This window comes from Perognathus longimembris, chromosome 7, assembly GCF_023159225.1.
Source record: "Perognathus longimembris pacificus isolate PPM17 chromosome 7, ASM2315922v1, whole genome shotgun sequence".
In the NCBI taxonomy this organism is placed as follows: Eukaryota; Metazoa; Chordata; class Mammalia; order Rodentia; family Heteromyidae; genus Perognathus; species Perognathus longimembris.
The window spans coordinates 55,864,553-55,936,641 of NC_063167.1; the positions used below are offsets into that span (position 1 = coordinate 55,864,553).

Genomic DNA, 72,089 nt, shown 5'->3' on the forward strand with positions numbered 1-72,089 from the left:
GCTCAGGATGGCTACACCTGCCGTTTTGGTAAGTGAGTTTGCTTGGAAGATCTTGCTCCATCCTTTCACTCGGAGCCTGTTTTTGTCCCTTGCTGTAAGGTGTGTCTCTTGTAGACAACAGATGTCAACTTTTTGTTTGCCAATCCATTCTGCCAGTCTGCTCCTCTTTATCGGAGAGTGTAAACCATTTATATTAAAAGAGATCAAGGATAAGAGTGTTTTTTTCTCCTTCCATTTTCTTGTTGGGCTGTTTTTCCTCTTTTTTTTTTCCTTGTCTTTAGTGAGCTGTTCTTTCTGTTGGGCTTTGGCTATTGTACTTTCTTTCTGTTTCTGTCTGTGTCTCTTGTACGATCTCTGTTAGGTGGGTTTCCCCTCTTAGAATTCTCTGTAGGGCTGGTTTTTTATTCACATACTCCTTTAGATCCTCTTTCCTATGGAAAGATCTGGTTTTCCCTTCGAATGTTAACTCCAGTTTTGCTGGATATTTGATCCGAGGTTGCATATTGTTAGCCTGAAGTACTTGGATGGTGTTCTTCCACTCACTTTGTGCTTGGTAGGTTTGTGTGGAGAGGTCTGCTGTTATTCGAATCCTCTTCCCATTGTGGAAAATTTATTTCTTTGCTTTGGCTGAATTCAGAATTTTCTCTTTATTCTTGAGATCTGAAGTCTTGGATATTATGTGCCTTGGGGTGGCTTTTCTGGGGTCTGGCTTGCCAGGTGTCCTATAGGCTTCGGTTAACTGGATGGGGTCCCTTGTGAGATTGGGGAAGTTTTCTGCAATAACTGTATTGGAAATATGATAAGCTCTCTGCTCTGGTATTCGGCTCCTTCTTCTATTCCAATTATGCGCAGATTATATCTCTTGTCTTTGTCCATTAGTTCCTGGATTAGTCTTCCCTGAAGCTTTACCATTTCTTTGAGTGTGGTAATTTTCTGGTTGTTGTCGGCTGCTCCATCGTCCAAGTGAGAGAGTATGGATTCCATATGGTCGATTCTTTGTGCTGTGGATTCAATTGCGGAGTTTATGGATGTCAGAGAGCTATTTATGGTTGTCAGATCAGCTCTGATCGTGGAAATTTCTTCCTTTAAAGAGTTGTACTTTAAATCTATTTTTTCATGCATTTCACTTCTCAGGATGTTAAGGTCTTCTTTAAAGCAGGCTTGCATTGTATCCATTTTTGCTTCCGTTTCTTTCTTGGCTTCCTGGATGTCCTTCAAGCATTCCCCTCTAAACTCCTGGAATTGTTTCTGATTTCGATTCTGATGATTTCCCTTATTTCTGTTAACATGGCCTCATTTGCTTTTTTATTCTCCATCTCCTCTTCAGTCTTGCTGCTTTTTGGAGCTGGCAAGTTGGCTTGCTCTTTAATGAACTGTGTTATATTTCTTTGTGATTTGTGCTTCTGGGGATCTGTGGGTGGCTTCTCTGGTTTTGTTTTGTTTCCCACTGGTTCGCCGGTGGGAGCCTTGTGTCCTGGTGTCCTGGTGTCCTGGCTCTGGATTTGGGTTTGGCTTTGAACCTTGCTTCCCAATGGGTGAGCATGACATTCTTGGTTGTTGCTGAGGTGGTCACTCTCCCTGCTCTTGGGGGCCTGTAGGTTCTGTGTCTTTCTCTGTGGGACAGTGTCCTGGCACTGTGCTGTGCTGACCCTAGTGTGCCCCTGTTGGGGGGTTTGCTGGTTGCTGATTCAGCATGGCGTGGAGGCTTATCTCTTCTTTGGTTCTTTTTTCCACTCTGTATCTTGGTCAGAGCAGTTCACCTCTCAGGCAGTTCACCTTCCTGTATGGACTGCTCTGGGGCAGATGTTGTTGACGTGCGGCCCACCCACTTGTGCAGAATGCGCCAAACTGAGTGGGCACGGGTTGATGGACAGCTCTGCCCTCCTGTTTAGGCTCACCTAACAGAGCGGGTGCTGTTCCTGGGGGCCCCGCCCACCTGTGCACTGCGGCTGTGGCCCCATCCACCTGAGCGGGGTACGCCTACCAGAGTGAGCCCTGGGTTGTTGGGTTGTGCTTGCGCCCTCCCGTGAGTCCGCTGTGGGGGGCGGTATGTGTGGGGCCCAGTGGGATCAATGGTCCATGTGCGAGTTACCACCCTCAGACTGCGCCTCCTCTGTGAGGGGGGCGTGTGATCAGGTCCAGGTGTCCCTGCTGTGCTGGTATTGCCCACCAGCACCTGTGATTTTAGTTGTAAAAGTCCATGAGGTCCAGGAGCCTCAGGTGGGGCTTGCACTGCCGGCCATCCCCCGGTCCCTGTTGGGAAGGGGGCAGGGCTGATTCGGCCAGTTCAGAATCTTGGGCGGCCTTGGGGCTGCTCTGCCCTTCCCCTGCTAAACTCCTGAGAGTTCCCAGCGCCTGATGGGAGCTTCCCGCCTGATTTGGGGGTTCTTTGTTCCCTCGGGGTGGGGAGGGGGAGGGAGGGAGATCTAGCTTCTTTGAAGGGTTTGGAACTCTGATCGCTGATCTGCTGTTGGGGGAGGGGGTAATGGGGGACTCACTGGTCCTGGATTGTGTGTGTGTCCCGCGTCGCCCTTGGTCCTTTGGGTGTGGCAAAAGGTCGTGGTGGCGTCCCGGCTCTCTCCTTGTGCACCACTGGGTTCCCCAGCTGCTTACGTCTGTCTGTTCCCGGTATGGGCCCGAACTTCCCGTCGCCACTGTGGCCGTATGTCTTGGTCCGCATTCTCCCTAGTGTCTGTGGAGTCCTGCTGTCTGGACTGTGCGCTTCCGGCAGTCGGTCTGCCGATCACCGGGTCCCCTTTCCCAGCCTGGCCCTGTTTGGGCCAGGGTTGGCTGGTGTGGGGAAGGTGCCCTGTAGATTCTCCAGCTCCGTGTAGGTTTTCGGCTCTTCCTTTTTACTCCTTTTTGTTTTCCTGCATTTCTCCACTGCTTCTGGCTGCTGGTTTTGCTAGATTCTTGATGGGGTGTTGGGTGCTGGACTTCCCAGCAGGCTATTCAGTTGGAGCGAGTCGGGTACCTCCCTACTGTGGTGGCACCATCTTCCTCTCTGGATCTTGATTTTTGATGCAACTTATGAGCCTATGTCATTTGATTGGAGAATTAAGTCCATTAATGTTGAGAGTTAGGATTGAGAGATGATCGTTTGTTTCTTTCATTATAACTATCTTGTTAAAAGCTGTGTCTTCCCATTTCTTGTTCTTATATTCTGGTTTACTATTTAGGATTCATTTCTCTGTCTGTATTGGGATCTTGATTATTTTCCCTGTATAGTACATCTTTGAGGATTTTCTGTAAAGCTGGTTTGGTGGAGATATATCGTTTCACCTTTTCCTTACTGTGGAAGACTTTTATTTGACCTTCGGCTATGTATTAGAGTTTAGCTGGGTACAGTATTCTTGGTTGGTAGTTATTTTTCTTTAGTGTTTGGCATACCTCATTCCAGGCTCTCCTTGCTTTCATGGTCTCTGCTGAGAAGTCTGGGGTAATTCGGATTGCTTTTCCTTTATATGCCATTGTTTTCTTCTCCCTAACAGCTTTAAGGATTCTTTCCTTGTACTCTATTGATTCTGTTTTGATCACAACGCATCGGTGGGATGTCCTGTTTTTGTCTGTTTGGTTTGGGGTTCTAAATGCTTCTTGTATCTGTATAGGCCCATCCTTTTGGATATTTGGGAACTTCTTGGCTAATATTCTGTTAAGTAGGTTGCCTATTCCATTAACTTCTTTCTCCAGGTTTTCCTTAATACCTATTATCCTTAAATTGGGCTTCCTGATTGTGTCTTGGATCTCTTGGAGTGATCTGTTTTGTCGATTGGATTGGTTTTGTATTGATTTTTGATCTTTCTCCATAGATTCTAGGGAATCTTAAGCTTCTGAGATTCGATCCTCTGCTTCAGTTAGTCGAGATTGTAGGCTAGCTACTTGATTTCGAATCTCTTTTCCTTCTGACTGGTCTTTCCTGATGATTTCCATGTCATCTCTTAGGTCCTGTATGGACTACTTCATTAACTTCATTAATTTGGTTTTGAGTGCTGTCTCTCAAATCTTTTACCTGGGTAGCTATCTTTTCATTTGACTCTTGAATTTCATTTATCTTTCTATTTGTCAAGGCCATGAAATCGTCTATTACTTTATGGAAGGATTGCTGTATTGATTCAAGCTTTTCATTTATCATGTTTATCAGTAGACTTTGTAGAGCATTTTGAGGGTTCTCTTCTATGTCTTTGATTGACTGCTCTGCTTCCTGCTTGTTTTGAGTGGGAGATAAGACTCCATTGTTTACCATCTTTCTCGTGTTTCTTCTGCCCATTTGGATTGGGAATGCCAATGCAACTGTGAGCACCATTTAAGACCCAAAGCAGACTTTACCAAGCACTGTTGTGTAAATCTCATAAGTTCACAATTATAAACAGATGCCTTGTATACCTGTATATAAAATTAGATTTGGTGTTCCTAAAGAATACAATTTCAATATAACAACCAATCCTGAGCCCTGTATTCAGTAGTTACTTATTTACTGTTACAACCCTATGAACAATTCTTGTTCTTATATTAAGTTCTTTTTGGACTGGCTTTCTCTATGAACCCCTTTGATTCACTCGGATTAAGCAGAGATACCCTCTATCCAATAACTAGGAGTCAATGGAATCTGGAGGTCCTGGCAGTAAGTCAGGAGGGTAAGTTAGAGGTATTAAAGAGAATATAATAAAATGTATGGGGTGATGATTTTGGTCTAGTTTCAGTGATGTGGAAATGTGGAGGAGAGTAGAATCAGTAGAAAGAACAAGGTTAAAATGATAGACAATGGAGAGTTAGCAGTAAAGAGTGGAGGTGTTATTCATTGGAAAGTATTTTTTAAAGAAAGAGAATGCAAAGAGAATGCAAAGAGAGAAATAAAGAAAAAATACTGGAAGACAGATGCACAAAACAGAGAAAAATTATTTAAAAAAATATAAAGGAAAAAAAAAACCCCAGAAAAATGAACAACCAAAAAAAAAAAAAACAAAAAACACCACCAAAAAAACTTTGATAGAACAGGTAAAAATGGAAAACAAAAAAAAAAGACATTTCAGAAATGAAAATATAAAAAAAAATAAAGAAAAGAAAGCTTAAAAAATGTTTGTGAAAATAAATGGAGTCTTCTTTGCGTGGGGTTTCTACAGTCTCTTGGGATGGTCTGCAGTCTATTTTGCCACTTGGCTGGTTTGACTTGCTTTCAGTTCACAGGGGGTGGATCTGCTCTGACCCTCTTCTCCTGTTAATGAAATCCTGGGTCTCTGTGGTTCCCATAGCTTTCAGGTAAGGCCTGGGCATCCACTGTAGATGGGGGACGTGAACAGTCTCGGGAACCATGGCTCCTCCTGTCTGCTGTGGGGCCACTGCCTTTCATGCCTGGCTTTGAATAGGTTGTGGACTCAGCAGGGCAGGATGCCTCTGGCCTGGTTTACCCGGATGAGAGTTGCTTTCCTGGGGGAGGTTCCTCCCTCCTGGGTGGGGCAGCCTCCTGGGCAGAGCTGGGTATGGAATTCAGCTCTGTTTCGGGCTGGGAATTGGGCTTCCTCTGTGACGGGACCGTTTATCTGTCTCAGGAACTGTTTGTTCTCCCGTCTGGCTGTTCTGTGCCACTGGTAGCTGCTCGCTGCTTTTGCTTTTAATTTAGGAATTCCAGTGGGCAGGGTGGGGCACCTCTAGCTGAGCCGAGGCCCAGAACAAGCCCCCTGCCTGGGCAGGGGTCATTCTTTTGGGCAGAGCTGGCTCTCACTGGTCGGTCCCTCTTGCCCTTCTCAAAGATGGCTGCTTCGTCCTCGCTTTCCCCAGGCTGGCTTTAGTTCCAGTCTGGTCTGATCCTATGCCAGTGTCAAAGATGGCGCTTTGCTCTGGCAGTGGGGAAGGGCTACCTCCCAAAAGCTGCACTATGGGCATGAGTGAGAATGTTGTTTGTGGGGTACTCACACTTTCTCTGCAATTTCAGCCCGTCCATGCTCAGCCTGCGATCCGTGTCTATACGCCACTGTCTGGAGGATTTCTCCCCAGTCTCCATTGAGTGCTTTAGCTGTGGGGAGTTCGGGGCATTGTGCCGGCGCCGGGTCGCCGCCCGGTGCTCAAATCTGTGTTTTCAGACCAGCAAAGTCGATTTTTCCTTCCTTGCCAGAATCCCTGTACTGTTTTAACTTACTTTGGCTGTCTTTCTAGGAGTAAAAGTTTCTCTGGGATGGGAAAACTGCAATGTTGGAGGGAGCTCAGCTAGGGCTCTGCTGCTCCTCCACCGTCTTCCTGGAAGTCCCCTACAGTTAACTCTTATAGTGAGCTTGCATTGATAGTCAGAAAGACATCTGTTCTTTAGTTATGTTAATAGGAACATAGGAATTTTCTCTAGATTTAGGAGCAAAAAATTGAATTATGTGCCACCAGAAGCCTTTGCTTCCTTGGGTGCCCTTTGAATTAATGTAATTTAAATTAACTTTGAACTTAAGATCACATCAGGGGGAGACTCAAAGCGTTTTTACTTTAGTTTCAAGTGATTTTGTTGTAGGCTGTATCTAGACAGTGATGTGTTCTATTTGATCTTTATAGTATTAGAAAAACATGAATTATTGGCTGCTATGTAAAGAATTGAAAAACACTCTTAACTGTATTTGTGGCATACCTTTTTTTTTTTTTTTTTTTTTTTTTGCTAGTCCTGTGGCTTGGGACTTGGCCTGAGCACTGTCTCTGGCTTCTTATTGCTCAAGGCTAGCACTCTACCTCTTGAGCTACAGTGCCATTTATGGCTCTTTCTGTTTATGTGGTGCTGAGGAAACAAACCCAGGGCTTCATGCATGTGAGGCAAACACTCTACCACTAAGCCACATTCCCAGCCCCTTCTGGCATATCTTGAAAAATCAAGCCACTTGAAATCATAAGAGCCAAACTTTTTTGGGGGAAGGGGAATCACATTTTTGAAGTCACAATACTGACTAGAGGTGAACACTAGAGTTACTACAGATTGTCTCCTTGACATTGAGATTGAGCATGTTGCCATTTATCTACAGTTAATCTTGATTTTCAACTTGATCTAAAGAAGCACATAGGGGATTAGCACACACATGTGTATATCTGTAAAGACACTTCTAGAAAGGAATACCTAAGAATGTCCTTTCCCTGAATGTGAGCTGCACAATCTTATAGGCTGGGTGCCTGGATGGGATAAAAGGGGAAAAAGGGGCTGGGAATAGGGTCTAGTGGTAGAATACTTGCCTTTTATACCCCAAGCCCTGTGTTCTATTCCTCAGCACCACATACATAGAAAAAGCTAGAAGTGGCACTGTGGCTCAAGTGGTAGAGTGCTAGCCTTAGAAAAAGAAGCCAGGCCCTGAGTTCCAGACCCAGGACTGGGCCTCACATAATCTACCACATGTTCCCACTGCCATGATAATTTGCCTACCATGGGCCCAGAGTCAGTAGAAAACAGAAATATGAGTTGAAACTTTTGAAACTTTGAACAAAACAAATAATACTTCCCTTTAATTTTTTCTCATGCATTTGTCACAGTGATGGGAAAAATGATTCACATACCCACACACAAATCCAGACACTGCTTTGTTCATCTTAAAACAAGATACACTAATGCTTTTATTGTTCTGTCTTTTCATGCCTCTACATATAAATATTGTGGTAAAGTAGTTATTAATAATGTTTAAAAATGAATAAAAAGTTAAATTCATATGCAAGGATTAGACACTAACTTTTGAAAAAAGAAGAAGTAAAGACAATGTATCTTAAATTGTTCTCATAGATCAAGGTTGGTAAAGACATTTATATTCTTTTTTAGCACTGTTGCTAGGTTGTACAAACTATCATGGGACAAACTTTGCTCAACATCATAAATACTCTGGTAATAACTGTCAGCACCAGGAATTTCTAGCAAAATAGCCTTGTTTTCTAACAAAGATTAAAACAGATTGATTTGTAGCTCATACTTTTAAAGAAAGAATTTACTTCACTTGCCAACTTAACAACTTATCCAGCTGCTTTTGATTCAAAAAATTCAAAATTGCTGTTGTACCAATTCTTGACCCCCCCCTTTTTTAGCACCAGAGGGAAAAGAGTGGATAATGTGATAAAAATTCATATATTTTTGAATTAGAAGTTTCCAAATGCTCTTTCTTCCTTTTCTGTTTGAATCTTCCTCAATTTTGCCTCTTTTTGTTTTGAACTGTGGATTGGACATGTTGCCTAAACTCAAAACTCTGTTTTCTTATTTGTGAAATGGATATAATCAAGAAGAATATTTAAGTCATGCTGGTGTTGTCAGATTTAAATGAAACAATTACATTAAGTACTAAGTATATTTCCTGCCACATGGCCAACACTTCATAAACCAAGACGATTTTGGCACTGGAATTATAGCTGGGGTAGTATGGACATTAGAATTGAAGAAATAAATATATTGTGACAGAACAACGATATGGATGGGCTGCATATATTGACATGGAAATCACCAGAGATGATGGCAGGAGAAAAAGTGGGTTGTTTGCCAACCTACTGTAGTAAGAGAGGCAAGATCCTTCATGGATCAGGTAGTTTTGCCTGAAAAAGGAAGACAAAAATTCTAGACAGGAGGGTAAATCAGAAGATGGCGACATTGCCACAGGCAAGCTCACTAGGTGTCTCTGACCATACAGAGATTTAGGGTCACAGGACACACTTTATCTTGAGACCCACACCATTTGGTCTCTAAGTAGATAAAAACTGAGCTTACTACAGAAGAACTAACTTACTAAAAAGGCAAAAGACAAAATAACGAAACAGTGAGCGGACCCCTGAAGTCCCGTTGCAGCAGCAGCACAGCTGCTCGCAGCTCTGCAATCCGCGTTCCCCCCTGGTAGTGCGGGGAGACCCAGAAAAAAATCAACAACAATACCTGGAACACCATCAAGCAGGTTTCAATCAGAGGATCATTCAAAAACAAAAGAAACTCGCAGCCCCAGACCCGCGGAAATCAAGGAGGGGAAGCAGTGAAGTTCCCAGCTTCAGAGAGTGGACTCCTTGCCGAGTCCGCCCACCGGCTGTTACAGAGGACTCAACCTCCAGGAAAGTATTGAAGAGCACACACCGCCCAGTCCCTGCATAGGGCCGCCTCCGGGCTCCACACCACAGAACGAGCTCGCAGGGGCCTCTCTGCCTGCTACCACTCACGCATGCTGCCCTGCAGGCGCGACCACCACCTCCTTCGCTATTGCCAGGGGTCCTCTAGGCACCAAAGGCAACAGCTGGCCATATCAACCCAGAGAGCTAGGATCGCTTTTCCCGCCACCGCTCTTTTTTTTTTTTTTTGGCCAGTCCTGGGCCATGAACTCAGGGCCTGAGCACTGTCCCTGGCTTCTTTTTTGCTCAAGGCTAGCACTCTGCCACTTGAGCCACAGCGCCACTTCTGGCCATTTTCTGTATATGTGGTGCTGAGGAATCGAACCCAGGGCCTCATGTATACGAGGCAAGCACTCTTGCCACTAGGCCATATTCCCAGCCCCCCGCCACTGCTCTTACCACTATGCCTGCAATCACTCACGCCACCACTGTGCCAGCCATCAATCTCATTGCCCAGTACTGCGGCCTCTGCTACCACTATAGCTGCGTGCATTATAGCTACCGCTGCCGAAGGTAGGTGTCCATCTCAGTGTCCCAGAGTGCTAGGGCTGCTTCTCCAGCCAATGCACCTGCCTCTTCTCCCCACCCTGGGATTCACAATCACCACTGTGGAGTCACTGCTCCCGAGTGAGGCCACCGGGGCTACTGTGCCTGGCACAACCCTTGCTGCCCTGCGCTGACACCAGCACCTAAGGCAAGAACCCTCCCCAACGTCTTGAGCACTAGAGATGCTTCTCCTGCCAACCCACCTGCTGCTGCATCACAGGGTAGGGGCCCTCCCCACCACATAGCGGGCCCACTGGGCAACAGCAATTGATGCCAATCTGGCTGCTGGGATCTGCTGCCCCCCTGCACCCACCATTGCTACCATGGTTTCACAGCCAAGAACTCAGGGAAGAATCCATCCTACTGAGACCTCACTCAAGGGCCACCTCTCCTGCCACTGGCTTGTCTCACTGACTCTGCTGGCACTGAAGAAGTTTTTGTTCCTAACTTTAATTTTTCTAATTTTTTCATGATTTTAAAATTTCTTCTTTGCTCCTCTTTTTGTTGTTTTGTTTGTATTTTTCTTCCTTTTCTACTTTATCTTCCCTCATTGTACACCTAAATCCAGACTCTGATTACTAAAAACCTCTATCTCTCAAGCTCATTACCCTCAATTTCAGTATTATTCCTTTATTCTTTAAAATTTTTTCTTTTTATGGTTTTATATTTCTTTTATTTTTTCACTTGTTTATTCTTATTTTTTCTTCTGTTTCCTTTCTGTTCCTTTCATTCCCCTCATTTTCTCTACTCTTACTATCTCCTCCTACTTTTACTTATACTTCTTTTTTTTTTTTTTGGCCAGTCCTAGGCCATGAACTCAGGGCCTGAGCACTGTCCCTGGCTTCTTTTTGCTCAAGGCTAGCACTCTGCCACTTGAGCCACAGCGCCACTTCTGGCCATTTTCTGTATATGTGGTGCTGGGGAATCGAACCCAGGGCCTCATGTATATGAGGCAGGCACTCTTGCCACTAGGCCATATCCCCAGCCCTATACTTCTTAATTTTTGGTCCTTCACTCCTTCTTGGATCTTCGTCGTTCATTGATCCCTAGTGCTGGTTGTCTAGCTAGACTGTGTCTGTATTCAATTGATTATGTCAAAGGGGTTCATCGATTAATCTTTTCAGTACAGATTGATTTAAACAAAAGGACAGAGTTGTTCACTAGTTATGACTATATATAATCCAACATCTGAATCACAATACCTCTTCCCCAACAAAGAAAAGCAGAGGTAGAAAGAGGAATAACTACCCACCATTTTGAACCTTACTACCGGGGCAATTACAGGACTCAGAGTTGCTTTTTGTATTAAAACTGTGTCCTGTGGTGGTGCATTTGATCTGTTTTTATATCCAAAAAAAGGAGGTAGTGAAATTACCTATCTATGATTGTGAACCTCTAAGGTCTGTGCAACTACAGGGCTGGGGAAGGTTTAGTTTGTGTCTTAAAATTGTGTTGTGGTGTGCTATTGGATTTGCTTTCTTGTCTAAATGGGCAGAAGAAGCACAAGAAAAATCGCAAGTCAGGCAATCTCAACTCCCATTGAAAACTAACAGGAAACAGAGCAGCCAATCAAAAACCTAGATGATAGTCCTCAAAATGCTGTATAAACTACTGGCAAAAGTGATGAATGAAAAGATTGAAAGTCTTCATACAGTTATCTGTGAGAGTGATGAGGCCAACCAAAGAATAATAGAGTACTCATGGATTCCACAAACAGAAAGCTCAATGAATTCCAACAGAAGGAAAAGGAATCCAGTGAAAGGATAGCCACTCAGCTAAAAGATTTGAGAGAGCACTCAGAACCAAAATAACAAAGAACTCCCTACAAGATCTCAAAGAAAACTGAAGCAGACAGATGGAAGCCATAAGAAATGACCAACTAGAAGGGAAGGATATAAAAAAAAAACCACAAAGTAGGTAGACTAGAAAGAAGATTAGATGATGCGGTGGATATTCGAATCTCCAGAACTGAAGATAGTCTAGACTTAGTGGAGAAAGAACAAAAAATTATTAAAAAAAAAAACCAATCAAAAAGCAAGACAGATAGCTTCAGGAGCTTCAAGATATAATCAGGAAGCCTAAATTAAGGCTAATAGGTATTGAGGAGAATCTATAGAAGGAAGTTAATGGAATAGGAAATTTGTTTAACAGAATACTAGCAGAGAACTCCCCAAATTCCCAGAAAGATAGGCCCATCCAGATACAAGAAACTTTTAGAACCCCAAACAGACCAGATCAGAATAGGACATCCCACTGACACATTGTAATCCATAAAGAATCAATAAAGACCAAGGAAAGAATCCTTAAACCTGCCAGAGAGAAGAGAAAAATCACATATAAGAGAAAAACAATCAGAATTACTCAACAGAGACCATGAAAGCAAGGAGAGCCTGGAATGAGGTATGACAAACACTAAAGAAAAATAACTACCAACCAAGAATACTGTACCCAGCTAAGCTCTCATTCATCGCCGAGGGCCAAATAAAAACCTTACACAGTAAGGAAAAATTGAAACAATATATCTCCACCAAACTAGCATTACAGAAAATTCTCAAAGATGTTCTATACATTGAAAACCAACAAGAACATGACACTGGAAGAGAAAAAGACCCTAAATAGAAAAGCAGGTGATTAGAGCAAGAATTGACAGGGCACAGCCCTTAAAAAGATTGATATAATGATAGGAACTAACAAATACTTTTCAGTCTTAACCCTCAATATTAATGGACTTAACTTTCCAATTAAATGACATAGACTGACAAATTGGATCAAAAAGCAAGGTCCATCTTTCTGCTGTCTTCAAGAGACACATCTTTCCCACAAAAGCAAACATTCTGAAAGTGAAAGCTGGAATAAAATCTATCAAGCAAATGACTCTCATAAAGAGGCTGGAGTTGCAATCCTAGTATCAGACCAAATTGACTTCAAATTAAAATTAGTAAGAAGAGACAGAGAAGATCATTACATATTAATAAAGATATCTCTCCTACAGGAGGTTATAATCATCCTAAATATACACCAAATTCTGGAGCACCCAACTTTATCAACCAAACACTACTGACTCTAAAAACACACATAGATCCAAACACATTGATTGTTGGAGACTTTAGCACACCACTGTCACCTCTGGATAGAACAACATGCCAAAAACTCACAGAGAATCCTTGGAATTAAACAATTGCATATATCAACTAGACTTGATATCTACAGAATATTCCATCCAGCAACACAGAATATACATTCTTCTTGGCAGCACATGAATCACTCTCCAAAATAGATCATATTTTAGGACACAAGGCAAATCTGTACAAATTCAGAAATATAGAAATTATTTCCTGTATTCTCTGACCACAATGGAATAAAATTAGAGCTCAACACTAAAAGCCACCACAGAAAATTGTCTAACTCATGGAGAGTGAACAACACATTGTTAAACGACCAGTGGGTCACTGAAGAAATCAAAATGGAAATTCAAACGTTTATGGTATTTAACCAAAATGAGCACACGAAATTCCAGCTCCTCTGGGACAGAGAAAAGGCAGTACAAAGAGGAAAATTTATAGCTATAGTAACTTACATCAACAAATTGGAGAAATCTCAATCCAACAACTTAATGATGCCCTTAAGCTCCTTGAAAAAGAATAACAAGCCAAACCCCAAGCCAATAGATAGAAACAAATAATTAAAATTAAATCAGAAATAAATGATTTAGAGTAAAAAAAACCCCACAGAAATGATCAACAAAACAGAGAGTTGATTCTTCAAAAAAAATTAACAAAATTGACAGACACTTAGCAAATCTTACTGAAAAAAGAAGAGAGCACACTCCAATAAACAAAATTAGAGATGAGAATGAAAACATCATGACAGAAATAACCAAGATTCAAAATATTATGTGGGAATCTTTCTCAAACCTATATGCTAACAAATTCAAGAATCTGGAAGAAATGGACAGATTTCTAGCAAATATTGATATGCCCAAACTTAGTCAAGAAGATGTAAACCAACTAAATAGACCCATATCAAGTAATGAAATAGAAACAGCAATAAGAGACTTCCCAGCCAAGAAAAACCCAGGACCAGATGGATTCATAGCTGAATTCTACAAAGCCTTCAAAGCAGAACTCACACCAATACTCCTCAAACTCTTTAATGAAAGTGAAGGCAAAAGTTCACTATCAAACTCATTCTTTGAAGCCAGCATAATCCCCATCCCAAAACCAGACAGGGACTCATAAAAGAAACAGAACTATAGAACCATTTCTTTGATAAACATTGATACAAAACTTCTCAACAAAATTCTGGTAAATTGACTTCAATAACTCATCAAAATTATACACTATGATCAAAGAGGATTCATTCCAGGGATGAATATATGGTTTAATATACGCAAGTCAATTAATGTAATCCATCACATCAATAGGAGCAAAGACAGGAACCACATGATCGTCTCCCTATGTGCAGAAAAACATTTGACAAGATCCAACACCCATTGAAAGGTCCAGAGAAACTAGGAACCCATGGAACATTCCTGAATATAATAAAGGCTGTGAATGACAAACCTACAGCTAGCATTACAGTTAATGGTGAAAAGTTAAGGCCATTTCCTTTAAAAGCAGGAGTGAGGAGGTAACAAACAGTACAAGAAATGTATCCAATGCCTAATGTATGAAACTGTAACCTCTCTGTACATCACTTTGACAATAAATAAGAAAAAAAAAAAAGAAATTCACCTTTAGTCCTAGTTGAAGAGGCTGAGCCAACCAAGTAAGCTGAAAGCAGGTTGAAATAGAGCTACTTGATCTTTGCAAAATAAATGGTGACCAGCCTAAAATTTCAGAGATAGAGTAATTTACGGTAAATTAAGTAGTTAAATAAGTTAAATACAAGTCACACTCAGAACCAAGAATTGAATAGAGTACTTTGCTTACCTAAATGGCATTGCTTCGTTTACTGGAATTGTCATTGCTATTTGTAATCACTAGCTGCCAATTCTTCTGTATGTCTGCTTGTACTTAAACACAATTTGCCTGAGCACTTAGGTGTGGTTATGTCATTTTTACCTTTAAAAACCCAGCCTACTAAAGTTCCATCCTGATGTTCACCATCCTGATGGTGAGGGACAGACACTGCATGCAGCAAAATAAAGGCTCCTAGCCTGATTGTGTACTGGTGACTTTATTATTGTGGGTTTGAGTCCCACCTGGTTGGCTAGGTTGCTACAGAAATATCCAAGGTCAATCTACATAACCACCTAGGAAAATTGTACTGCACTCATGATAACTCAAAGTGTCTTGCAAGCCCAAGGCTTGTCATCCCAGCTAAGAAGGAGGCTGACATATGAGGATGCCCATACAAAGGCACTGGAAATCCCTGGACCTATAATCTTGCATGAATAACCAAGGAGATAGAATTTGTGCCTTGGCCAAGATGGTAGAGCACCAGCTTTGAGTATAAAAGCTAAGGAACAGTGCTCAGGCTCTGTGTGCCAGGCTGTGTCCAACACACACATGAAAGAAGTGTCCTGAAGGCCAGGAACTAAGATAAGCACAGGGGGTGATGCCCAGATAAACTGGGGCCCTGGGTGGCCCTGACATCACAGATGCCAATGTGAGGTAACAATAACCATGACTGTATATATACTGGGTGGTGACAGGTGGACTCTCGTAGGTAGTTGGGAGGTTGGAGTTTAGTTGGTTGGTTACGTGGTGATTTGTTGGTTTGTGGATTCAGTTTGGTGATTTGGCATGGATTTTGGGGTTTGTGGATTTGGATTGAGATTTGGCTTTGACTTCTTGCCTTTGTGTTTTTTTTTTTGCCTTTTTTGTTTTACTGTTTGCTGTTTTACTGTTTTAGCTTTTTTATATTACATTTTCCTTTATTTGTTTCACTTTTATTATTTTAGTTTTACTTTTATTATACTTATATTTTCTTTGAATTAATTTTTTTTTACTTTCCTTGTTCAGAATTAGATAGCATTTAGGTCTCTTGTTCATTTTATTACTATTATTATTCATCTATTCTACATTTACATTTTAGGTTTTGTTATCCTAGGTGTTTGTTAGATAGTAGTTACATTTTATTATTCATTCATTATATACTTACATTTTAGTGTTCATTAGAGTTATTATAGGCTTTGTAGCGATTTTAGTCCTTTATTACATATTATATATTTTATTTCATACCATTTCATTGTATTTTATTTCTGTGCATTTTTTTCTTTTACATTCCATTTCCTTGTTTTTTGCTTTTTGTTATATTTGATTACCTTTGGTTTCATTTTCCTTATTTGTTCATTTATTTTCTCCCTAGACAGCATTGCTAGGGTGTGTAGGATGACTAGCAAGAGTAGAGAGGCGAGGTCCCCGTGGGGCTTTTGGGGCAGTTCCTCAACCAGAGAGCTACGCAGGGCTCACTACAGGGTGCTGAGGACCATCAGTTGGGGGGCTTTGCCTCCATCAAGTTGGCCAAGCACCTGCCCACGGACTCCCTGGTGGCCTTGAAAATCTTGGACAAGAGGGACAGAGCCTTAGAAGTGGACATCCTAAAGTTTGTGGAGCACCAGAACATCGTCAAGCTGTTCGAGGTGGTAGAGACACTGGGACGGTTGTACTTGGTGATGGAGTACATAGATGGAGACCTAGCCGACCATGTGCAAAAGGTGTACAGGATGGAAGAGGAAGAGGCCAGGCCGATATTTTGGCAGATTTTGAGGGGCGTCAAATACTGCCATGGCAATGGAATTGCTCACAGGGACCTCAAGGCAGAAAATATCCTGCTGGATAGCAGAGGCACAGCCAAGCTCTGTGACTTCGGGCTGAGCACACGGTTCCTGCCACGGCAGCTGCTGGACATGGAGTGTGGGACAATGGCCTAATGGCCACCTGAGATGTTCAAGCAGCAGAGATACCAGGGCCCCAAGCTGGACGTCTGGAGCCTGAGTGTGCTCCTTTATTACATGGTGATGGGCTACCTACCCTATTACAGCAGGTCACGGGTTGTACTCAAAGAACAAGTACTAGCAGGAATCTTTAAAGTCCGAAAAAGTTTCTCCCCTGAGCTTCGAGGGATTTTGGCATATATGATGAGGGCCAGTCCTAATCTGAGACCATCTGTTTGGCAAGTAATGCACCACCCCTGGTTCAGACACCATGAGGCAGCCATACCAAGTCCCAGGCAGAAAGTTCAGGAGCAGTCAGACCCTGCCATCCTGCAGATAATGTCCACATACCTGGGATTTGCCCCAGAGGAGGTGCGGGAAGCCCTGTCTGTCAGGACATTTAATGCTGCCATGGCTGCTTTCCAGATTCTGCAGCAGCAGCAAGACCTGGGCCAAGATTTGACCCACCTGGTGAGGCGCCCCCTTCCTGGGCCTCCACCTTGTCCCTCGCCTATGCACCCATCCTGTCGAAATGTGCCCTTCAAGAGAGCCAGTGCTCCTGTGCGCCAGCCTGCTGCTGGCCTGCCTGCTGAGAAGCAGCAGGAGGAGGGTGGCAGGAAGGACGCCAGGTCTGTGTACCTCCCCTCTGTCCTCTGGAGCCCCAGCACATCTGTCACAGATAGGGGAGACTGAGGACAGACAGCCTCCCCCTGCTCCAGCAGCAGCAACAGTGTCCCTCCCCATGGGCCAACCCAGGGAACTGACCTGCCTGGCCCCTGAGCAGGAGAAGCAGGTGGGCAGCAGGGCTGATTCTCTCCCCTACATCTTATATAATTCATGGACATGGGGCACAGTGGGGGAGAGGGGTATCAGCTTGGCTGCCCCACATCCGGAAACCTCTGCTCAGGAGTGGAAGGACCCAGGGGAGACAGAGGAGAGAAGTGAGCCGGCCTCCAAACCAACTGCAGCAGAAACACCCACCAGGGGCACAGAGGTGGCGATGGGGGGCAGCACCCTTCCTTCCTTGGAACCTGCAGGTGCAGAAACTTCCATAATTGGGAGAGGCAGGCATTGGAAGAGGCTGAAGAAGTGTATCACTAATTGTTTGAGAAAAATCTGCTGCTTCTGTCTTCCTGGTTGAGAACTTTAAAGAAAGTGTTTCATCCATTGAGAGGCAAACAGCAGTGACTGCCTGGCTACAAGGAGCTCAAGTGGAGATGCAGAAAAACCATCACCGTGCTACTCATTCAAAGACATGCTATGCAGCCTGAACATGCCTGGAGACCAGCGTCCTCTGCTCCTACCTCAAAGAACGTTCATACTTCACATACTTCTTTTCCTTATTTTTCCTACACGGTATGCAGTTTCCAATATTATTCCTATGATTTCTCCCCAATTTAATAAATTGATATTCCTGAGAGATTGAAAAAAAAATCAGGAGTGAGAGAAGGATGTCTGCTCTTCCTATTCCTCTTCAATATAGTACTAGAATTCCTACCCATAGCAATAAGGCAAGATACAAATATAAAGAGAACCCAATTAGGGGGCTGGGAATATGGCCTACTGGCAAGAGTGCTTGCCTCGTATACATGAGGCCCTGGGTTCAATTCCTCAGCACCCTATATACAGAAAATGGCCAGAAGTGGCGCTGTGGCTCAAGTGGCAGAGTGCTAGCCTTGAGCAAAAAAGAAGCCAGGGACGGTGCTCAGGCCCTGAGTTCATGGCTTAGGACTGGCCAAAAAAAAAAAAAAAAAAAAAAGAGAACCCAATTAGGGAAAGATGGTAAAATTGTCTTTGCAGATGGCATGATCCTGTGTTTAAAGAACTCCATTCCCAAGTTACTTGAGGTGATCCATAACTTTGGCGAAGTAACAGGATATAAAATTAATCCTAAAAAAAACCCCAATGGCTTTTATGTATGCCAACACTGTGAACAGCAAAGCTGAAATCAGGAAAGCAACTCATTTTTCAATATCCTAAAAAACAAGACAAAACAAAACAGGAATAACCTTAACCAAAGAAGTGAAAGACCTTTTTGATGATAACTTTAAAAACCTGTAAAAGGAAATGAAAACAGAACTAAGGAAGTAGAAAAACCTTCCATGCTCTTGGATTGGGAGGATTAACATCGTGAAAATGGCAATACTGCCAAGGACTACCTACAAATTCAATGCAATACCCACTGATATCCCAACACCAATCTTTAATGAAATAGAGGAAGAAATTAAAAAATTCATATGAACAATAAAAGATCCCAAATAGCAACAGCAAGCCTTACCAGGAAGAATACAAATATTAGTATACAACTTCAAACTCTATTGCAAAGTGATAGAGGTAAAAACAGATTGGTATTGACACAAGAACAGGTCTGAGGACCAATGGGATAGAACTGAATACCCAGAAAAGAAGGAAAAAGAACCTGCGCACCTATAACCACCTACTCTTCAATAAGGGAGCCAAACAAATAGGATGGAAGAAAGACAGCCTCTTCAACAAATGGTGCTGGCAAAATTTGTTAAATATCTTTAAAAAACTAAAGCTAGACACTTATATAGCACCCTGTACCAGAATCAATTCCAAATGTATCAAGGACCTTGATGCAAAAGCAGATACTCTGAAAATTTTGCAGGAAGGAATAGGAGTAACACCAGGGCTCCTTGGCACAAGCTGAAACTTTCTTAATAAAGACCCAGAAACACAACAATCAAAGATTGGACAATGGGATTGCATCAAACTGCAGAGCTTCTGCACGGCAAAAGACACAGCTTGCAAAATAAATAGAAAGCCCACAGATTGGGAGAAGATCTTTACTGGTCATACAACAGACAAGGGCCTCATACCTAAAATATACTTAGAACTCAAAAAATAAGCGTCCCCCCCCAAAAAAAAATCCTTAAAGGAACAACTGTCCCATTAATAAGCAGGCTAAAGATTATGGAAACGAGTGTTATATCACTGTTGTAACTATTTTCAACATGCCATGTGAAACCGTAGCTTCTATTGTTGATCCTCTTGTATCCCCTTCCTGTGGTTGTACCCACACTATCACTGTATCTCAACTGAGTACACTGGATACTGTATATACTGGTATTAGAACTAGGGAAGTGAAAGGGATTATCAAAATTGAGAGACAAAGGATAAAAAGACAAATGACTCCAAAAGCAATACTTGCAAAACCATTTGGTGTAAAACAACTGAACAACTCATGGGAGAAGAGGGAGAGGGGGAGGGAAGAGGTAACAAATAGTACTAGAAATGTACCCATGGCCTAATGTATGAAACTGTAACCTCTATACATCACTTTGACAATAAATAAGAAAAAAAAAGATTTAAAGAGACACTTCTCTGAACAGGAAATGAGAATGGCCAAGAGACACATGAAGTGCTGCACATCCCTGGCCATAAAAAATGCAAATCAAAATAGAATTGAGATTCTACCTTACCCCAGTAAGAATGGCCATTATCAAGAAAACTAATAAAAACAGTTTCTGTTGGGGATGTGGCAAAAAGGGAACACTACTACATTGTTGGTGGGAGTGTAAGCTTGTTCAATCACGCTGAAAAGCATTTTGGAGGTTCCTCAAAAGGATAAACATACAGCTCTCCTATGACCCAGCAATCCCACTTCTGAGCATTTACCCGAAGGATCACAAGCAAGACCATACTAAAGCTACCAGCATAACCATGTTCATAGCAACATTATTTATCATAGCTAAAACATAGAACTGACCCAGAGGCTCCTCAGCAAATAGATGGTTCATGAAATTGTGGTATATATACACAATGGAATTATATGCCTCTATCAGAAAGAATGACATTGACCCATTCATAAGAAAATGAAAAGACTTAGAAAAAAATCACACTAAGTGAAATGAGCCAAAACCAAAGCAACGTAAGTTCTGTGGTCTCCCTCATTAATGATAATTAATATATGTGTAGCATAGTCCTAGAAGATGACAAAAATAGCTCAATAGCTATGTAAAAATGATCACAGAAGATCACGCTAAGTGAAATGAACTCCAAAATATGGAAACAAGTAGTTTATCATTGTTATTTTTAATGTACTATGTGAAATTATTTCTTTTTTCTTCTGTTTGTTTTCCCTATGATTTAGCCCCTGTTTTCACTGTATTTGATTCTGGTACCCTTGGTATTTTACATATGTTTGTCTGAATTAGGGAAGGGAAAATGAACATTAAAATGGTGAGACAAAGGATAAAAGGTGAACCAATGCAACAGCAATATTTACAAGACAATATTTTGTAAAACTATAAAACTCGGTGTGTGTGTGTGTGTGTGTGTGTGTGTGTGTGTGTGTGTGTGAACTGGGGAGGAGGGATGGTGAGAGGAAAAAAGGGTGGGGGTAACAAGTGGGCCAAGAAATGTACTCACACTTAATATATGCAACTGTAACCCCTCTGTACTTCACATCGACATTAAAAATGAAAAAAAACACAACAGACCTCAAAAAAATTCTAGACAGCAGCATGGGGGAGTAAGGAAAACCTGGCCTACTTTTAATACATATGGGAAGAAGGGTTATTGCCCTCTGAGAAGCTGTGGGTAGATTTGTGTTTGAGGTACATTTACAATTCAGGGAAAACAAGAAATTGGAAGAGATTGAACATGTAAAGTTCTGTGTAGTTTTTCTATGATGCATCAAATAGCTTTTAAGAGAAGGGAGAATTTTGATCAGCTAGGAAGTAAGAAGCTCCTTACAAGATGAGGATGAGGCGGAGGGGAGTAGAGCTTCAGGAGGGAGTTATAATGTGGGTGATGATCAAGAAAAATAAGGGTGGGAGGGATAAGGCTTCCAGAGAAAAATAAAACTCTTGTTTTTTCCTTTTTGGTTCCTTTCAAAATGGTGAAATCAAGCTGAGAACAAATGAAGGGGAGAACCGGGAGAATACAGTCAAGAATTCATTGTAAGTGGTGCTGTGGCTCAAGTGGTAGAGCGCTTCTCTTGAGCAAAAAGAGCTCAGGGACAGCGCCCAGGCCCTGAGTTCAAGGCTCACAATCTAAAAACAAAAAATTCATTGTATGCCCTACAAAGTTAAGAAAAAGTGAGGGAAGGCATGGGTTGGGAGGGGTAGGTGAAAATATTGAAAGAGGTAACATTGATCAAGATGCATTGTGTTCATGAACTCCTTTGTTAAATGGTAACTCCTTTGTACAATTTATTTTTATTTTTATTTCATTTTATTTTATTTTTTTGCCAGTCCTGGGCCTTGGACTCATTGCCTTAGTACTGTCCCTGGCTTCTTTTTGCTCAAGGCTAGCTCTCTGCCACTTGAGCTACAGCACCACTTCTACCACTTCTGGCTGTTTTCCATATATGTGGTGCTGGGGAATTGAACCCAGGGCTTCATGTATACGATGCAAGCACTCTTGCCACTAGGCCATATTCCCAGCCCATGTACAACAATTTAAAGATAGAAAAACCTTAACAAGGAGGTAAGATCAAGGCTACCTTGAGCTTCAGGGTATGGGTATGGTGGTTACAGTGTTGGCAGTACAGTAGGTTGTCAGAAGCAGTGAGATGTTCCTAAGTTATTTAGGTCTTCTTCCCTTTTATTGGAAGTCACAAGATTTAGAGTATCTGGACTTGGAGCCTTCAGTCCTACCTAGCAGCAAGGACCAGCAGGAAATCAGTTGGTGGAGGCTGATAGCATTTTCAAACTCTGCCCAGCTGTTCACCTCCCTGTTTGGGAGGAGGAGCCTGTAGAAGCCATGTGATTTGGAGTTTCTGTGAGATGATCCTCATGTTCACCTGAGAGCAAACACCCATCAAGATTCATTTTCCAGAGGCGGGCCATAGTGTTTTCAGACTTTGTTCAGAGGTTCACTGGTCTTTAAGAAGAAAAGGAGGGAAGGAGGATCTTGTTTCAGGGGTTTCAAACCCACCTAGCAGCCAGAGGTAGAGCATGGAGCATGAATAGTGTGCCAGTCACAGGCTTGGTGGTTTGTTTTTGCCACAAACCTTGGGACGTGGGACTTACTCCTTGCCAGGGAAGGCAGAGAGCCTCAGCAACACTCTGCTTCTGGGGTTCCCCTTGCCTGAACTTCTCTGTGTTGCCTCATCAGACCTCCTGATTCTTCAGGACCACCTGTCATTGCAGTCTCACATCTCCATGCTTTGGCAGGGTTTCCCAAGATTTTTGGAATCATTATTCTTTGTTTTCAAGCCCCTAAAGTAGTTGAGACTCAAACAATAGGCCCTATCTCAGGATGGCATCTTGTTATAGCTTTCAGAGACAAAGGAAGTGACAAGGTCTTTCTTCAGTGTGGCTAGCCTTCCACACTGGAGCAGTCACTGTCTCACTGACTCCACTGGGTTTCTGGCTTTTGGGAGTGTAGGCTTATCCTGCAGTTAGCATTACCAGTCTGCCACCAGGGATATTCACCTTACCTTGTGGTTTGTATCTGTAGCTTTTCTTCCTTCTCTTACGAGTTGGGGATAGGACTTGGAATTGTTTGATGCTTGTTTCCATAGCCTGTTTTTCCTCTGCTTTCTTGCTGTCCTCTATATATTTTTTGTGATTCCTGATCTTCCTTTCTTCTGAGTACAGTCTTTTTTGTGTATCTGACACTTCTTATTCATGGAGTAGAAACAGTGGAGGTTTCTAACCTACCATCTTCCCTGTTACCTCACTATTCTTACAATTCTGTAGTGATTGGTATGATAAAAACTTTTATTCCTGACTGTGATAGGCTGCATGTATCTATTTTTTCTCCCATAATTCTCTTTTTCTTTGATGAAATAACTAACTTATTGATGCTATTGATATTCAAAGAACAATTTGGCTTTGCTACTTTTTCCTCTTGACTCTTTTCTATTTTGATGTGTTCTGTTCTTACTCCAATTAATTCCATTTCATTTATCCTTTTTTTTTTAGCTTCTTTCCACAGACCTTGGGTCATTAATCTTAGACTTTATTCCTTTTATTTTTGTGCCACTCCTGGGGCTTGAACTCAGTGCCTGTGTAGTGTCCCTGAACCTCTTTTGCTCAAGACTAGTGGTCTACCACTTGAGCCACAGCTCCACTTTTGGATTTTATGTGTGATTAATTATAGATAAGAGTCTCATGGGCTTTCCTGTCCATGCTGGCTTTGAACTGTAATCCTCGGATCTCAGCCTCCTGAGCAGCAAGGATTGCAATCGTAAGTTACCCATGCCTGGCTGTGATTTTTTTCTTTTTAAAGATACCTATTTTGTCCCACTCAGACTGTCTTGCACTCAAATATAAAATACATCACAGGTATCTCATCATTTCTTCCCTACTTCCTCTTCAGCCAGATCAATGATGTACCTTTTGAAAATATTCCATGTTTCAGGGGACCTCCTTTAGCTCTTCTTTCATGCCCCTAGTCTTTTGTCTTATACAACTCCAAGATCTTCCTTTTGTAAGTCTTTCCAGTAGTGTATCTTCTGAAATAGGATTGTAACATGCATTGGTGGCTTTGCTAACTGAAAAAGAACTACTTTCCATGGTCTTTACTGAAATTAGGAAGGAAAAAGAAGATTAACAGAGGTAACTGCATATTAATTACTTATTTGCCCTAGTAAAGAAACAATAACATTTATTTGGTTAATTTAACTTGTCTGAGTTGCTGTAAGTCTCAAGAGAAAGAAACAACATTTTGAGTTATGGAGTCAGAACTACTTCTATTATTCATGTCAGTTTATTTAAAATTAATTTTGTGTGAGGGTTCTTCAGTTATTAATATTCATTTTAAGTTCATGTCATTAACAAGATAGAACCAAATAATTTACTTTAATGATGAATGACTATTCCTAGTTGTGAAATGAGCCTAAGTTCCTTATGTGAAATTTTAATGAAAAGTCTATTAAGCAGTCCATTCACATTTATGCTATATGACATTCCTCAATACAGGGCACTGGGCAAAACTCATTATCTCCCAAAAGTTTGAGTGGTTTGAATAGGTGTCTTTTATGGGAATGAAGGTAATTGTGATAGCATATAAATATGGATCTTCATATGATTTTAAACATGCAAATGGACTGGTATAGCTAGCTTACAGCTATAGAAAGACAGATTCCTTCCCCACACAACAGAATTCTTGAAATTAGAAATTATGAACACTTAGGCCTTTGTAACTGGGAACATAATCAGTTGGGGGTACAATCAGAGTTCATCAGTAAGGCCAGACTGCTACAGATATAGTGAGAATAAGATATTTCTTTATTTTAGGAATTAGGCCATACACAAATATGGGGAAGGTAAGAGTGGTGCAGAATAAGCCACTTTTGGAATGAGTGGAAAAATCATAGCTTACAGTCCATTCCTTTCCATGTATACCCAATTGTTACTATGAGGTATCAAACTGAGTGCTTATGGAGAGGGCCACTTGTTCAAGCAAAGGTTCTGCTTTTAGGTTCCGGGCTATTCTTGGTCGACAGAGCTGTACTGCGGAAGAGAAGTTGGAGGATATGTAGGCAAGGGTGATTTCTAAGCTGCAGTCTCTGCATTTATGCCTGTGTTGACTGTGGTCAACTTCAACAGTCATGGCTCCTACTTTACTTCTTTTTTATATTTTATTGTATTATAAAGGTGCTGTACAGAGGATTTCAGTTACATAAGTCAGGGAATGAGTACATTTATTTTTGGATCGTGTCACCCCTTCCCTTGCTCTCTCCCAGTTTTTCCCTTCCTGTCTCCAGCCACAAGGTCACTTTATTTCTAACTTCCAATTCTTGTGCAAGTTCCCTTTTTCCTGTCATACTGGGAAGAGAATTCTGGGGGAATGGGATATTTGTATTTTAATTGAGTCAATAGCATAATATAACATAGCCTACCACTTGGTAACTTGCCATTTTTAAGCATCTCTTTTTATCATGCTTCATATCCAAGTAAATTCAAGAGCAAATATTCCTTCCAGTTACCATCATGTGGCCATTTTTCATTTAACCCAACTTTAGCTGATTTTGGCTTCATCAGAGCACACATAAAGTCCCACTTGATGCATTTCTGGATGATGTCCACTTCTTTTCTGCTTGAGTCATCCTTTCTCTGTTTCCCTGAAGCATACAACTTATCCTAGTTAATACATGTTATTTCCCATCTAGGAAAGAGGGAGGACTGGGAATATGGCCTAGTGGCAAGAGTGCTTGCCCCGTATGCATGAAGCCCTGGGTTCAATTCCTATTACAGGTAACTAAGAGTGAAAAAATCTGGGTGCCGGCTGGGAATATGGCCTAGTGGCAAGAGTGCTTGCCACTCATGAAGCCCTAGGTTCGATTCCCTAGCACCACATATATAGAAAACGTCCAGAAGTGGCGCTGTGGCTTAAGTGGCAGAGTGCTAGCCTTGAGGAAAAAGAAGCCAGGGACAGTGCTCCAGCCCTGAGTTCAAGCTCCAGGACTGGCAAAAAAAAAAAAAGACTACATAGGAAAGAGGGAAAGAAACAAAAAAGAGCTTATAATACTAGTCATGATTTTTTCTGTGTTGCGATTCCTCAAACACAACTTAGGCATTTTACACACACTCCTTCCCATTCCTATTATACAGTAGTGAATCAAGTTCTTGATAAGCCAGGTAAATTACTTCAATTATCTCCATTCTATGATGGTTTACTGGCATGAGAAATCTGAAGTATTCACATGGCAGTCTGAGCTTCTGCTCTTAAGAATATCATTGCTGTATTGATTATCTGGTAGAGGTAACATTCCTTTTTGGGGACTTAGGTATCCAAAACAGTAAAGCTGCAGGAATACAAAAGTTAGTGGATCATCAGATGAAAGTGAGAGGAGTCATTTCATTCTGATAACTCCATTTTTGGAACTCCTGAGTCCTGGCTATATAGAATGGGGCCATAGAGTTGTGACTGATCTTGGAGAAAGTACTGCATACTTAACCACACCACATGAGAACAATTAAGTGCCACCATTAGCCTGTACTGTAAGTCTTCAAAAGAATTACTAAGACTTGGGTTGCCAATCCATGGAAGACTAGAAGGGCAAATGCATATTCACAAAGCCAATTATAGTGACAGCAGAGTTCTAGTCTTTCTTACATAGAACTGGGCCAAGGTAATTAACCTGCTAACAAGTGGAAGATTACTTTAATTGGGAAATGGTAAAGAAGTAAGGCCTCAGTGCTGGTTTCTGCTATTGGAAGACTTAGTATTTTGGTAGCTGTGATAATTAAATAAATCTCAGTAAGTGAAATAGATATAAGGACAAGAACATTCAACAGATTAGTAACTTCTTTTTTTTTCAAATTTTTATTATCAAACTGATGTACAGAGAGGTTACAGTTTCATATGTTAGGCATTGGATACATTTCTTGTACTGTTTGTTACCTTGTCCCTCATAGCCCCCTCCCTCCTCCCCCTTTCCCTTCCCCCCCCGCCCCCGGAGGTGTTCAGTTCACTTACACCAGTTTTGCAAGTATTGCTTTTGTGGTTGTTTGCCTTTTTTTTACCCTGTGTCTGTCAAATTTGGTATTCCCTTTCAATTTCATACTTCCAATACCAGTATACATGATTTCCAATATACTCAGATAAGATTACAGATTACAGGAAGGCGATACAAGAACATCATCAATAATAGAAGCTACAGATACACAAGGGACGTTGATAGTAGTTACAACTGTGTTATAACAATTGTCTCCGTAACATGGAGTTCATTTCACTTAGCATCATCTTATGTGTTCATAAGGGTATAGTAATTGGGCCTTGTGATGCTCTGCTATGACTTGCCTAAACCTGTACTAATTATTCCCAATAAGGGAGACCATAGAGTCCATGTTTCTTTGGGTCTGGCTCACTTCACTTAGTATAATTTTTTCCAAGTCCTTCCATTTCCTTACAAATGGGACAATGTCATTCTTTCTGACAGAGGCATAAAACTTCATTGTGTACATGTACCACATTTTTCTGATCCATTCCTCTACTGAGGGGCATCTGGGTTGGTTCCAGATTCTAGCTATGACAAATTGTGCTGCGATAAACATTGTTGTGCTAGTGGCATTACTGTGATTTTGTTTGTGGACTTTTGGATAGATACCCAAAAGTGGGTATCACAGGGGAGTTCTGTATTTAGCCTTCTGAGGAATCTCCATACTGCTTGCCAGAGTGGCTGAACCAGTTTACATTCCCACCAACAATGAAGTAGGGTTCCCTTTTGGCCACATCCCCTCCAACAATTGTTATTGTTAGTTTTCTTGATATATGACATTCTTACTGGGGTGAGATGGAATCTCAATGTTGTTTTGATTTGCATTTCTTTTATGGCCAGTGATGTAGAGCATTTTTTCATATGTCTCTTGGCCATTCTCATTTCCTCATCAGAGAAGTCTCTTTGTAAGTGTTTAGCCCACTTGATGAAGGGGCTATTGATTCTTTGCGGTTTTGTTTTGGAAGAAGGTAATTTTTTTAGTTCTGCATATATTTTAGAGATGAGGCCTTTGTCTGTTGAATGTCCGGTAAAGATCTTCTCCCAGTCTGTGGGCTTTCTGTTTATCTTGTGAGCTATGTTCTTTGCCATGCAGAAGCTCTGCAGTTTGATGCAGTCCCATTTGTACAACCTTTCTTTGACTTGTAGCCTTTCTGGGTCTTTGTTAAGGAAGTTCCGTCCTGCGCCAAGGAGCCCAAGTGATTCTCCTACTCCTTCCTTTAGTGTTTTCAGGGTGTCTGTTTTGATTTCGAGGTCTATGATCCATTTGGAATTGATTTTGGTGCAGGGTGATATATAAGGATCTAGTTTTAGTTTGTTTCATGTGTTGAACCAGTTTTGCCAGCACCACTTGTTAAAGAGGCTATCTTTCTTCCATACTATTGTTTTAGCTCCTTTTTCAAAGATTAAGTAGGCGTAGTTCTGTGGGTTCATTTCTGGGTCTTCAATTCTGTTCCATTGGTCTTCAGGCCTGTTCCGGTGCCAATACCAAGCTGTTTTTATTACTATAGGTTTGTAATACAGCTTGAAGTTGGGTATTGTAATTCCTCCAGCACTGTTCTTTCTGCTTAGGAGTGTTTTTGCTATTCTAGGTCTTTTATTGTTCCATATGAATTTCTGGATTGCTTCCTCTATTTCATTGAAAAAATGGTGTTGGGATATTAATGGGTATTGCATTGAATTTGTAGATAGCCTTTGGCAATATTGCCATTTTGATTATATTAATCTTCCCAATCCAGGAGCATGGGAGGTTTTTCCATTTCCTTAGTTCTGACTTAATTTCGTTTTTCAAGCTTTTAAAGTTCTCATCAAAGAGGTCTTTCACTTCTTTGGTTAAGGTTATTCCTAGGTATTTTATGTTTTGGGTGGCTATTTCAAAAGGAGTTGCTTTCCTGATTTCCACCTCGGTCTTTGGATCGTTAGCATAGAGAAAGGCCGTTGATTTTGAAGGTTTATTTTATATCCTGCAACTTTGCCAAAGTTTTGGATCAGCTCTAGTAGCTTGGGGGTAGAATCTATATGATTCTTTAGGAATAGGATCATGTCATCTGCGAAGAGAGAAAGTTTAACTTCATCTTTTCCTATTTGGATCCCCTTTATATTTTCTTCTTGCCTAATTGCTCTGGCTAGGAATTCTAGTACTATGTTGAAGAGCAGGGGAGAGAGTGGACATCCCTGCCTTGTTCCTGATTTTAAAGGGAATGGCTTTAGTTTTTCACCATTTAGAGTTATGCTTGCTGTTGGTTTGTCCTAAACTGCCTTGATTATATTCAGGAATGTTCCCTGGAATCCCAGTTTTTCCAGGGCTTTTAGCATAAATGGGTGCTGGATTTTATCGAACGCTTTTTCCGCATCCAGAGATAAAACCATGTGGTTCTTTATCTTGCTCCGGTTGATGTGGTGGATTACATGAATTGACTTGCGTATATTAAACCAACTTTGCATCCCTGGGATGAATCTAGTTTGCAGATCAGTAACTTCTTACCAGAGGATGTATTGATTTGCTATGAACAGAAAAAATGCACTCTACTCCAGTTGAATCTGAGGTTGCCACTAGATCAAGTTTATGAAACTTTGTCTTCTATACAAACCAAAGTACGTCACTTGAAGGGTGCTGAGGTGAAAATCCTACTTGTGAGTCCATCATGTCCTTATGAGGCAAATAACTGAACTTATAAGGTAAATTTCTGAACTTCTTTCAGAAATCCAGTATTAAGTTTTAGGCATTTGCTTGATTTTTTCCTACCTTATTCGCTCTTACTTTTATTCCTGTCATAACAATTTTCTCTCATTCCCGGGTCCTAGAACCTAGGGAGGCATTCTTTTTCTTTTATCTTTTTCTTTTTATGCGGGGTTTGAACTTGGGGCTGTCTTTGAGGTCTTTTTGTTCAAGGCTAGTGCTCTACTACTTTGAGTCACAAGCACATCATTTCCAGTTTTCTGGTGGTTAATTGGAGAAAAGAGCCTCACAAACTTTCCTCCTTAGGCTTGCTTTGAACCATGATCCTCAGATCTCAGCTTCTTGAGTAGCTAGGATTATAGGCTCGAGCCACAGGTGCCAAGTGGGAGGGATTTTCTAAGTTCTGTCACTATGTCTCTTCCAACTGTACTACAAAGACTGTAGAGATAAATCACAGGGTGAGATTGAAAACCAACTGCATTTGAACCATAAAACCCATGTCAAAACTCCCTTAGTGACTCTTATAAGTATCTCCTTTAATGAGTGGACTATCCCAGCAGTTGAAATCTCTAGGAAGTGGTGCTTTATATATGGCCAATGTCCAGTACTTCCTTAAAAGTCTGATCATATCTTCTCTTATTATTTCTTTTCCATCATTTCTCCTTTTGAGGAAGGATAGGAGAAGGTGAAGAGTATAAACTTTGAAAATGCAAAAGGGTCCTTCCTTAACGGGGAAGTCTGACTGACTTATATGTGTAAAAATGATTGTAAAAGTCAATAGCTATAGATTTAAAAAAGACAGAGAGGACCTCTGCTCTCAGTATTACAATATGAAGGCCCCAGACATTAGAAATCAGTTCTGGAAGAGATCTAGAAATATAGTAAAGAGATCAATAGAAATGAGATAGAAACTCAGGGTTTAAACTTCCCAAGTCACTGCTGGCAACTATGTCATTCATGTATGAGTGATAGGAGAGGTTAGTGGAGACCACAGAATCTACTTGTGAAAGGTAAGGTGATGTAGAACCAGACTGTTAAACATCTTTCTCCCTCCCTCCCTCCCCTCCCTCCCTCCCTCCCTCCCTCCCTCCCTCCCTCCTTCCCTCCCTTTCTTTCTCCCTCCCTCCCTCCCTCCCTCCCTCCCTCCCTCCCTCCCTCCCTCCCTCTTTCTCTCCCTCCCTTCCTTCCTTTTCTCTCTTTTTCTTTTTCTTTCTTCTTTCCTCCCTCTATTATTACTGGGTTTGAATTCAGGGCTTTGTACTTGTACTTGTGAGGCAAAAACTGTAGAAAACATCTCGACATTTCCTCAAAATGTTAAGGACAGTTATCATCTGACCAAGACATTTTGCTATTATTTACATTGTTATTTAAGCATGATGACAAGAGCCCTTTGAGTGACCTCTTTAAAGTAGTTCAAAACTTCATTGACAACAGTTGAGTTCCAGAATTAGTTTCAGTTCTGGAGTCTCATTTTAAATGTCAATTATATGAAGACCAAAAAACTTGGCAACTTGTAAATTATGGCACAATATTAATGAAAAGGATGAAGACATTTCTGGAAAGAGAATGGTTGACAATATTCACCCCAAGAAATGTCTGAACGGTCTAGTCTGGATATTCTCTGGCTCTTGATTCTGGTATGGAAGTGAGAATGATGTTGGCCAAGTGATGTCAGGCTAAGTGATCATAAAAACCAGTCAGTGTCTTTTGGGGAGAAAAACTATCTGAAGAAAAAAAAAGAATTTCAAAATGTCTTTAAGGGCTTGCCAGTGTTTTTTCTGACACTGCTGATATTTGTTTCTATGGTTGTCATAACTTTCTCTATTGTTGGAGATAGGATTTCAAAACATCACTAAATATTTTCCATGTTAGGAAATCAAAAATTGAAACTTAGAATCAAAGTTATAATTATTTATTTTTGAAGGTGTATATATGTATATGAAATTAATGAAAAATCATACAATGATATTATGTGTCTAAAACTTTATTATTCATGTATGGTATATGCTATATATTTAAACCAGGGTTTCTATGTTAGGAACCAAAACTTCTTTTGAACTAGAATAGCCAGGTAAAATTCTTTTGAATTGGTAGAGTACACAAACATTTTTGTTATGGTGCAATGTCACTTTTATTAATGGTTGTTTGGTAGTGGGATTTAATATTTGATCCTTTATTGATTTGAACTGGGTTACTTTGATAGAAAAATATTTTATGGCTTGTAATGTTTAGCAAATTCTTAGTTTTAGTTTGTAGATACTTAATATGTGAAGTTGTGTTTTACATTTCTTTGGGCTTTGGTTTTGAGGTAACTCAAGTGAAACAGAAGAATGTCATTGATTTCAAGTATAATAATCTCTGCATAATATTTCCAGTTACTACTTTAATAAATCAAAATATTTTACACTAAGATGCTACTTTACTATCAAGTCTGAATTGTTTACTGATAGTAATACTATTATAGGTAATAATGAGCACCCACATACATACACATACACATAAATGATCAGCTATGTCAGCATGTAGAGTCTTTGAAGAGCTTTCTGGCAAGTGTCAATATTTTATGATATTTCCATGTACAAATTGAGAAACTGTTGAAATGAAATGCAAAGAGGAAAAGTATTCCTAAATTAATCTGAGGCAATAGATTTTTCTGTGAAATTCTTTGAAAAAGAAATCTAGGAATACTTATTTAAAAAAGAACATAAATAGAAAATGTAAGAAGATTGGATGGATAATGTGTGTTACCCAAGTGAAATACGCTCACATTAAAAATGAACCTTTGGGCCAAGTGTAGTGGTGTATACTTGTAATTCCAGATATATAGAAGAGAGAGGGAAAAAGATCATTTCCAAGGCTGGCTTGGGGAAAAAAGAGGCCTTACCAGAAAATAAACTAAAAAAACCAAAGGGCTTAGGGCCTGTGACTCAAATGTTCACCAAGTATGAGGCCTTGACTTTGAACCCAAGTCCTGGCAATACATATGAACATATACACACATACATGTATTTGTCCTAAATACAAATACCAGTCTTCATTAGACCAATTCTACCTTTTTTTTTCTCTCTTCTCACTTATACTTTGCTCTTTCCTTTGTTTTCTTTTTACTCTCTTCCTTCTTTCTCTGTTACTATGCCTTTTTCCTGATTGTGTATTCTTTCTCCTTCATTTCTTTTTCCTCTCTTCTCTGTGTCTTTCCCTTTTGTCAGTATCTCCTCTTGTTTATGTTCTCTTTTTCCTTTCTCCTTTTTCTTTCTTTTCTTTATGACTTTCCACTTTCCACTCTCCCTTTGTTTTTCTTTGAAATATCACATTCTCTTTTCTTTCCTACCTTTATTTTTATTTCTCTGCTCCAATTTTCTTCTGTTTTTGTAGTAATAGCAAGGAGACAGTCACCCTAGCCTTATTTACTGGAGTAGCTGCAAAGTGGGTGTGGCAGTCTACTTTCCTAGGCATGTAGGCAGTTCATAGGAAAGGATCTCCTCCAAAGAATGAAAGTTGAGACACATTGACTTAGTTTAGTGGGCAGTTGACAAAACATAAAAGAAATGACTCAGTGCTCACATGTACTTTTGTCTATTGTATAAAACCTTATATGTAATATTATGATTCTTCTATTCATATTTTCTTCAGAAATTAACTCATGAAGAGATATTGACTTTTTTTTTTTTTTTTGCCAGTCCTGGGGCTTGAACTCATACTGTCCCTGACCTTCTTTGTGCTCAAGGCTCTTAGACCTCTATCACTTGAGCCACAGCATCACTTTTAGGTTTTTTTTTGAATAGTTTATTGGAGGTAAGAGTCTCATGGACTTTTCTGCTTGGGTTGGCTTTGAACCTAGATCCTCAGATCTCAGTCTCTTGAGTAGCTAGGATTACAGGTATGAGATAATGGCATCTGTTTGATTATGGTATGTAATCTTTCTAATATGTAGTTGAATTTGCCTTGCAAATATTTTATTGAGGGTTTTTTATATGTATGATCATCAAGGGAACTAGCCTATAGTTTTCTTTTTTGAAGTTATGTCCTTATCTGTTTTGGCATTAGTGTAATGCTTCATATAATGAGTTTGAAAATGTTCATTCCCTTTTAATTTTTTAATGCATGTTAGTTCTTTAAAAGTGTGGAGGATTAATCAGTGAATATGTATACTCTGAGCTTTTCCTTCTTGGAAGATTAAAAAAATTATCCTTCCAGTCTCATTGCTTGCTATTGACCTGTTTAAAATTTTATATTCTGTTTGCTCAGTTTGGGAGATGATACATTTAGAAATTCATCCATTTCTTTTAGAATTTCCACTCTATTACAGTATAAGTTTTCAAAATCTTGCCTAATGATCATCTTGATTACGATACCATCTGTTGAAATATTCCCTTTTACATTTCTGATTTTACTAATTTTCATTTTTGATCATTTTGTTAATTAGTTTGGCCGAGGATTTGTCAATCATGTTTATTTCAAAGAACCAGCATTTTTTTGTCATTGTAAATTATTTTATTTTTTTCAAATTTTTATTATCAAACTGATGTACAGAGAGGTTACAGTTTCATACGTTAGGCACTGGATACATTACTTGTACTGTTTGTTACCTCGTCCCTCATATCCCCCCTCCTCCCCCTTTCCCTTTCCCCTATTAGGTGTTCAGTTCACTTAGACCAAACAGTTTTGCAAGTATTGTTTTTGTAGTTGTTTGCCTTTTTTTACCCTGTGTCTCTCAATTTTGGTATTCCCTTTCAATTTCCTAGTTCTAATACCAGTATACATGGTTTCCAATATACTCAGATAAGATTACAGAGATAGTGTAGGTACAACCACAGGAAGGTGATACAAGAACATCATCAATAGTAGGAGCTACAGATACACATGGGACATTGAAAGTAGTTACAACTGTGATATAACAATCGTTTCCATAACATGGAGTTCATTTCACTTAGCATCATCTTATGTAGACCAGCATTTTGTTTCACTGATCATTTGTATTTTTCTTTTATTTTTTGTTTCATTAATTACAACTTGGAAGCTTGCTTTCTACCACTTGGTCTGCAGCTCCACTTCTGTTTTTTTTTTTCTGGTTAATTGGAGATAAGTGTCTCTTTCTTGCCTGGGTTTCCATTTGAACAATCCTCAGATGTTATCCTCGTGAGTAGCTAGGATTATAGGTGTGAGCCACTGGTGCTCCCTTTCTCTTTCTCTCTCTCTCTCTCTTTAACATAGGCCATAAACTTCCATGATAAAAATACTTTTTATTGTATCTCACAATGTTTTATTTTTATTTTCATGAATTTTTATATCCACCTTGATTTATTCAGTAACTGAGTGGTAATTCAAAAGTGAATTATTTAATATCAATGCATTTATATATTTTCTGCAGTTGCTCCTACTGTCGATTTCCATTATGGTCTGATTAAATACAAGAAGTTATTTCAATTTCTTGGTATTTGTTAGAACTAACTTTATATCTGAAAATATGATTTATTCTGGGAAAATTCCATGGGCTGATACAAAGAATATATATTGCAGATTTTGGGTGGAATAATCTGTAGATGTCTGTTAAATTTATTTGATATATGGTGCCACTTACCTTGGATATTTTTTCTTTCTTTTTTCTTCCTGAGTGATAATAGAGCATTGATGTCACTACACTCATACTGGGGTCTGTAGCCAGTGGTCTTCATTTTAATGAAACTGAATATAGTAATATTTGTGACATATATTTATAAGTGTTATATCTTTTTGAGGGATAACAATATTGATAATGAATATGAACTGACCTTCCTTAACTCTTGTTTGTTTTGAAGTTTATCTTCTCAGATATAACTCCTCAGGAAGTAATTTTTCAGTTCAATTTTCTTGGAATATCTTTCCCCATCATTTCAATTTCATGCTGTGTGCATTTTTGCCATTGCGGTGTATTCTTTGCAGACATGAATCAGTTGACTCTCATTTTAAAAATACAATGCAATAGTTTGGAGAACTGAGATGATTAATATTTATAGTTATTACTGAAAGGCATACACTGTGACTCACCAGGAAGAGTAGCTGCTCTCTCACTGTTGGGACTCTATTCCCCAAAGATGGTATATCCTACAAGTCCACGGTTTGTAAATTTATCCTGGAACTATGTCTTATATCCTCAATGTTAAGTACAGTTTCTGGAATGTAGAACTCCATAAATACTTATTGATTAATTTTCCTCCTGGAGACACCATATTTTAATCCATTCTGTAATTGTTAAGCACTTCCATTAGCAGTCCACTAAAGGCAGCAGTACTTCCTGTGTAAAAGTTTTTCTGGTTGTAGTCACAGTGCACTCTTTAATCAGCTCCTTGAGTGTAAAGCTTCATGTTCACAGAGATAACATTCAATTATATCCTCCATGAAGACTGAGGATGGAAAACATATTTATTTTCTAGTACTTGGTAGACATTTTAGCCCCAGGTAAGGGCTTGCTCTGATCATTTTGTTTATTTTTTTCTAATTATTTGAACACATTTTGTTCTTTTCTTCTTCTGTTGTTTATTTTTGTGGTTTACTGTTTTTTTATCCTTTTCGATTTCTCTTTTGTGTGTATACTATATTAGTGTGATTTATACTAGTGTGGTTACATGGTAGTAGTTATTTTTCTTTCTCTTCATAATGTAGGGCTCTCTTGAATAATTGAGATCTTACTTTTTTTTTTTTTTTTTTCCAGTCCTGGGCCTTGAGCTCAGGGCCTGAGCACTGTCCCTGGCTTCTCTTTGCTCAAGGCTAGCACTCTACCACTTGAGCCACAGCACCACTTCTGGCCATTTTCTGTATATGTGGTGCTGGGGAATTGAACCCAGGGCTTCATGTATACGAGGCAAGCACTCTCGCCACTAGGCCATATTCCCAGCCCCTGAGATCTTACTTTCTAAAATTGCAATTTAATTCTATCTCAGAACTTCCAGTTCTTTGCTCAATTTCTCTTTCATATCTTGCATTGTTTTCCTAATTTCATTTAACTATTTATATTCTTTTGGATCTCATTAAAAAAATTCCTCTTAATCCTTCTTTCAAACTTTTTAAAATTTCTGGATTTTTTTGTGAGACAAGGAAATTGTTTTTTGAAACTGTCATTTGTCATGTAGTTCAAGCTGTCTGGAATAGGGCTGTCCTCCTGTATGAACCTCTGGAGTGCTTTGATTACAGGCATGCTCTGCTGTGTATGGCCCTCTTAGTTCTTTATTAGGCATTTCATTCTATTGATCTCCTTGGAATGTGTTGTCACACAGAGTTATTGTTTCCTTTTGAAGGTGTAATGTTACCTATCCATTCACATTTCTCATGTTTCTACACTGAGATCTGTGTAGCCAGTGGATCAAGTACTATTTTCATGGGGTGGCAACCTGTTATAATTTAGATAGCAAATGTCCCCCATAGACTCATGTGTTAAAGGCTTGGTCTGTAAGTGGTGGTGCCAATTTTGAAAGTTTGGAAACTTTAGAAGGTAGGGACCTAGGTAGAGGAAATATGCCACTGAGATTTGGCTTTAACAGGTATGTTATCTCTGGCTCCTTCCTGTCTCTGCTTCTAACCATAATGTGAGCAGCTTTGCTATTTCATAGCCTCTGCCCATCATGATCTATCTCACCATGGCCCAGAAACAAGGGTAATAACCATGGACTGAAACCTCTAAAACAGTCAGAAAAATGATTCTTTTAAATTGTTTCTCTTAGGGGCTGGGGATATAGCCTAGTGGCAAGAGTGCCTGCCTCGGATACACGAGGCCCTAGGTTCGATTCCCCAGCACCACATATACAGAAAACGGCCAGAAGCAGCGCTGTGGCTCAAGTGGCAGAGTGCTAGCCTTGAGCGGGAAGAAGTCAGGGACAGTGCTCAGGCCCTGAGTCCAAGGCCCAGGACTGGCCAAAAAAAAAAAAAATTGTTTCTCTTAGGTGTTTGTCACAATGATGAAAAGTATGGTAAGGTAACAGTGTAAGGTAACGATGATAACCTTCCAACTCCAAGATGTGTATCCATGACTGAAGATGTGGATGTTCATTTTTCCTTAATATTTGTTTTTCTTCTAAACATGTATCTTAGAGTGTCAGTTTGTTATGTAATGTTGACTTTATTCCCAACTGTAGCTAGTTTTCATATACTTTGGTGGCTGCAATTAATGGCTTTGGACATGGTGCAGACCATGGTAGAGTCCGTTTTGCTCACTGTCTTTATATGCTAAACAAAAAAATGAGGATAATGACGGCTGAGTCATGTGTGGTACAGATATCAGTGGTGGTGAAGTACTTGTTGTGTTGCCACTCCTATGATGGGAATAGTAGCCTCAATCCAGTGATGGAAGTTTCCTCCGACACTGTTGCTTCTGGCTCCTTAACTAGCAAGGGTCTCTGGTACTGGCAGCTCTAGCAGTGAAAATGAACCTGAAGTTCCTGTTCTTTGATTACACAATGGTACAGGTCTGGATATTGCATGGGGAAGATTAGAGGAGGATGCCTTGGAGAAGGTGTGGTAATGCCTCTTTGGTAGCTTACATATCCATCCCTGAGAACAGTGTATGGTCAGATTTGTGAGTAGAGGTGGTAGCAGAAACCCCATATGTGGGATGACAGTAGAAATTCCAATGTTAAGTGGCAGTTCATCTCTTTCTCTTCATTTTTATCACTTGACTCAATACACATTCATTAGCATAACTTCCATTCCAACTTAGCCTGGACTCAATGATCAATTATTTCAATTATTCCCAAATATCATCTTCAATTCCCTTAAAGCATTTACTGTTAATCTTACCTCTTTTCCAGAGCTCTCCAGATCCCATGATCCCAGATCCATGATCTGCATTCTTGACTAATGCTTCTGGGATTCTCAGAAGTACTCAAGACAGTTGTACAGTGACCTTGTGGGTGTTATTACTAGTACAAGTATCTAAAGCTCAAGTGGGCCTCTGATGATGCTTAGTTGTCCTTTTTTTCCCATCCACAGCAGGAAAACAGGGTACCTTTTCTACTTTTATATGACCTTTATAAAGTATTCTTTCTTTTCTCAGTTCCCAGCTTCATTTTCAACCCTTATATGGTAAGAGGTTACTTCCTCTGGGACTCAGAACTTCCAATGGACTGTAGTGTTCTCCTTGTTCATTCGTGAACTTAAATATACTCTCCCATCTTTCCTTCCTTACAGGAAGCACAGGAATGGTCAAACTCAGGGACTCTGAAGTCAGTATGAACACCTCAGTCCATTAGTCATGTGGTCTTTAGACAGATTTCTTACTTGTTTGAAGTTTCTTCTCTGTGAAATGGTGTCAGTAACAATAACTTACCCACAGACTGAAGATGAAGAGTTAATTGAGGCAATGTAAGTGTCAAAGAAGCATAGTGCCTAGCACAAAGAAAGCAGACAAGTTAGCAAAGACGGTCTCTGTTGTTATTGATTTGATTATTTAGACTACTAGAAAAATGCTTTAGTCTTTTCATAGTTGGCCTTATTTCTCCCTTCTAGGGATTTTGAGTAATAATGGACTATTATTTTTATGTACTGTCATCTCCTTTTGAGCTTCAAAACATGCTTAGTTAGCTCCATATCCTAAAAAGGTCTTTACTTAGATGTCTATTTCTCTATAGTCCTTTTCTGAAACTCGATTCTGCCTCATTCTTGCCATTCCCATTATTACACAAAAATGGTAACTTTAAGTAGTTCCTAAACTATTCATGGGATTTAAGCTGAGGAATCATAGTGGGTAAGGTACCTGTGGTAACATGCCAACTCCAAGATGTTGTGGCTCCATGACTGAAGATGTTATTTTTCATTAGTTCTTCCTCATCATGGAAGAGATTTTACATGCCAACTACTTCTGTGAATCCTTGTGGAAATTAGGTCATAGTAGTTTTTCCATAGGTGAGTTGAAAGTCTCCTTAAAGATTTTCTGGTACAAGATATTCATGATACAGTTGAAGAAATTGTCTTGGAAGTGATCAATGATTTTTCTAATCAATAATAAAGTCAGACCCCAGGTCTCTAAAGACTAGCAGATAGATAATAAATGTGGATCACTGACTTTATCATGCTTTGTATCAATGGACATTTACAAACATATGTCTGCAAGAATTATTTACAAAGCCTAATGAAACCAAGTACAAAGATAGTTTTTATGAAATGTTACTGATATTGCCTCAATCTTATTCTTTTTGTTTGTGTTTTTTCATATCATTTGAGTTCATGCAGAAGCTAAGCTTTGCTTTATAGATAGTTTGCTTTATAGATAGTTTATAGATAGATATCTATCAGATAGATAGATAGTTTGCTTTATAGATAGTTTATAGATAGTTTGCTTTATAGATAGATAGAGCTTTTCTATATCTCGCAACCTCTATATTGTGGCAACAAATTGCTCAAAAGGTGGATATATTTGGATTGATATTAATATGTAAGGTCATTAATTTTGTATTAAACAGTGATCTACCTGTTATGAGAGTGGGAGCTATTCCAGCATCTGTTGATTAAAGCTACAAAATTCAGTTAGACAAGACAAATAATTTTAAGACTTTTTTTACATCATGGTAAAAAACAGTTATTTATATTGTACATCCACCCAAGTGTTGGATTATATATGTGTATGACCAAACTCATTACTATATTTATATCTGGATGTATTTCCAGATAATAAAAATGACAAACATGCACAGACACTTCTCATATATTATGCCACATAATTCATGCTATTCTGAGAAATATAGCATCAATTTATTTTATTTACGTATTTGATCAATTTTCTTTTTTTTTTGGCAAGTTTAACTTGATAAATTATTTGTGGAAATAAAAAGGCTAGTTTTGATGAGAATTGTTTCAATTCTTTCCTTGTAAACACACACAAAAAAACTTAATAGGAATTTTAAAGGTTTCAGGCCAGAAAAATGCATGACTAACACTTACAATTCTTCTCAATTAGACAAATCAAATTGAAGGTAAGTGTTAAAATACCTTTCAGCCTGAATATTGATCCAACTATACATCCTGTGTTCCAATTGGCTTTTGATTTAAAAAAATTAAAAAGAAACAACTCCTATAAGGTTTTTGTAAGAGGTATCACACATCTAGAAGATGATGAAAATAACTTAGTCCCCTTCCCACCCAAAAGACACTTTTTAACCTTTAAAGCGTAAAAAGCAATACAATATCTTATACAAATTAACCAGTGTTCTTACTAAAGTAAAGCAGTTTGGACTAAAGATGTTACACTAAATTTGTGGTGAAATACAAGGCACAAGAATCTATGCATTTTCATCTAACCAGTCTCAAAGGTTACCATTTAATTCTTGGCAATACATTTTGGTACTTGAGTCATGAATTGTGGAAAACAAGAAGCAGTATATTATAGTAACAGGATTTGTATTTGACCAACAACTGTAATGTTGGATACATGTCTTCTATGAATCTTGTGATTTGTTTTGTCCTTGGTCACTTGTAGCAGATCCTTGATTTGAGTCTTCATGCTTTCTCCGTCTGTCTCTGACATTTCTTCATCTTCCTCATCACCGTGTAGGTCTTTTGAAATTAACTGTCTAGCTAGTTTAATATTCAGTCCTTTATTGTAGTGGAGCTTTCTTTTCATTTCAAATTGTCGCTTTTCAATACTTGCAAAACTGTTTGGTGTAAGTGAACTGAACACCTGGGGGGGGGAAGGGAAAGGGGGGAGGAGGGAGGGGGGTATGAGGGACAAGGTAACAAACAACACAAGAAATGTATCCAATGCCTAACGTATGAAACTGTAACCTCTCTGTTCATCAGTTTGATGATAAAAATTTGACAAAAAAAAAATTGTCACTTTTTTTCTTGCTCTTCAGGCAAGAGGTCATTTTCTTTTTTGGCCAGTCCTGGGCCTTGGACTCAGGGCCTGAGTACTGGTCCCTGGCTTCTTCCAGCTCAAGGCTGCTACTCTGCCAGCTGAGCCACAGCGCCCCTTCTGGCCGTTTTCCATATATGTGGTGCTGGGGAATCCAACCGAGAGCTTCATGTGTAAGAGGCAAGCACTCTTGCCACTAGGCCATATTCCCAGGCCCTTCATTGTTTTCTTGTTCCTGAACCCGATACTTTGGCTCTAAGCCTTCAACAGCATCTAATTTCTTAGCTAAGATATCTGGAATCATGGCTTCATTCGCTTCTGAGTCACTATACGCATCTTCATCATCACCTATCATACTATGGTAAGGAGTGCTTGGTTCATCTATTTTCATTAAACCATAGTCTTTGTCTGCTGGGTGATACGTAGCCAGGATGTTCATTTCATCCTGCTTCTGAGACTTTTTACTCAGTTCCTCGTCCACGTTCGGGCCGGGCTGCTGGTCTGAGGCCACCACAGCGAGAGCTGGGCCGGTGCGAGGCCGTGGACACCGCCATGGCTGGTTGCTCGGGCGGTCCGCTCAGGGTTCCTGCTGCTGCTCCGGGTCAGGAGCATGAGGGTCGGGCGTGACCAAGACCCTAGAGGCAGCCTCAGAGCCCGTGGCTGCGCAGAGCGACTGCCGGCGTCGTCCAACCACTGCGACGCCACGGCCCACGCCTCCGGCTCTTTACCCGCTGCCCACACCGGAGGCCGAACTAGTGCCCCAGCGCCCGAACTACGAGGACGCCAGAGCCAAGCAGGCCCGCCCTCCCCTCAATTTTCTTAATAACATTTTGACATCACCATTATTCCTTTCCCCTTATAGATGAAGGAATCTCACCTAGGTTACAATATTACCTGTCAGGCATACTCCCTCTTCAAGAAGTCTTACTCTTCTCATCACATGGCCACCAGACACCCACGCCAGTTTATTCTCTCTTCCTCCTCACGTGGCGGTTCTCCATTCCTCTCAGGAATTGACTTTCCATACTGGATACTCTGCATAGATGCTCTATTTATTACCTGTGGGCTTCAATGTCTCACACCAGTCTACCACTTTTAGTGTATTCCACTTTTTGCTTGGGCTTTGACATGTAACTTAGAGTCCCTTCTCACTCCCAGTCTAGCTGTGTCCCCCATTCTATCTTCCCTTAACCTAATCATCCTTCCTATTTTCCCCCTTTCTATGGGGATTTCTTTCTCTTTTGCCATGGCAGAAGAGATAATCTTCTTAGGACCACCATGGCTGCCTCCTATTTCAGCAAAATATCAGTTGTTATGCTCCTACTAATGGCTTTACAAGCAGAACTGTTCAGGAAGAAAAGAGAAATATAGACAATTATACTCATAGCTATGCATCTCTAATCTTAGTTTCCAATTCCAGAAATAACAAACAGCACAACTGGCCAGCTCATTGAATTATTTGTCATGCTAGTTCATCTTGCTTTCTTATGAATTCTTCCTTGTGATTTGCTTGACCATGACCTTTGCCCATTAAACACATCTCTGGATTACCCCTCTGGGACCACACCACCACATCCTTGCCTGGCTGGGCAGTTCAGGTCAGGCTTCCTCCAACTCAAGATGATTCTGCAGCAACCACAACCATCCTAAATGGAAGAAGATAGCTGACTCATCCCGAAGAGAGTCATCTCTGAAAGGTGGTTCTTGAAAGTCCATGTGTGGAAGACATTACACCAGGAAAAGGGGATGAAAAAGAAAATGAAGCTGGAGTTACATTTCTGTGCTTATATTTAGGGGACCAAGAGCAGGAATTAAAAAAGAACACAGGGGTTTACAAAAGAGAAGTCTTGGAATGATCTGCAGCCTAGAAAAGCTGAAGTAGTTGTTTAAGTCGGATAACTTCTTTTTAGGGATAATTTGACTCCATACTATATCCCTGAAAAATTTAAGTTAGAAGTTAGAAGTTACAAATCTGGAGTAAACTAAGACACATGACATTGTATAAACAAACATTTGTTACAGTAAGAATGACTCAGTAGGATGAATCAACCCAAGTTATTCGTGTATGCAGCCTGTCAGATTGTCTGACAACCATTATGCCTGACTTCAGAGGTCAGGGCACTCAAAGTGGGGTTTCCCTCTTTGTTTCAGTTGAAGGATTTTTTTTTGGTGAATATTGTTTTCTGAGAATAGTAGCAGTCTTACTGCTTGGGGAAGATAGCCATTGTTCAAATGGAAAGACATTTTTTCATGTAGATGGAAAGAATCTCTTGAAATACAGGTAGTGCGACTGTCCATCCTATTCACTATATATATATATACATATATACACATATAAACACACATATATGTTTGTATGTGTGTATGCATGTATATACACACTCACTATATATGTATGCATATATATGCATACATATATGTGTATATTTATATATACATACACACAATCACTGTATATATATGTATATACATTCACTGGTATCCCTGGTATATTGAACATGATCAGGAAGTACTTGAAAATGAATTAATGGAGATTGACTGGTATTTCATTTGTAAATTATCTTATGATGGATGGTGAAAGAAGCTACTTCAAAAACTTTTAGATAGTAGTGGGAAGCTAGTCACAACTTAGAATGTTTCCAAGATAATCATTAGGGAGCATCTTTATTCAGAATATTAAAGATTTTTTCCTGTAATTATGCTTTATTTACAATGCACTTGTGCCCTATACATGAGTGCTAGCTATTTTGTTTTTACAGTATTTTAGTTTGAATATTTTCTATCAAGTTAAACAGTATTTCACATAAGAAACAGGTAAAAGGATAACAGCACAACATGGTAAAGTCCTTTTAGAAGCAAGTAGGTATTGTGTTGCAAATACTTGAAGTAAAAAATGAATCATCAGCTTTTGGGGCCTTGAGATGAACTATATTCAGAAAAGCAATTGTATCAATTGATTCTTCCTCTCATGTTACAGAAGTTCAAGTAACTGATGATAAAACCATAACCACTTAGGAGAATAACTAAAGTGAGTAAGTAGTTCAATAACCATACTTCTTGACAGCTAAATGAGGATTGTTATAATGATCTTTCTCATGACAAAAATTTCCTCAGTTTTACATTCACTAGACAAAAATTACTTTAACTTTTGAAAATGTAAGAGAATTTTTTTTTTTGGGCCAGTCCTGGGCCTTGAACTCAGGGCCTGAGCACTGTCCCTGGCTTCCTTTTGCTCAAGGCTAGCACTCTGCCACTTGAGCCACAGCGCCACTTCTGGCCGTTTTCTGTATATGTGGTGCTGGGGAATTGAACCCAGGGCCTCATGTATACGAGGCAACCTCTCTTGCCACTAGGCCATATCCCCAGCCCATGTAAGAGAATTTTATGTAAAAAAAAGATAGATACTAAAACTTAGAATATACCATATATCTAGTCATAATTTAATCTTAGAAGATTTATCTTGCTGAAGTGAAACATGGGTGATGATTAATGGTGTGTTCTTTTGTTTAAAGAATCTGTAATAAATACCCTCATGGTTACCAGATAGGGCCCAAGAGCAGACTGGCTTTTTAGAATGAATTTTAAGACTGTTAGTATTCTCAGGACATAATATCTACCCCCAAAGTTAAAAGAGAAGAAGTAATCCTCCCTTTAACTGACTGTAGGTTATATTGAGTAAACAAAAGAGAGCTTTAAAAGCTTTAAAGTCTTCAATGGGCTTCTTTTTTTTGTGTGTGTGCCAGTCCTGGGCCTTGGACTCAGGGCCTGAGCACTGTCCCTGGCTTCTTTTTGCTCAAGGCTAGCACTCTACCACTCGAGCCACAGTGCCACTTCTGGCCGTTTTCTATATATGTGGTGCTGAGGAATCGAACCCAGGACTTCCTTCATGTATATGAGGCAAGCCCTCTTGCCACTAGGCCATATTCCCAGCCCCTTCAATGGGCTTTTTTTGGGGAGTACTTTTTGGATAGCTTAGCAACATAGAAGCTGCTAATTTTTTTTCCAGTGGAAGAAGAAAGACTGTTCAGTGTTCAGTATTGATAACTGAGTCTTTTCAACTGATGTGGTCTATGGAAGGCTGCTCTGGAAGCCAGTCACAAATCTGGACCAGAAGCACAACGGCAGAGGTTGGATCCTTTTTTAAAGCTGCTACCATGGGTGTTGAAGAGAGCCCAGAGCATGGGAAGAGCTCTTCCCCTTGTATTACATTTCATGTGTAAGCCTCTTTCTCTATCAGACATTGGCTCAGGGAGTTAGAGTGCTCCTTGTCTTCTTTTTAGGTTCAATGACTATGTAATATGGGATAAGTTCATTTCTTGGTAAAATAAAAGAACTAGCAGGTAGGTTCTGGTGTCTCACACCTATAGTCCTAGCTACTCAGGAGGCTGAGATCTGAGGATTGAGGTCTGAAGCCAGCCCAGGCAGGATTGTCAGTCAGTGAGATTCATGTCCAATTAATCAGTAAAAAAAGACACACATAGAGAAGCTTCTCAAATGGTAGAGCACTGGCCTTGAACATAAAAAGCCAAGGGACAGTACCTAGGCCGTAAGTTAAAGCCCCAGTACTGCCACTAAAAAAAGAGAACTAGAGGGGCTGGGGATTAGCTCAGCGGAAGAGCGCCTGCCTGGTGAGCGCAAGGTCCCAAGTTTGGTCCTCAGCTCTGGAAAAAAAAATATAAAAGAAAAAAAAAAGAGAACTAGAATAAATTAATTTTAAGGTTTGTTCTAGCCTAATATTCAGTGAAACAAAATAAACAGGCAACTGACCTCATAGTATTTCTTTTTGACTGAGAAGTCTGACACAACTAATCAAATCATTTAGATTGGTTCATGTCTGTTGAGGCAAACAGAGACATTTGTTTATCATTTCCATATGGCCTGTTAGTAGCCATCAAGAGGCACTTTCCTTGGAAACTTCCCCTCAAACTATTGTAGAGAATGGAAAATTGAAGGAGTCTGTTTCAATGAAACAATTGTGAGGGTGATTTTCAAACATGTGTGAAAACTGATTTATCGTGGCTTCTATCATCCACTCTACTTTCATCCTTCATCAAAGATCCAGAATGTCTTCACACACATGAAGACTCCATCAAGTATATTTTATTTAGCTTGGATGTGCTTTCTGGGAAGTGCAGAATAAGAGGTTCTTTCAAATTTGGCATGGCTTTATCTGTATTTTAGCTCATAGCTGCTCCTTCTTACTTCTTCCTGCAAATGAAACATTCATTTTATTGCCTTCGTGACAATTATTTTTTCTCTTTGACACTCACTCTTTAAGTGGTGTAGACATTTTGTATTGGGAATAATGGACACAGGCAGATGGTCTCAGGACTGTCCAAAATGGAACATTAGATTTCAAAAAGTTAAATTGAGCTGGGGGGACAATTTCACTGGAGCTAGTTTACGATGAGGACTGGAGTCATTTTTCTTTCACTGAAACACTTAAAATATACTTTCGGGAAAATCCAGAAAGTTTGTTTGTTGTTACTAAACAATGGACATTTACAATTTACTGCTTCAGATCTAACTTATGATAGAACACATCTTAACTGCTTAAGTGAAAGGGAACGTTCAGTTTTATGTCTTAAAAAGGAACAGGGCTCCTGTAAAGTGCCTATTGGTGCATAAGTTAATTTCATGACACCCTTGTTTTTAGGTGTCTTTGATACTTCATGATTGTTGAGTATTTTCAGATGGCCAAGGGTTTACTTACCAAAAGCCTTGCTATAATGTTGTTCTGCGTTATGTTAATCTTAGCTAGTTTAACAAGTACCTACTTGTTAAACAAACATTAGTTAGTTAACAGGTAAACATTTCATAGATTCAGCAGAGATGATGGTTATGTTTCTGATAGCTGTAGTTTAGATGTGTATGTCTTCTCAGAACACTTGTGTTGAAGGCTGTCTCCCAGCTGGTGGTGTCACTGAGAGATGATTGGCTCATGAGGATGCCATTATCATGTGTAGATTAATGCACTGATGAATTGATAGCTGAATGGGTTATTAAGAGATGGGCTTTATTGGAAGAAGTTGGTCACTGGAGCATATCTTATCTCTGGATCTTTCTCATTCTTGGCCTCTGGTTCCCCAGGAGGTAAACTATTTTGACCTACCATGTGCTTTTGATATGATATTTGTCCCACAATGGGTCCAGAAGAAATGAAGCCAAGTGACAATAGACTGAAACTGAAAAGTGAAACTGAAATTGTGATCCAAAATAAACCTTTTCTCATTGAGTTGTTTTCTTATGTATTTTGCCACAACAACTAAAAGCTAATGCACTGATTTACTTAGTTCTTTGTTTTGGGTGTTCTGACATACCACTTGATTTCCCAGGAAAGATACATGGACATTCAAATATTTACTGCTTAGTCATTTTGTCAATATCAGGATCTGTGGCCATTAAAAAGACACTACCACTTGAACCTTGTGCTTAGTCTTTTTTTTTTTCCTCTTTAGTTGCTTTTTGAATTCCATCTTGTGTTTTTACGTTTACCTGGGTCAGCCTCAGACCTTGATCCTCTCTTGCCCATACTTCCTGTGTAACTGGGATCACAGGCACACATCACCATGCTTAACTTACTGATTGGGGTGGAACCTTGGTAACTTTTGCCCAGATTGGTCTTGAACCGTGATCCTTCTGATCTATGTCTCCCAAGTAGCTGGGATTACAGATGTGAGACACTGCTCACATGGTGTTTGCCCCATAATGTGCCCAGAAAAAAATGAAGCCAAGTGACAATGGACTGAAACCAAAATATTTTCTAAGATACTAGAAAATATTAGGTAACCAGAAGTCCTCCAGCAATGAAACCACAGATCATTTAAGAATCAACCCATACATGAATGCTGTCTTGAATGCTGAAGGTAGAAGTCTCACTAGGTTCTTACACTGTGCTAATACTAGGGCAAGGAATGCCTAGACAATATTTTGGCCAATCTGTATATCTTGAATACTTTAAACTGACCCCATGAGAATGAAATTTTAAAGTTCACAGTGCTAAGAAGCCACTAATTTCCCTACCTGTCTTGGCATCAATTGTAATAACAGACTAGTTGATGATCAATGATATGATGATAGAAGAGCTATATTCTACATTAACTGCTTCAGATGTGACTTTTGAATGCACAGCTAGCTAGCTGGCCTCCTCTGAAGCACAGATTCTTCATTAGAAATCTCATTGTACCTGGTCTAAAACTTGATCTAATATATGGTACACTGGACCATAATGTCTATGCTGCAGTTTTTAAAGAAAATAATAGATCCTAACTCAATAATATCTTGCCAGTTTCTCACTATTATTGACACAAATCACCACACACCAACTTAGTGGGTTAAACAATACAAATCATTATCCTCCGTTTTTGGATGTTAGCCAAAATGTTCCCATTCAGTTAAAGATTCAAGGTATTATCAGGGATGCATTCTTTCTGGAGACTCCAGGACACAATCTGTTTTCCTTTCTCAACTTCTAAGTGCTACCTTCATTTCTTGGATTATGGCCTCCCTCCTGGCAGGACTGGAGTCAGCTTTCTCAAGCTGCATCAATTTGGTCTTCTGATTTTTATCATTATGACTTCTCTGATTCTTCTAGCTCCTCTCTTATAATGACTCTCCGATTACACTGGGTTCACTTCAATAGACCCTCTACATTGAATGCTTTTACTCACAACTGTAAAATTTCTCTTACAGGTTCTGTGACATAGGATGTAGCCATGTGTAGGGGTTATTAATTTGTCTACTACACCCTGCTGACATTCAAAATAATTTTCTTAATAATAAAGTCCTATAGTAATAATGAAATACATGGGCTCTGAATCTGAAGATCATGATAAAATCATGGCTCCTTGCCTATCACCTTGTAAACCATATAATAGGAAAATGAAATGATAAATGCATACCTTGCAGAGTTTCCGAGGATGAAATAAAATAATGGATAAAATGGGCCAATTCCATTCATGGCATATGAGACACTAAATAAATGGTCTCTGAGAGAGCCATCAATAGACTTTTCTTTTTTTGTGTGTGCTTGTCCTGGGGTTTGAACTTAGTTCCTGGTTGCTGTCCCTGAGCTTTTGTGCTCAAGGCTAGTGATCTATCGAAGTATAGCTCCGCTTTTGGCGTTTTTCTGATTAATTGGCAAAAAGAGTCTCATGGACTTTCCTGCCGGGGAAAGTCTAATTCGCAAATCCCAGCCTCCTGAGTAGCTAGGATTACAGGTATGAGCTACCAGCTCTCAGCTACCCCCAGATTTGTTTTTATAAGTGCTTATGATTCCACATATTCACACAGTTCTACTACTCATATAAATATTGGTGAATGAAGACTTAATTCAGAAAAACCCTTATCCAGAGATGATGCAGCCCATGCTGGACTGTCTGCAAATGCAAAGAAGAAAACATCTCACAAAAACATCAGAACAGTGCGGGCCCATGTAAGCCTGTTCCTGCCCGTTATGGGCAATGTAGGCTTAAGGTCCAGCAAAGATGTATAGAGAGCAGCAGCTTTATCACCCTGTGGAAGGGGACTATCCTGCACCATATGTCCATAAATCCTCCTTTATATCACATAAAGTGTGATAGATTTGACTGTGCTTGTGATTTTTACTGCATTCAGTGTCCTTCCTGACAATCATCTTGCCACATCTTGAGTCAGCGATACATGCTTTGCAGATGCAATAACTGGCAAAGCAGTGGGGTGTGTGTTTGTGATGGAGAATGGGTCTAAAAATGAGTGAATAGGGACAGTTTTAGCACCATCAATGTCATGAACACATGGTTTTACAATACCTATGAGTAAGATCCTGTCTTGTACATGTACCTGCTGGTAGATGATTACAAACAAGGAAACTTTATCATTCTTGGTTGTAACGATTCTGTTCCAACAGAAATGGAACCAGGAGAGGTTGTGATAGCCTGAGGAACAAATAACATACCAAGGAAAATGGTTTGAAAAGGATTGGCATGATCATTCATCAAGTAGAAGCCAAACCATTCAGCTATTTTATCAAATTTGGTGATTTCTATATTTATATCTATCATTAGGCAAAACATCTAAACTTTATCACTACCTTTGCCAAATTTGTGGAACTATTAAATGCATAATTTGTAGGCATAACGACTTGATTTCTAGTTTCAAGAAAACTTAAATGTCTCTGTGAGCCCCAACCTGTGCTAGTGGGACAGGTTTGGTTCTGAACAGAACAAATTTATGTGAACACATGAGTCTTGTGAAGACTCTTTGCTCTTACAAGCAGTCTGTTGGGAGGGGAGTTACAGGTGGGTCTGGCACAAAGTCAAGCTGCTATCATAGTCATTAAATCTGAATAGATATTCACCATTTTTCCTACAGTTTGACACTGTCTTACTCTACTGATGCAATGCAAGCACAGATTAAAAAATTTTGCTTATCCTTTTAAACTGTGTGCTGGTGATTCATGCCTGTAATCCTACTCAGGAGGCTGAGATCAGAGGATTGTGGTTCTAAGGAAGCCTGAGCAGAAAAGTCCACAAATCTTTTCTCTCTAATAAATTGTAACCCCTGTGTAGATCACCTTGACAATAAATAAACAATTACTTGGCGAAAAAAATAAATTACTGAGGAGAAGCAGCAAGTGGCACTGTGGCTCAAGAGGTAGAGTGCTGGCCTTGAGCACAATGAGGCTCATGGACCATGCCCAGGCACTGAGTTGAAGCCTCAGGGCTGGCTATATATATAATTTTTGTTTTTGTTTTTAATATGTATTGTTTTTAATATTGTATTTAACATGTGTCTATGTAGCCCATATATAGTATATATGCTATATATGGGTACCCAGTATGTGTATATACTATCTATACTATCTATACTCTATATACATGCACATATATACTAAGATACTATGTATGTACATATGTATAGTATATATGTATAGTATACATATATAGCCTATATACTATACTATATATATATAGAATACACACATAGATGGTATATACAGTATCTACTGTATACACACACACACACACACATACCACTGTCAGTCATTTCCTTGAAGGTTGGGATAGGGTGATACAGTTTTATCTCAGGAGCCTATGGCTTAAACCCTGTTAGTCATTATATATTTACTTTTAAATTTTAAAATAAAATAGATGACCAGTAAGTACATTGGGATGCTTATGCTGTTCTGAACATTAGACATTCAGAGCAAATTTCCAGTCTTGAGGTTATCCACCACAAGTCCAAATATGACTTAATTGTGAACAGTTAATGACCCACAAAAGAGCTTGATAAACTGGTAAGGAATCTTTTTTTTTTTTTTTTTTTTTTTTTTGGCCAGTCCTGGGCTTTGGACTCAGGGCCTGAGCACTGTCCCTGGCTTCCTTTTTGCTCAAGGCTAGCACTCTGCCACTTGAGCCACAGTGGCCCTTCTGGCCGTTTTCTGTATATGTGGTGCTGGGGAATCGAACCCAGGGCCTCATGTATATGAGGCAAGCTCTCTTGCCACTAGGCCATATCCCCAGCCCCTGGTAAGGAATCTTAACAGAAAACTGCCTTATGTTCTAAGCTTTGTAATATTTTTTTCGATTTTAATTATAAATGCTTTTCAAGAGAAGCCCAGTACCTTGGTTTACATGGTATAATGTAGATGTATTCTGAATGGTACATTTTGTACATTATTTGTACAAATCACTAATCTAGATTTTAGTACATACATTTAGAAGGCAACAGTACATCAAAACAAACAGACAAGCAAACAAACTTACATAGAACTTCATGAAGAACCCCAATGAATAAAAAAGTTAAGAGAAACACTCTCTTATGTAATATGGTCCCAGTTTTTTCTTGTTTTTGCTTTTTCTTTTCCCTTTTCCTTCTGCTTCTTATCCTTCTGTTCTTACATTCTCCCTCCTTTTCATTTGATTAATTGTCCATTTCTTTTCTTCTTTCCTCCTGTGTTCTACTTCCTCTTCTTGTTTAGCAGATAGTTCTTTGCTGTGAATTCCACAGGTCCAGGATAGTTTCTTGAAATCCTGGATCTTGTCTGACCACTCAGTTTGCTCTGGGAGAACAAGAGGCACTGGGAAGGCTTCCAAGGTTACACAGCTGCTCAGTGAAGAAGAGGTAGCAGAATTTGCTGATCTTGAGTTGGAAGTCCAGTGCTCTTCTCCCTATACCTTACAGAAGGTGGGAAGGGTAGAAGGACAAGAAAGCTTCTATGGGGTGAGGGAAGGTGAGAGAAAAATGAGGGTGATTTTAACAAACATGACAAGAAATGTACTCAGTACCTTACATAGTAACTGTAACCCCGCTGGACATCACCTGGACAATAAAATTAACTTAAAAAAAAGAAAATAAATACTCTTAGAAAGTTTAGTTGAGGTAAAATATTCTTAACGATGGCAAAAGTAAAAGGAACCTTTCCTCACCACAGAATCTGATCTTGTATATTGCAAAAACAGTACTCAGAAGTACAGAATTTGGCACTTGATCAGCACCACATAAAAAGAATGTTGTTTGTGAATGTACTAGATTAGAAACAGCTTCTCTTCAGCATAACAGCATTAGAAATGTTGTCTGAAGCCATGACTTTTCCAAAAGATTTAGGGTTTTAATCTTAGGTTCTGGAGCTGGGCTCTCATGAGAATCTGGGAACACATTGGTAGGACACAGCAAGTGGTGGCATGACTGTTTTACCATCCAAGTCAGCTAAGACAGGCCACGTGTCTTTATTTTCAACCTCCCTTTTAACTCAGAAAGAAAACTCTTTCTGCCAGGCACTCCAAGGTGTCACAAAAGAGAGCTAAACTGGCCTGCCAAGTTGTGCTGTTAAAAACAATTTTAGGCTACTATTACTCTGAAACACAAAACATCTTCCCTTTTAGATTTAAAAGTCAACAGTCCAAAACAATAATCTGGCCAGTGCATGAAATTAGCAACTATAAATGGGGTGTTAGTTTGAAAACAATTTCATTTCCTGTAGGATGAACTACAGTTTAATTTTTTCCTTATTTCCTAAATATATACCAAAGTACATACTGCATTGTTTATTGTTTATGGTTGTGTTCAATGTGATATCTTGGGGTTGTACTCTATGTATAAAAGCAAACATTTGTCGACAAATGTTAGAACCTTATGGTGAGTCAATTTCTTTGCAAAAGAACCAGTTTATTTAGTCAGTCTTGAAAGCACAATGTAATCTGTGTACAAAACTATGTGCTCATATGCTTGAATCCTCTTTTCCCTCTGACTAATTGTATCATTTGTGCCACTCACAGTTGTTGAATTGTGCAGGAGAAATGCCTGGTGAAAAATTTGTGATAATAATAATTTTTTTTGTTTTTAAAAATTTATCAATATTTGGGCTCGAGATATGGCCTAGTGGCAAGAGTGCTTGCCTCATATACATGAAGCCCTGGGTTTGATTCCCCAGCACCACATATACAGAAAACTGTGAGAAGTGGCGCTGTGGCTCAAGTGGCAGAGTGCTAGCCTTGAGCAGGGACAGTGCTCAGGCCCTGAGTCCAAGGCCCAGGACTGGCCAAAAAAAATAAAAATAAAAAAAAAATCAATATTTATTTTAAAAGGAAATCTCCTATAATAAAATACTAGCATAAAGAAGATTTTGTTTAGCTAGGCTTGTAGTTATAGCTTTAACTGTTAGCCCCAGTAACTTAACTTGAACAAAGTTTCCTCATCCACAAGGTAAACAGGTATGCTCAAGTTTCCTGGTTTTTGAAGACTGTAGTGAAATGCTGACATGAAAGTGTTTTGTGAAGTAATATATGATGTTAATTTTTTGCTCATCTGCTATATGTGCAGAAAATTGGCTTAGAAAGATAACACACTCCTTTGTTAGCTGGTATTTATTTCTGTTTCTGTATTGGTTTTTCTGGAAAGTTGCTAGCCACTTTGCCCTGTTATTTCCATCTTGGGATGATGATGGGATGGTTCCCTCCTTTCTGATGTGTGTGGTCTGCTTCAAGTTTCTCCTCATTGCTGCTCCCTCTTGGAAGATCTGAATCAATCTTTCATGGGTAATATTTTACTCTTATTTAATTGCTCCAATGCTACAGAGTTTCATTACTTCTTTTAATCTGGCATAACAATTTCTACTTACTTGAACCTTGACTTTAGCTTTTGAATCTTGTGGGTCTTCTTGTAATCTTTTTCTGTTGTCTTCCTTTCTTTATTCCTTTTTTAAAAATCAGAAATAAGAATGATTCAAGATGAATATCTTGATGGAGGAGAGACCCTCAAGTAAAGTTATAAAATAATTTATTGCCAAAATTAAAAAAATGTCAATAGAGATTATTTATAATGATTCACCTAGGAAAGTAGTTATAAAATAGTCTTCTAAGGTGTTTAAAGATATGGTTAGTATTGAAGATACTTTTGAAATGGGGAATAAAGAGGATAGAATTCTGTTCAATAAGGATTCTATAAAATAAGTATTTATGTTATAAAAAAAATACTAATTTGCTAAGAAAGATGGAAGAGCTATTTTACACATAAAGTACCTATATGGGAATCTGCTGTAATGTTGACACTTGAAAATTACAATTGAGATTAAAAATGAGGGGAGCATAAGGAACTTCCATTTGGGGACCCCATGAAAAGACTGAAGAAGCAAAATAAAGTGATTATTTCATTTTTAATTCATAGTAAGATTGACATGAGGGTGCATGTCATAGTTAGGAACACTTCAATTGTGACATATATGTTCAGTGTCTTCACAGGCTAAATCAAGAGGGTTCAATGAAGACTGTTCAACTTGTATTGATGACAGTTTCACTTCCCAGCAAGTAAAAACACACTGGAGCCAGCAGGCAGCAAAAGGAAATCCTGATTGAGGGGGCGAGGATTAAAGAAAAAGAAAGATACAAGACAAGAGAAAAAGACGAGAGACAAAAGATGGGGTCTGGGAGGTCTGCCGCTCAAGACTGTAGCTATGTTTATTCTTAACTTCCAGCTTATATGCAGTTTGAAAACCAGGAAATAGCATAGGGTTACTAAAATTCAAGAACACAAAAAGGCTTGGCGTTGGCAATATCCGATGGCAGCTAAGACAGGATGAGGTAGGTTAACATAAGAATGGACTCCTGTGGACATAGTAAAGCATTTCCCATTAGTCCTATCTTTCCAGTAAGCCATGCCTTTGCATGTCCTTGAGAACACAGCAGAGGTCAGGAAGAAATTTACTTCCGGCTTGGCTCCCAACAAAAACAGATATGAGAAATAAGCTGGGTATTGCTGCTGCATTAGTTCACCTTTTATCCTTTGTCTCACCATTTTGATGTTCCCCTTCCCTTTCCTAATTCAGATAAATGTATATAAACTACCCATGGTACCAAAATCAAATAGTGACAATGGAATAATATAGTGAAGAAAAATGAAAGAAAAAAGAATTTCATATGGTACATTAAAAATACAAGACAACATGTTGGAAATTAACTGTACAGCTGGGGAGGATTGAGGAGGAGGGAAGGTAGGAGAAAAATGAAGGAGGAGGTAACAAGTTTGACAAGAAATGTACTCACTACTTTACATATGTAACAAAAACTCCTCTGTACACAACTTTGAAAATAAAATAAAATTTAAAAAAAAGAAGGAAATGAGCTGAGCAATGACATGATGACAAGAACTATATGACAAAGTGACCTTGATTTAGTATATTTTGTGCTCAGACCTCTGGTTCATAAGGAAAATTTTAGCCATCAAAGAGTGAATGATTAAAGATATATTAAATAAGTTCATACATGTAAATCACTTAGTTACAAAATTTTGGATATTAATCAACAAATTGTCTCATGTCTGTAATCCTGGGTACTCAGGAGGCTGAGAGTTGAGGCTCATGATTCAAAACAAGCCAAGGCAGAAAAGTCCACGAGACTCTTACTCCCCCAGGAAATGAAGTGGCTCTGTGGCTCAAAGTGGTAGAGTGCTAGCCTTGAGTAGACTAGCACAGGGACAGTGCACACACCCTGAGTTCAAGCTCCATGACTGAAAAACAAAAGTAAACTCAAAACAAATTACCTTTTTGAGCCCCAATTTATAGCAGTGCACAGGAGTAGGCCAGTTTCTCTATATCACAGATTTCTTTTTCTAATTTTATAGTGATCAGTCTTTAATAAAACAAAATAATTTTTAGCTTGCTAAATGGAAAATGCTTTGCTTAACTTTATACTTATTTGCTTATTAATAAAGGTAGACTTTAGAAAACTGGTACTGGTCCCTTGGTACTGGTGTTTAACTCAGGGCCCCATTCTTGCTAGAAAGACATTTTACCTCTTGAGTCTTTTCCCAGTTCCGTTTTTTTGCACTTTACTATGGCACTATCTCTACTAACCAATTAAAAATAACTACATAAGCTTATGAAATATTTGAGAAGAGGTTAATTTGTAAATATTTTTTCTAAACTTGTCATTTGGTTTAAAATTTATTTGTATAGTATTTTCTTAAATAATTTTTATTATCCTCAAACTTATACAAGATTTCATTTGAATATGTGTATGTATGCACACAATGTACATTGACCAGACTCAATTTGTCACTCTTCCTTCTCTCTCCTGGCTTTCTTCCAATTTCAGCAACCTTCATTGTTACATTTTACCTATGGAAATGGAGATTTTTGATCATATTCATCAACCTTTCTCCTGTATACTATTTTCTGATAGACATTTTATTTTTAAGGATACAATTCACTTTTTTATGATTTTTGCCTTTACTGCCATTCACAGAGGGCCTGCCTCCTTACTTGTTAGAATGAATATTCATCTATACGAGTACTTGACTGTGAGTGTTAAAGAAGGTAGATTTCTTTAACTGTCTTTGTTTTTAACTTTATTTTTGGTTAAGTAAAGGGCACTTAGGTCTAGAAACATAACCATAAACTACAGAGAGGAAATTTCTTTCTTTCAGGAAAAATCTGGTTAAATAATTCCTTGTTCTATTTTGCTCTGATGAATTAAGTTGAGAATTCTGAGACAGTCAGCAAGAGAATAAGGGGAAATCCCCTAATTTTAGTTTTTTTTTTTTGAATAGTCATGAAAGAACTAGAGCAGAAAGAATGGTGACAAAAAGGAGTGATTTTAATTTTCAAAAAGGAACAGACTGTGCATATTATATACCAACAGGCTTAGTTTTAATCCCAGGAAAGTTCCCAGAATGTATTGTTGAAATAATGCTTAGATTGATTGCTAGGAATCAGTGTAGAGTCACTAAAAACATATGTCAGTTTTAATTAATGTTTTGCTTTGTTGAAAGCTTGAATAGAGAGATATTGTATTTGGCGTGTTTCTTAACACATTCTTGTAGATATGATGGATAAATTGATTGCCCATAAAGTTAGCTGAATATGTAGCTCATGAATATACTATATCCACAGTACCTATCAAGGAATTATTTAAAGTCTACAGGAAATAATGGAAAAATTCCTCACAACTTTTAAACTTTACAAATAATAACCCCAAAAGAGCAAGGAAGGGGTGACATTGTCCAAATGCATTCTGTACCTGACTTATATAACTGTAACTTCTATATAACACATTTATAATAACAATAAGTTAAAAAAAGAAACAAAATAGAAAAAAATAGAAACAAAAATGACCCCAGAGTAATATAAAATACTTCTTATTCTGATGATTCTGATGAAATCAGAAAGAAACAAATGTAAATTATATTTTTCCTACAAAAATTCATCCAAGTGTTAGATGACTTAATTATCCATCTAAAAAATATTTAGGGAGATGTTTTCCATGATAAGTAGTTCTAGAAGCATTTGCATTCACAAGATTGTGGTGTTTAGGAATAAGGAAAGTAGTAGTCATTCTTTATACAATGTTGATCAAATTGTGCATGGAGTGTTGTGGGTCTAATCATTAAACATATAAAATGAGATATTGGTGTGTAGTGAGAAAGAAAATGAGCTGGATGGGGGGAAACTAGAAACCATGCTGTAAGATGATGGTTGAACACATGTGTAAAAAGAAGGCTCAGAGGAGAAATTAGAGTTTTCTTTAATCACTTGAAGAGCTAACATATGACAAATATAGAAGTAGGCCCAATGGAAGGAAGTTATGTGGTACTAGATTTCATGATAGACTTAGTAAAGGATCTGATGAAACTTTTTGAGTTGGAGAATCAAGTATATTAAAATGGTATAAATAGTTGTTCAGATGGAAATGCTACAGAGATATGAATAGTTGGCTAACAAATCTTGGAATTGAATCTCAAATCTGAGATACTAATTTAATAAGACTTTGTATTTTTTTTTAATGTGCAAGAACATTGGAAGTCATTCCTTAAGTTTTCTGGACTCATCCAATCAAAATCAGGCAGGGAACTAAAACTAGCCCAAGCTGATATCTGGTAAACCAGATATCTAGGTCACAGGAAATATTTTAGGCCCATGTTACTGATTCTGTAACCATATTCATTTGAAAAGATGACCAACAGAAGCTAAGTTTTGCAGTGTGGTAAGTATGACAAGTTTAGAAAAATAACTCAAGGTAGCAAAGTTTATATTCTTGAGCCTGAAACAACCTTAATTAATTCCATCCTGAAGCAACCTTAATTTCTGACTGTGGCTTTAGCATTTGTTTAACTCATTTCAATTACCTTTTAAAGTTGTTTGAACAACATCAACCAAAAACTCTATCACTTTGATGACTTAGTTTAAACAAAAACCAAATCCATAATAATCAAGGAACATTATGAATAGTTCACATTGGCTTCCAAAGGTTGCTCATCTGGGAGGGCTGGTTTTTTTCTTCTATTTTTCTGTTTTGAAATGGAAATGTCTCCTCATGCCTGTCTCATTACTGAGTTTTGAGAGCATGTAACTTGTTTGGCTTCACAAATTCACAGTGAGAGAAGAATTTGCCTTAGGAACTCATACCTTTGAGTTGTACCCACACTTAATTTACATGATATGGAGATAAGACTTTGGACTTCAGACTTCATTGATTTTGGACTACATTAAGACTTTTAGGGCTGTTGAGATGGAGAAATTATTTTGTACCTGGGGGCGGGGAACATGCGTTTTTGAGGGGTCAAGGGAGTAATATTTGGGATGAATAATTGTGTCCCACCAAATTCAAAGGTGGAAATCTAATCTATAGTGTACTCACTTTGGGAAGTGGATCCTTTGAATATTGGTGAATTCAAGTAATGGCTCTCTCATGAATAAAATTAGTGCCCTTATAATGAAGGAGGCCCTAGAGAGTCCTCTCTTCCTTTCTACTAGCAACACCATGGCTTGTAAAAGGGGGCTGTCACCAGCCACGGTGATCTTAGACATCTCAGACTGTGGGAAGTGAATTTTTGGTGCTTAAACCTCAGACTCTGATAAAATTTATTGAAGACTTAGTACAAACTGGGTAGCATGTAAATGCCTCAATTACAATGCCCCATTTAACACTGAGGGTCAGGTGTATAGACCCTGTTTTAAGACTGGTGGAACTAGCTGGGCACTGGTGGCTCATACCTATAATTGTAGCTACTTAGTAGGCTGAGATCTGAGGATTATGGTCTCAAATCAGCCTGGGTAGGAAAGTCTGTGAGACTCATCTCCAACTAACAAAAAGCCAGAAGGGAAGCTATGGCATACGTGGTAGAGTGCTAGCTTTGAGCTAAGAAGCTCAGGAACAGTGACTAGACCCTAGACACTGAGTTCAAGCCCCCGGACCAGCACAAAGCACACACACACACACACAGACACATACACACACACGCATACACACACACGCACACACACTGAGACAGATACATACATGCCAGAAGGAATGGTGGTACTGAGAATGAGAGAGAGGATAAATAATGTTCTAAACTTCTTAGCTATAGTAAAAGGTACAAATAGAGAAGTTGTGCTCAGGTCTGGTAATATGGCCTAGTGGTAGAGTGCTTGCCTTGTATACATGAAACCTTGTGTCTGAAAAATTATGTTTCTAAAGTTATTTCAGTTATTCATTCACTTTTTAATAGTTATATTCAAAGTTTCGTCTCTTAAGTGTGTACATGCAGACTTAGGTGGATGCAAATACACATCTATCTCCCCCCTTTTTCTTATTCTTGGGCTGGGGGTTGAATTCAGAACCTTACACTTGAAAGACAAACACTCTACCACTTCAGGCACACCTCCAGCCTATATTTGTCTTGTTTACGTTGAAGGTATGGTCTCACTTTATATATGAACAGGCACTAAATCCTTGTGTTTGTGCTACCCTGTGTTGTTAGGGAACAGGCACAGGCATACAACCCAAATCCTAGAATTAATTCATGAGATGTAATATCATGAATTTTTGTGCCCAGGATGGCCTCAAACTTAGATTCCATGATCTCTGCCTCCCTAGTAGCTAAAATTACGGACTTTGATCTACTTCACCCAGCCAAATAATATATTTTATAGGGCCATTTCCATATTCAAACATATATTCACCTATTATTAAACAAAATTATATTTTTTCGTGTAAAAAGATATGATAAAAATGTGATAAATGATAAATATGTGATAAATATGATAAAAATGCCGTGACTTTCTGTCTTAATGATTTCCATTGCCCCAAATTGGATGATTACCAAGTGGTAGTTATAAGAGTAAGGTGAAATATTTTGCTGGAAAAATAGTTGTTTTTGGATCTGTAGATAGATAGTGTACGTGTGTGTTACAATTTAAGAAGGCTTGGGCAAAATTAATTTGGTGTACCTGCCAAATCTTATTTTATGGTTTTAATCTGGACTCTAAATGTAAGTGAAACCTGTTTATTTTTTGTCTAACTTAACAGGGGTAGCTTCTTATGTATGTGGTTTTTCTTATACAATTTATTTGACACTAGAATTTTATATGTTCTTTTTAAGCACTGTTTATTCTTCTTCTGTTCTTTTGTTTTAATATTTCATCCAAGGAGTAATAATTCTTTCCTTTGGTTTGTGGTGAAAGGGGAGTAGTAGTTGGATGTATTTTTTGGATTCAGGGCAATAGAATAGAAGTTTAAGAGAACCAAGAATCCTAAAAATGTGCAAATAGATTCTTAAGTCCAAGTCTACCATGTGATTCAATTATATATCATTTAGATGCCTTTAAAAAGAGATTTCATCAGGACTATTTTCTCACTTCTTTTCTACTCCTCTCCTCTTCTCCCCTTTTTTCCTCTCTTCTCCTCTCCCCTCAGTTTAGAGGTAACATATCTTAGAATACTTATGAAGAGGTTTTTCAATTCAAAGGATGTACTTTAAAGAGTATTGCTTTTAGAGTAATCTTGGGTGGTGTTCCATGGCTGGTGGGAGTAATGTTAGGAAAACAAGTTTAAAGTAGAATTAGAGAGTTTCAGTAACATAGCTGGTTTAATGAAAATTGTCTCAGGTTTAAGAATGAGCATAAAAGGACCTGGAGGGACTCATTTGTTACTTTCACTTCTTCACCCATTCTACTGGAATGGCTACAGCTCAATTATGTAGATATACCTTTCCAACTTCAGTGAGAAGGGGGTGGGGAAGTATAGTTTAGCTCTATTTCTGGGATGAAAGCAGGATGGCTTTTATTGTTAAGTAGCAATTAATCACAAATATGATTTTTGACAATTGATGGTGACACACAAAGAATAAAGCTACAGCTTTGACTTCTAAACTTGCCGAAGAAAAATAAAGGACCACAGAAATCTTTCTTCATCCAATAGAAGACAGAAAAGGAAAAAAAGTCAAAGAAGGAGGGTGACAAAGTGGAAAAAATGCAAGGTAGATGGAAGAAATCACTCCAATACGTCACTCATCACTAGTATGAATGTATTAAACATGTCCATTAGGTTTATGTGAGAGAATTAAAATAATTGATCTCCTTGTGATGCATGTAAAATATACAAATAAAGCAAACCTTTACAGAAGGTTTGAAAACTAAAGGAATGAAAAAAAAAGATGTACTAGGCCAATGGTAACCAACAGAAATCTTGGGTAGTAATATAATAGTATGATAAAAAAGTAAATTTGAATCCAATCTTTATAAATATAAAGAAAACTATTAAATCTACTTTTACTTTTTTATTGAAAAGATCACAATACTCTAGAACCTTATCATCTGGTTATTTCTTGTTATAAATTATCTCTGAAAATTCAATATTCTAAAAGCAAGAAAAATTACCCTTTTAGAAATAAAATTTTCAAAAAAGAGATAAAATTTTGTTCAGTTGACAAATGTTCTAAAGTTTGAATATTTTCATACTTGAGTAGATAAATTTTATTGCCTATTAATATTGAACTCTAACCCCTGCTATCACTGTATCTGATCTTAGTACCCTGGATACTGTATATATGTGTACTGGAACTAGGGAAGAGAAAGGGAATACCCAAATCGAGAGACAAAGGATAAAAAGACAAATGATTCCAAAAGCAATACTTACAAAACCATTTGGTGTAAGCCAACTGTACAACTCATGAGTGGGGTGGGGGGGGGGAGGAAGTAGGGAAGGGGGAGGTGGGAGGGAGGAAGTTACAAGTTGGATAAAAAATGTACTTGCCTTATGAAACTGTAACCCCTCTGTACTTCACTTTGACAATAACTAAGAAGAAAAAAAAACCCCAAAATAAAATTGAACTCTAGCTGGGTGCTGGTGCCTTATATTGTAATTCTAGCTACTCAGGAAGCTGATATCTGAGCATCATGGTTCAAAGCCAGCCAGAGAAGGAAAATCCACGAGACTCTTACCTAATTAACCACCCTAAGTGGTGTTGTAGCTCAAAGTGGTAGAGTGCTAGTTTTGAATGAAAAGGCTCAGGGAAAGTGCTCAGGCTCTGAGTTCAAACCCTACAACCAGTGACAAAAACAAACAAAGACAAAAGCAAAAAATAAACAAAACAAAAAACCCAACCCCCAAACCAAAAAACAAGTGAACTCTAAAGAGAAGCTAAGAACCCATACAAGTGCAACTTCCTTAACTAAAGTTCTTATACACCTAGTTCATTCTCTGGCTTTGGTTAGAATAAAGTGGATCTAGTTTTCAAAAGATATTAGTAAGAATATTAGATATTCCTAAGATATTACTAAAGGATACATATTGTGCTTTAGAATCTAAGTACAATCCAAAAACATTATGTGTAAGAAGTCAGATTCACGAGTGTGTTTAGAAAGAGTCAGTGGAGTTCTGGAGGAATTATTCTTCATTCTTTTGTAGAAATCCTCAGATTATTTGGAGACAATTTCAAGCTGTGTTTAAGTATGAACATCATTCACTTTACTAAATAGTTTATGTATTCTAATGGAGCATTTAATGAGTGCCCAGCACTGTTAAGAATTAGCATATAAAGACTCTGAAACCTGGCAGTTCCTTTTTAGACAGAGGCAGGCCAATATGACAGACAAATACACATCGCAGGGCACATGGGAAATGCCATGACAGAGAAAGCATGAGGTGCCACATGATTGGAGCAGAGACATGAGTTTTTACAAGCAGGAGTCAACCAAGCCATTGGATGAATTTACCAGGCTTCCTGTTGATTTCCAAATTGATAACATATAGAAAGCAAAGTGAGCCATGAATGTCTAGAAAGCTGCTAATACATTTGGGAACAAAATAACTCTGTTTTAATATCCTCTAAAGGATATTATCTCTTGAAGTTAGACTTTTGTGTAGGCTGTAGCTACAAATACCAAACAGGCATCTGGGAATAAATTGACTGGCACACAGCAGCCTCTCTTCTGTTCTTTTCTTTGTCATCATTTCTAATGTTTTGAGGTCTCAGAAAATTGTATGAGTCAATGAACCACATGTAACCAAGGACAGAAGGTTCTGACTGAAGGCTAGGTTTTTTTGTTCATTTTTCTTTCACAATATCAAAACAAAAAGATTGTTGGACAGGATCTTAAAGGTCAGAAAAAGGAATATAGGTAGATGCTAGGCAACATTTCGTGACATCATCTAGAGGCTAACATGTCTTAACCTTCACCTGCTTCAGAAATGCTGCCCTAATGTGAAATTTGCTCATTCTGCTGGCAAACTGTTCCAATTACTTAACTCTTGGGTAATAAACCACAACAAAACAATGTGGCTTAAGACAATACTGCTCATTTTGCTCACAAATCTGCAATTTGGGTAAGACCTGCTGGGAATGGAAGTTCTCTGTTCCACATGATGTCATCTGGAAGCATGAATGGGTCTGATGGGTGAATTCTAAGATGGTTATCCTTGGCTAGTTAGTTGGTGCTGGTGTTGAGACAAGACTGTGGTCCTAGAGCTTTTCCAGCAGAAGAATGGGCCTTGGGGCCTTCCATTGGGATGATTGATTTTCCTCAAGCTGATATTCCAAGAGATTAGAAATAGACCTGCTACTCTAACAAAGTCTGGGCCCCCAAACCATTCTAGCCTTATTCCATTGTTTATTAGTTAAAGTAGGTACGCAATCCTCTCATATTAAAAACAATGTATATATTCTGCTTTTTCTGTGAAGACTGCTGCTTACACAAATGGTTCTTGCTAGAGAATGATTAATCGTTTCCATTTCTGAGAAATGCTACTGCTTTTGCTGTTACGGGAGTATAGGGACAGTGGTAAGGGAGAGGAAGGATTCCTCTCTAGCAACTAATTTCAGTGGACTCATTGTGCTAGAAGCTGTCAGTTTGCCCTTTCTTTCTTCCCAGGCTTTATTCTTTGACTTACTCAGGAATCCAGTGTTGTTCCCCCAAATTTATATCTGCCCATTTCCCAACTGATTTTTTCTATTTATGTAATCCACATGATTAACCCTATTATTTCTCTCCTTTTCTTTTCTTCAAATGTACTTATTAGAAATCCTATTCTTTTTTGTTGTCAATTGAGGGGCTTGAACTCTGGACCTCTGAAATTTAAATAAATTACAGACACAGTGAATCTATTTTGGCTACTAAATTTGATTTTCATAGTACAATGTTGAGGAGGCAAAATGATTGATTTCAATTATGTTATTGTAGGGAAACAAGAAATGTTTCTTTTAGGATAATTTATTTAATCAGATAGCTAGTTGTACAGTGATATGTAGATCTGCCTAGCACACTTCTATATATTTATTTTTGTCTTAGGAGTCCTTGCCAGTTTTGAATTTATGAGGGGGTTAGGAGCATTTGTTATTTTCATCAATTTCTTGCTCACATGGAGAAGTGTCTTAAATTAGTCTACATATAAAATTATATGAACGACACTATATATAAAAATGAATATAGATAGATTGTCTAAAAGTAAAAGATATTGCATATTTATCTTAAAACTTTTCATATAATAAATATTTTTGGATATTTATTTTGGTCTTAGTGTGCCAAAATGACAGGAGAAGAACAAGATATTTTTCTTTTGTTTCCATTTCTCTGATCTTTTGCCTTAAATAAAGTACACAAAAGCAGAAAGATAACAAGATGGCAAGGCTGCTTTACATCATTATTTAGTAAAGGTCAGGTTCTAGGAGTACATGTTCCTATTTTCCTGGTACTTGTGTTCAAAATGGAATACTTCAGATTAGAATCTCATAAGAGAATTGAGATCCTTTTTGGCAAAAATTACGTGCATTATTTCCCTCTGGATAAGTTACATCATGGTAGCCCATGAGGATATGACTGATTGGCTGGACAGGAGAACAAGTGTTTCTGGCTAAACCTATTCTAAAAAAACTGGAGTAGGATCTGGGTGTTTAATCACACTTTTAGTACCAAATGCCTAGCGTAGAGCTACTTTAATAGGAAAACTTCTGTGTTCTATGTAGCTGAATAAAACCATGGTGTTACAATATAGAAAGTTTATGTCTTAACCCATGTCTTTTTAAATGCCATGAACAGTTGGGTACTGTTGGCTGATGCCTAAGATCCTAGATAGTTAGAAAGCTAATATCTGAGGACCTCAGTTCAAAGCCAGGAATAGTCTCTGAGACTCATCTGTAATTATGCACCCAAAAGCCAGGTGGAGCTATGGTTCAAGTGGTAATGCTCAGGCCCTGAGTTCAAGCCCCAGGATGATCACATATGCAAAAAAGTAAATGACATGGTGAGGTTTTTTTTTTTTTTTTGGTGTGGTCATACTGTGGTTTAAACTCAGAGCCCAGCACCTTTTAGGCAGCTGTTCTACTACTCCAGCCACACCCCTTATCTCCTTTTTCTCTAGTCATTATTTTGGGTAGTGTCTCGTGTTTTTTCCCAGGAGTTTGACTTTAGATCACTTAGACCTGTTTATGCCTTCCAAGTAGCTGGGATTATAGATCTGGACCTCCATCATGACTTGTTTGTTAAAATGAGGTCTCACATTTTTGCCTCTGATTACCCTTGAACTGTTATATTCCTGATTTCTGACTCCAAAGCAGATGAGATTACAGACATGAGCCACTATACGTAGATGAGATTTTTGAAAATACACTAAGTTGTGAGAGGGTCATTCATTCGCTTACTTAGAAAATGTTTATCTAATAGCTACTTGAGATAGTTTGAGGATCTCTCATGGGGACCAATGAGAGACATACTCTTTTTTGAGTCTGAACAAAATACTTCAAGAAATCATTAAACATTTGTTGGCTGTTTTGTGCCTAGCAGGTTTTGTTCTAGAAGCTTGGAAACAGTTATTGAACAAAATATACACACATTCCTGTTTGTGTGGTATTTTCATTCTAAGAAGAGAAAGAATGGAAAGATTGTCTTTAACTTAGAGATTTCTCTGAAGAGGGAACAAGAATGGTTAATAAACACATGAAGAAATGCTCAACATCTCTGGCCATAAAGAATGCAAATCAAAAACAACTCAATGATCCACCTCACCCCAGTTAGAATGGCCATTATCAAGAAATCTAATAAAAACAGTTGCTGGTGGGGATGTGGCCAAAAGAGAACATTACTATACTGTTGGTGGGAGGGTAAACTTGTTCAGCCATTCTGGGAAGCAGTGTGGAGGTTCCTTAAAAGGCTAAACATAGGAGCAACCCCATTTCTGGGCATTTAACCACAGGATCACAAACAAGACCATACTAAAGTTGGCAGCACAACCATGTTATTTACTATAGCTAAAATATGGAGCCAACCCAGATGCCCTTCAGTAGATGAATGGATCAAGAAAATGCGGTACATATACACAATTGAATTCTATGTTTCTATCAGAAAGAATGACATTGCCCCATTCTTAAGAAAATGGAAAGACTTAGAAAAAAATCATACTAATTGAAGTGAGCCAGACCCAAAGAAACATAAATTCCATGGTCTCCCTCATTGATAATAATTAGTATATGTTTCCATCCGATAGTCCTAGTTGTGGATCTCAATAGCTCAATATCTATGTACATATGATCATATAAGATGATACTAAGTGAAATGAACTCCAAGATATGGAAACGAGAGGTTTTTCATTGTTGTTATTTTTAATGTACTGCGGCGGGCGGCAACCCCGTCCAGCGAGGAAAGGCGACCACCACACGAGGATCCTTCCCAATCACACTTTATTGAGGAGCTGCTTGGTTGAGGGAGAGCTGAAGCGAGGGGCGCCAAAAGGCCAAAAACGCCTGCTTATATACCGTTGGGTGAGCATGGGTCGTTCCCTGATTGGTCTGTGACCGGTTGCTACTAGCAGCCGCCACGGGATTGGCTGGGACTAGAACTCACTTGCGCATGCGCGGGGTTCAGGCCAGTAAGTCCGTTAGGCTTTGCCGTTTATGGAGTTATTTACCAGTAAGGCTGCAAGGAAGTAGGCGCCATCTTGTAATGGCGTTGTTGCCGGCTTCCCGCAATGTACCATTTCTTTTTTCTTTCATACTTCTTCCCTATGGTTTATCCCCTATTGTCACTGTATTTGATTTTAGTAGCCTGTGTATTGTATATATGTTTATCTGAATTAGGGAAGGGAAAGGGAAAACAAAATGGTGAGACAAAAGAGAAAGGGTGAACCAATGCAATAGCAATACTCACAAGACAATATGTTGGAAAGTAACTGAATGACTTTGGGGGTTGGGTAGGGAAGGTGGGAGATAAATGAGGGAGAGGTAACAATAGAACAAGAAATGTACTCACTACCTTATGTATGTAACTCCTTTGTTCATCACATTGACAATAAAATTAAATTAAAAAGAAAAAGTTTATCTTCGTTAGTAACAAAGGTTAGTGGAAGAAGCAGACTAGTATAAGACTCAAATTCTCTATAAATTGAATTGAGATTAATCAAGATTCCCAGTCACTCCCTGGTAATGCTGGTTTAGACAATCCTTTCATTGCCAACAGCTCCCGAGAGGAAGAAAATGACTAATAATTCCCAACATTCATCAGTCAGATACACTGGTCCTTCTCTTCTGGACTGTAGGATAAAAAGGAGAAGAGAAGCAAAGGAAGATTTCTGGAGTATTAGAGGGTATGGCAGCTTTTTCCTTTTCAATCGTATTTTCTGAGGATTGTGCTCTTCATATTACATATAGACTATAGGCTATGGAGGGCTAGAAACAAGGGCTCAAGTTTCTGCCCTACAGAATCCCAAAGTAATAGCAATAGACAGACTAACAATCTCATTTTTTTTACAGGTTGGATCAAATCTGAAATATTTCCTAAGTAGCTATTATATGTACTGTGCTGATAAGTTGTGCTCCACACTAATGGGGGGAGGGATGCAAATATCACAATGACACATTCCAGCTTTCATGGAACTTTTACCTACCACAAAACATAGCTACAATGGCCAAGCTATTACAGAGTTTGGAAAGAGTAACTCAGGAAATATTTTCCAGTAGGGACTCTGAAGGCTTCCATAGGAGTATATTTGAGTTAGGCCTGGATGTTTCAGAGCAAATGTTCTCTTTTTTATAGAGCCTCCTTTTTTTTTTTTCTTTGCCAGTCCTGGGGCTTGAACTCAGGGCCTGAGCACTGTCCCTGGCTTATTTTTGCTCAAGGCTAGCACTCTACCATTTGAGCCATGGCGCCACTTCTGGCTTTTTCTGTTTATGTGGTACTGAGGAATCGAACCCAGGGCTTCATGTATACGAGGCGAGCACTTTACCACTAGGCCATATTCCCAGCCCTAGAGCCTCCTTTTATTCCCACAGCAGGAACCAATCCCCTTTTCCTCTAGATTCCCATGTTAATTTTCTGAACACATTGTATTAAGCTTGCTATTTTTAAGTCTGGTCCCAAAAATCAGTACTTCCCCATTGAAAAACTCTGGTTTAGAGATAATCACAAATCATTGTGATTACTCTATTTACTTCTCCTTTATGTCATGATCAATTAAGTCCAGGAGGCACGTCTCATACAGTAGATATTCAAGAAATGTTTCTCAAGTGAATAAGCAGCAAAGCTCTATCCTCTCTCTAGTACCTTTTCTATCATAGTGGAATTTGCAGAAGTGACATCTCCATAGCTCACCTTGCATATGATCTATTTTAAATATTCTTTGTGATGCTAGTATTTCTTGCAGAACCAATAGTGTCACAATAGGAATAAAAAAAAAAACCCAAAAAATTGTCTTAGCAAGACAAAGTTCACTTCTGCAGAAGGATGTACCAGCAGCCAAAAATTAGGCATGCAAGCACCCAGAGCAGTCAGGCTGCTCCCCTATTTATCCCTAATAAAGCAAGCCCAGTCCCTCTGCTCCAATTAGTTGAACTCAGGTTCATAATCTGCTCACGATTGGCTAGTTTGAAAAGGGTAAGATGTATTTACATAAAGTGACTATTAAAAGTCTTTGAGAAAAGATTAGCAGTCTTAATTACTCATGCCCTCTTTTACTTTCTTGAACAAGCTAAAATGTGTCTTTTTTTTTTTTTTTTGCCAGTCCTGGGCCTTGGACTCAGGGCCTGAGCACTGGCCCTGGCTTCTTTTTGTGCAAGGCTAGCACTCTGCCACTTGAGCCACAGCGCCACTTCTGGCCATTTTCTGTATATGTGGTGCTGGGGAATCGGACCCAGGGCCTCATGTATATGAGGCAGGCACTCTTGCCACTAGGCCATATCCCCAACCCCTAAAATGTGTCTTAACCTCATTTTGACACAACCAGTTAAGACAAAATCTTATACTTCAGAAATGCTTCCTTATCCCAAAGCATTTCCTCTTTCCCTTTCATTACTTGCTGATATTTTCTTAACAGAATGATCAACAAAAACCAAGCCACCAGGGCAAAGCAGAAACTTTTAAGCAACCTTCTTTGCTAGGAAAGACTGGGAAGGTTATCCTGGTCAGTTACCTGCCTTGCCCAGACATCTGAATGTCCAGATAAGCACCCACATCAACTTACATGCTTTTGGATTATTTGTTATTAGTGGCTCTTCTTGCAGAATGGAAAGGCATTTCAATAGAATAATTATATAGACTTTCATCCCAAGAGAGGCCAATAAGAGCAGTTATGTTTTCACAGCTGCTTTCGATAAAAAAATTTGGGACTACAAAACTCCATTATGTTTTTTTCTACTCCTGTTATTTTATTTGTGGCTCTTTCTGAGATTTTATAAGCTAGGCCTGTTTGACTACACAACTATAACCAGAAACATTATAATAGTATAACTAAGTCCTTTAGAGAAAATTATTTGCAACTATTCCTTCCGAATTCTAAAGTCTATCACCATTAAGAGAATTGTGAAATTAGTTGCGAAGTAACTGCTTAGTGGCCCAAAATAACAGACTGACAATATATGAATGGCATTTTAAAATCCCAAAGGCAACTAAGTTTTGAAGAGCTTAAATGTGTGACTGAACACTTGGGCAAGACTGATTACCAGTGTCGGCAAATTCAGATATGGTGAAAACTCCATTTCCATGCTAACTTCCTGACTGACTTGGCTACCTTTGCAACTGTGGCTCTGGTCTGAGTTGGCAAAACTTCTCCTGGTTTCTCTTTACACGATGGTCAATGTCTCAGTTGTGTGGTTTGGCTCCAAATAAACTGCATTGAAAGCTTTGGATCAAACTCTAAGTTTGAGGCTATGTGGACTGAATCTGGTGAAAAGGTGTATTGATGAGATTTCACTTATTTCTCCTCAAGTTCCAAAATCTTGTAAGATCTCTAATTCCTGGTATGCTGGGTATAGTCTTCTATTCTTGCTTTTACTCACTGCTATAGAGTTGTTGCGAAGAGATTTTTAATTTCTTGTATACATGCTGTCTTTTATATGGATGGCTTTGTGAAATACTTGATGTCCCCATCACATGGTAAACAAATCTTTTTTTTTTTTTTTTAATTATTCCAGTCCTGAGACTTGAACGCAAGGCTTGGATGTTGTCCCTGAGCCTCTTTATGCTCAAGGTTAGAGTTCTACTACTGGAGCCACAGCTCCACTTCTGGCTTTTTCTGAGTTATTTATTGAAGATAAAAGTCTCTCAGACTTTCCTGCCTAGGCTGGCTTTGAGCTGCAATCATTGGATCTCAGCCTCTTGAGTAGTTAGGATTACAGTTATGAGCCACCAGTGCCCAACTTCACAAATCTTTTTTTTTTTTTTTTGGCCAGTCCTGGGGCTTGGACTCAGGGCCTGAGCACTGTCCCTGGCTTCTTTTTGCTCAAGGCTAGCACTCTGCCACTTTTGAGCCACAGCGCCACTTCTGGCCATTTTCTGTATATGTGGTGCTGGGGAATCGAACCCATGGCCTCATGTATATGAGGCAGGCACTCTTGCCACTAGGCCATATCCCCAGCCCCCACAAATCTTATTTTATAAAGCAAAGTGAACATTTTTCCAAGATAATTTGGAATCATGAATGATATTGTGGAATAATTAGGGAAGGTT

General features: G+C 38.9%; 2 pseudogenes; one reads left to right on the plus strand and one right to left on the minus strand.

The window, feature by feature from the left end:
- Positions 1-40,914: 40,914 nt before the first annotated feature.
- LOC125354336 lies at positions 40,915-41,942 on the minus strand (annotated as a pseudogene).
- A 93-nt stretch (positions 41,943-42,035) lies between these two features.
- On the plus strand, positions 42,036-50,469 carry LOC125355706 (annotated as a pseudogene).
- Positions 50,470-72,089: the final 21,620 nt, after the last annotated feature.